A 72,089-nucleotide genomic window follows, 5' to 3' on the forward strand; every position below is an offset into this window, starting at 1 on the left:
TCCTCCCTAGACCTGACTCTGCCGCACAATTTGGTATCGTCTGCAAATTTTATAACCTCGCACTTTGCCTCTTTTTCCAGGTCATTGATAAATATGTTGAAGAGTAACGGCCCTAGCACCGATCCCTGTGGCACACCGCTTGTAACTCCCTGCCAGTCAGAGTATTGTCCCTTTACTCCGACCCTCTGCAGTCTACCCGACAACCAGTGCTCGATCCATCTGTGCACATCCCCTCCCACCCCGTGGTTCCACAGTTTCCTAAGCAGCCTTTCATGTGGCACCTTGTCGAAAGCCTTTTGAAAATCAAGGTAAATGATGTCTATAGGTTCCCCATTGTCCACCCGACTGCTTATTCCCTCAAAGAAGTACAGAAGGTTCGTTAAGCATGATCTTCCCTTACAGAATCCATGCTGGCTTGTTCTCAGTAGGCCATATCTCTCGATATGCTCGCAAATACCATCCTTGATCATAGCTTCCACCATCTTCCCTATAATTGAAGTCAGGCTCACCGGCCTGTAGTTTCCGGGTTGTCAAAATCCCAATCTGGCATTTGTCCCTTTAGGACAGGGGTCCCTCCTTGAGGGCCGAATCCAGTCGGGTTTTCAGGATTTCCCCAATGAATATGCATGAGATCTATGTGCATGCATTGCTTTCAATGCTTATTCATTGGGGAAATCCTGAAAACCTGACTGGATTCGGCCCTCAAGGAGGGACTTTGGGGACCCCTGCTTTAGGAGTTTAAAGGTAGACCAGACTGGGATTTCAGCATCCTTTATTACTGGTGCCCTGGATCAGTACCTCTCCTGGTCCATAGGTTGAGCTGGCCCTGTCCTGTCCATTTGTCATTTCTTCTCTTGTTTCATCTTCGCCTTCTTCCCTACATCCAACTGTAAATGTGGATCTCTGCTTTCCCAGTTTCTTCCTTTTTTTTTTTTTTTTTTTTTTTGCTTTACTATCCAGATTTCACTTCTACCAACCACTCCTCTTTCAAAACACCTATAAATTTATCTTTCCCTTAACCCAGCCTTCCCATTCCCTATCATTCTCTCCTTTCCCAGCCTTCACTAAATCTAATCTCTCTTTTTCCTTCCTACCTTTTCTCTCCACCCTAGCATCTATTCCACCTGTGTCCAGCATTCCCTCTATTTTCCTGTTTCCGCCTCCATATCCAGGATTCCGCCTCCTTATCCTCCATTGTTCAGCACCTCCTCCAGGCCCAGTCTATATGTCCCCATTTCCTAGGGTTACCATATGGCTCCAGAAAAAGGACAGATTGAGCCATCCGGCCTTTACTTCCATTGCTTTCCATGGAAGTAAGGAAGACAGATTGGGCCCTCTGGGTTTTACTTCCAAGGTAAGCAATGGAAGTAAATCCCGGACTGCTCAATCTGTCCTCCTTTTTCTGGAGCCATATGGTAACCCTACCATTTCTTTAATCCCACCTCTTCCAGCATTCTCTCATCCTAGTCTCCCAATTGTTGGCATAGAAATCTCTTTCATGCATAGTCATCAGAGACTGTCCTGTTGGCAGTCCTGGAGGACTGGAAGTGGAGACCAAGTAACCAGATGACTCCAAGTCATGGTGGACAGGAAGTGCCAGTCCTGACTTTACTTCCACTGCAAGCATTCAGTGGTTCAGCATTCAGCCTGTGGGCTATGACTTAGTTTGATAAACAGCAGGTCTTGCTCTTTAGTGCCCCACCTCTCTGTGTGTGACTTTGGGCGAGTCACTTTCTCTCTCCTTCTCTGTACTTTGCTAAGATCCCAGACCTTCCAAGTTACCAATTCCAGGACAGAGATTTTAGGCCAGTCCTGTATTCCAGGCAACCATATTGTGCTGCATTATGGGACCTGCAGCATTGATTTCAATGTGGAGAGGGAGTGGAGATACCACACTGCTTTGGGATGTAAGGGCAACCTTAGAACTGGCTAAAATGCCTCATAGAAACATAGAAATCGACGGCAGATAAGGGCCAAGGCCCATCCAGTCTGCCCACCCTAATGACCCTCCCCCGCCTTTACTTTGCAAATAGAACCCACATGTCGATCCCATTTGGCCTTAAAATCAGGCACGCTGTTGGCCTCAATCACCTGAAGTGGAAGACCATTCCAGCGATCCACCACCCTTTCGGTGAAAAAGAATTTCCTGGTGTCACCGTGCAGTTTCCCGCCTCTGATTTTCTACGGGTGTCCTCTTGTTGCCGTGGGACCCTTGAAAAAGAAGATATCTTCTTCTACCTCGATGCGGCCCGTGAGATACTTGAACGTCTCGATCATGTCTCCCCTCTCCCTGTGCTCCTCGAGCGAGTATAGCTGTAATTTATCTAACCGTTCTTCGTACGGGAGATCCTTCAGTCCCGAGACCATCCGGGTGGCCATTCTCTGGACCGATTCCAGCCTCAGCACATCCTTATGGTAATGTGGCCTCCAGAATTGCACACAGTATTCCAGGTGCGGTCTCACCATGGATTTATACAAAGGCATAATGACTTCAGGCTTACGGCTGACGAAATCCCTGCGTATGCAACCTATGATTTGTCTTGCCTTGGAAGAAGCTTGCTCCACTTGATTGGCAGCCTTCATGTCCTCACTGACGATCACCCCTAAGTCTCGTTCTGCAACTGTTCTTGTTAGGATCTCGCCATTAAGGGTATAAGTCCTGCATGGATTCTGGGTACCCAGGTGCATAACTTTGCATTTTTTGGCATTGAAGCTGAGCTGCCATGTCTTAGATCAGCTCTCTAGTAAGAGTAGATCATGCATCATATTGTCGGGCATTGAATTTTTATCTATTGTGCTTTTGCCCACTACGTTGCTTAGTTTGGCGTCATCGGCAAATAATGTTATCTTACCTCGGAGCCCTTCTGCCAAGTCCCTTATAAAGATATTGAACAGTATCGGGCCCAAGACAGAGCCCTGGGGTACTCCACTGATCACCTCCGTCATTTCAGAGGGGGGTTCCATTCACCATTACCCTTTGAACCCTACCTCCAAGCCAGTTCCCAACCCACTTCGTCAATGTGTCGCCCAATCCTATGGAACTCATCTTGCTTAGTAACCTGCGATGAGGCACGCTATCGAATGCTTTGCTAAAGTCCAGGTATACGATGTCCAGGGACTCTCCAACATCTAGTTTCCCCGTCACCCAGTCAAAGAAGCTGATCAGGTTGGATTGGAAGGATCTCCCCTTAGTAAATCCATGTTGACGGGGATCCCGTAAGTTCTCTTCATTCAGGATCGTATCTAATTGGTGTTTGATAAGAGTTTCCATTAGTTTGCTCACTATTGATGTGAGACTCACTGGTCTGTAGTTTGCCGCTTCTGTCTTGGAGCCTTTCTTGTGGAGTGGAATGACGTTAGCCTTCCTCCAGTCCAACGGGACGCTACCTGAACTAAGGGAGAGGTTGAAAAGCGCCGACAGCGGCTCCACCAAGACATCACTCAACTCCCTGAGTACTCTGGGATGCAGGTTGTCCGGTCCCATTGCCTTGTAAACCTTGAGCTTGGACAGCTCAACGTGGACACTGTTGGGCGTAAATTTGAAATCGCTAAATGGGTCAACTGAGTCAGCCCTTGTCTGTAACTGAGGGCCATGCCCCGGAGCTTCTCGGGTGAAGACAGAGCAGAAGTATTCATTTAACAGTTGGGCTTTTTCTGAGTCCTTTTCCACATAGTCTCCATCTGGTTTCCTTAGACGTACTATTCCCCCTGAGTTTTTACTTCTGTCGCTGATATACCTGAAGAATGATTTATCTCCCTTCTGGATGTTCTTTGCTAGAGATTCCTCCATGTTGAATTTAGCCTCCCTGACTGCTGTTTTGACGGCTTTTGACTTGGTCAGATATTCTGCCCTGGAGTCCTGTTCCCTTGTTTGTAAGAGATGAATGCTTTTTTCTTTTCTTTGATGAGGTCTGAGATCTCCGCAGTGAACCACTGTGGTTTATTGTTTCTACAGTGTTTACTTACTAGCTTAACATAACGGTTTGTCGCTTCCTGTATGGTGGCTTTCAGAGTCGACCACATTTCATCCACACTATCGGTTTCTGCTTGGCTTTGTAGCATCTGGTGAGCAAAGTCACTCATCTCTTGGAAGTTTGTGTCCTTGAATTTGAGGACTTTGGTCAGTGTGGCAGGTTTAGTGAAGCCTTTCCCAAGATTGAACCATATCATGTTATGGTCGCTTGAGGCCAATGTGTCTCCCACCGAGACCTCTGTGACACTTTCACCATTGGTAAGCAACAGGTCCAGTATTGCCTGATCCCTTGTTGGGTCCAACACCAATTGCCTGAGACGTGCTCCCTTCAAAGAGTTTAATAGCCTCCTGCTGCTGCCGGAAGCAGCGGTAAGTGTGCCCCAATCCACATCAGGCATGTTGAAGTCACTTAACAATACCGTGTCCCCATGCAAGGTGATATTCTCTATATCTCCAATCAATTCCATATCCAGGTCATCCTGTTGTCTTGGGGGTCTGTAAATAACACAGAGATACAGGCATTTGTCCTTCCCTCTGGCCAAATTAACCCAAAGGGATTCCCCCGTGTATTGGACATCTGTGATCCTTGTGACCTTAATGTCATCCTTTGTATATAATGCAACACCACCTCCCAATCTACCCTCCCTGTCCCGGCGGAGCAGGTTGTAACCTGGTATGACCATGTCCCACCCATGTGAGTCTGTGAGCCAGGTCTCAGATATTGCCACCACATCCAGGTCGGCATTCCTTATTTCTGTTTCCAGATCCAGTATCTTGTTTCCCAAGCTGTGTGCGTTAACGTACATAGCCTTCCATGTTGTGTTTTTATTATGTCTTAGTGGGGATATTCCTGTTTGAGTTACTTGGACACTTTTAGCATTATTCGCATATTTGGTATTGGTATTTGGACCCAGAGCTATATCTTGTACCTGACCCGGATTCCCCAGACCCAGAGCTACAGTGTGTAACTATCTCAAAAACGGAAATGTGTGTATCCTGTGGGGGAGTTCCCGCATGGGCTACTTGAACTCCTTTCACAAAATTTGCAATGTGTATACCCCTGCTGAACCCAGGCAGTTCGGAGGTCCCAGCTCTTTGAGTGAGTCACTTTATGCTCTGGGGCTTCCCTTACACAACTGCCATAAGGTGGAATAGGATTTTGTTGTAGGCTGCACACTAATTTGACACATTATACCAGTATGTAAAAGCTTGTGATGAGTTTTGGATTAAAGGCTGTGCATGTGCCAACATTTCTATTTGCTTTCTTGACTGAATGGATGAGAGAGGTGAAGAACCAGCAAAACTGGTATACTGTAATCTTTCCTGTTGAGTGACTTGCACTCTGGTTCTACAGTAGTTTCTGACTTTGCATCTGTAGACCTTTCTATTCTATGTCAAATGAGTACCACAGAAGGAAAAAAGAGAAGGGATGTTGGATCTGGCTCAGGCCTTTTTCAGTGCCCTGGAAAAAAATCTGCTTTCTAACAACAAGGCTAGGTTAACATCTTAAAGTGAGTCATTCAACACCTTCCCCTCCTCTTCCTGCAGAGCTCGGATGACGCCTCTGCTCACTCCCCAGGTGAGCCCGTCAGACTGCTTTGTCCCTGCAGTTGGGGGGGAGCAGCCGGGCCTCGGGGCTCACGTCTTATGCGCTCGCTGGGCCATGGGCCGCTGCCGGCACCTTCCCTGAAAGCAGCTGAAGAGACCAATTCCACTCCCTTACCCCCCCCCCCCCCTCCCAGCGCGCGAAGATGGTGAGAACCCTGGACGTCCCCAAGCTGCCTCGCGCCTGGAACTACGTGCTCCTGCTCTGCTGCTACTTTCTCTTTCTGGTGCTCGGAGCCCTGGTGTTCGGGGCCCTGGAGCAGCCGCACGAAATCGAGCTCCGGCGGCAGGTGGCCGAGGCCCGGAGCAACTTCACGCTGGGCCACGGCTGCGTGTCTGACGAGGGGCTGCGGACGCTGCTCGAAGAGGTGCTGGCGGCGGACAACTATGGCGTCTCCGCGCTGCAGAACGGCTCCGCCAGCGAGAACTGGTCTTTTGCCTCCTCCTTGTTCTTTGTAGCCACGGTGCTGACCACAACAGGTAGGCAAGAAATCCCAACCCTTGCAAAAGCCCCTTGCTGGGGCCGCTCAGTACTGCAGTGGCTTCTCAGGACAGAAATATTTGGGTGGGAGGAACCAAAGTGACATTATGCCCTCCGCCCACTACACTTTTAAATTAGCAACGTGTCACCCTCCCCTGCCAGCTAATTTCAGCTAAAATATCAATGGGGGGGGGGGAAATGAATCACTATTTGTCATTGAGGGTGTACCAAACAGGGTAAATATAAAAAATAAAGGTCACTCCTCTAAAAAGATTAACAACCTTGTGCACATAAACTAAACTAAACCTTAAGTTTATATACCGCATCATCTCCACAGTCATAAGCATTAGACTTCTCATATATATAATTCAAAGGCTGAATATGCTCAGAGACATAGAGGCAAAAGCAAGGGGTATTTACCCCAAGAATATCGCCTTACCACCCAATCATTGCATATGCTAAAAGTGCCTTCAAACACCTTTGCTGTATATCACAGTCTAATCGTTTTAAAAAAAAATAGACAATTAGAGCTAATTTCAGCTGCCAGAAAATATTTATTTTATTTATTCAATTTCCCCAGGGAGCTCAGAATGGTTTATTCAGGTACTCCAAGCATTTTTCCCTGTCGGTCCTGATGGGCCACGATCTATCTAATGTACCTGGGGCAATGGAGGGCAGAGTCGCAAAGAGCAGTGTGGATTTGAACCCACAGCCTCAGGGTGCTGAGGCTGTAGCTTTAAATATATAGAAATAAAACAAAAACCAAAAGGTACACTTCTACCTCCCTATTCGTGGTTTCGATTATTCACGGTTTTTAGCTTGCTGGCTCTTCCCCCCAAATTACATTAGCTTGCATAGAGAAATCGCTGATTCCAAGCGTTTACAGAGAAAATCGCTGATTCCCAGCACTTTGTTCGCTGTGTTTTGCCTCTCCTTCAGAAACAGGCCAGGTCTCCCACTATGTTATTCGCGGTTTCACCATATTCACGATGGTTTTTACTAGAAAACAACAAATAACATTTAAAAAAGTTATTCGCGGTTTTTCAGTATTTGCAGTTCTGTTAATCCTCTATCACAGCAACTACAGAGGGAGAAGTGTAATGCTTTTTTTAATTGAACTAACTCAATGCTTCTTCAGATCAGAAATAAGCAAATATTGACAAATTTCAGTATATATAAGGAAAGCATGAAAGCATTTCAGTGATAATTTCATAGGAAGAGGGAGGGGTTGGTGGTTAAGTAGGAGACAGAGAGCTGGATGCAGTGTTAAATTTCTTTGTAGTGTAAAAGAAAGCCAGGTAAAACTGTCATTATTAATTGATGACATCACTCAGCAAATTCTCACATGTTGTGTGGTTTGGATTCTCTACAGGATTGGACAGAATCTCAATATAAACCTTGAACTCCAGTTCTGTATCCTCCTTACAACATGCCATCCCAAAAAATATTCAAATTGTGATTATCACCTCAGGAACTGCACATGCTCCTTCCACTGCTAGAGTAGAAGCTTTTTTTTAAAAAGCAAATTGGACTTTCTTTGTGTAATAATTTATTCATTTTTTAACCCGTCCTCCCAAAAGAGCCCAGAACGGGTTACAAGTTTACATACATAATGGAGTTAGTGATAAGATAGTTGGAGTAAGGACTTCTACTAAGGATTATTTGATTTGAACCAGAGATTATTTCAACTAACATAATATAAGTTAGCGATAAAATAGCTGGGGGAGGAACTACAATTAACGATAAAACAATGTTAACGATATGTGGGCACATACTTCTTACAGCAGTAGGACAGTTTCTATACATAGTATGGAAGATCTGGCATATGAGAAGGGACATTTACAGGGGAAAGGGGTAAAATGCGGACCTCACGAACCTGATGGACCTCGCGGATCTAAAACCGCACATCCTTAAAAATCTGAGGTCCGTGCCACTTGTAGTTTCTGGCTCTGACAGACCTCTATGACAATTTAGCGCTGACGGATCCGTCTCGGCATAGGGAGGGAAAAGTATTAGGATCTGTCAGCGCTAAAATGTCATAGAGGTCTGTCAGAGCCAGAGACTAAAAGTGGCGCGGACCTCAGATTTTTAAATTTATTGAAAACAAACATGAATGAGAATGGACAGCACCCAGAAAGAAAGTCAGGTATAAGCAGACCCCCATAGGCAGGGTGGGATAGGGATATAGGAAGCACAACTACCTCTCACTTTCTTTTACCAGGAAACCGGTTTAAAGGATTTGTTTTAGAGCCGCTCCAACACTAGTCTCTGGCTCTGACAGACCTCTATGACATTTTAGCGCTGACGGATCCTAATACTTTTCCCTCCCTATGCTGATACGGATCCGTCAGCGCTAAATTGTCATAGAGGTCTTTCAGAGCCAGAAACTACAAGTGGCATGGACCTCAGATTTTTAAGGACGTTTGGTTTTAGATCTGCCAGGTCCGTGAGGTCTGCATTTTACCCCTTCCCCATTTACAGCAACAATCCGGCAATTTATGCAGTGACTCTGAGCATTTTAATTTTGAGTGCAAAGAACTTGCTTTCAAATAGGGACAGACACTTTGCAAAATAATACAAAAACCCTGCAAAAAGACATTCAAAACCTATATAGCAAACTTACCAAACCACAACAACCCTAACCCACCTACGAAAAGGCAATGCCCTAGCACTAATATACCTGCAGTTGGGAAACTGGAACAAGCTGGACAGTTTCAGGATTTCTATACAGACACTACATGCTAGCAGAATCCTTCACCTTAGTCTCTCATGCAGAACCTGGAGGACAGACTAGGGTTACCAGATTTTGGGCTGCAAAACCCCTGACATATAGCCCTGCCCTGTTCCACCCAAGCCCCACCCAGTTCAGCCTCCAGCCCCACCCCCACAAAACCTCCTCTTCTCCGACGAACTCCAACCTCGTCTAGGGAGCCTGTAGCATGCACGGATGTGTGTGATGTCATCTATGCATCCTCCAGATGTGTCCGGACCTTGGGAATTTCCAAAATCTGCACAAACTGCTGGGTTTTGGAAAGTCCATCTGGGCACCAGGACAGCCCTTTAAAAAGAGGACATGTCCCACAGGGATCCATACTCTCGCCACTCCTTTTCAACATTTTCTTTGCTCCATTAATAACACTGGCCCAGTCTATTGGATTCACCCTATATGCTTATGCGGATGATATCCAACTTCCACATCCACTTAACACCGAGGATCCAAACGGAATTCGTGATATAAATGATAACTTAGACCAAATCAACCGATGGCTGAGACTAAATATGTTAGCCCTAAAGGTTACCAAGTCCCAGATTATCTTTTTCCCCTGGCAGGAAGATCAGAAACTACAAGAGCCAATTAAGATCGACAATATTCTCCTACAACAGGTTACAAGCATAAAAATTCTCGTGGTCGTTATAGATCACAAATTAACATACAAAGACCATATAACACAAACAGTGAAAAACTGCTTTTACAAATTGCGCATGATCAGGTCATTAGCAAAAGTATTAGAACCATCAGCACTCAATAAATTTATCCACTCTTTGTTTATTTCGAAACTCGATTATTGTAATTCTCTACTAAAAGACATCACCCAAAAACAAATAAAGAGACTTCAACTTATCCAAAACACGGCAATAAAAATCATAACAAATTTAAAAAAGTAGGACCATGTAACACCTCTTTTAAAAAATGTGCCAATACCCCATCGTATTACCTATAAAACAGCATTACTTTCATTTAAGATCCACCAATCTAATCTGCTTTCTTTTTTGGACAGGTTACTGATCCCTTATATTCCATCCAGAACTCTGTGGTCCTCTTACCAAAACCTTTTTTCAGTGCATGTAGGATAAATTTTTTCAACTATCCCTCTATAAAATCCTGTCAATATAAGAAACTCTTTGACAGAATGTTTTCATTCCAGGCCGCTAAATTGAATACGTGGCTTGGAAAATTAATGATAGAGGCTTCTTTCTACTCTGATTTAAAAAAATTACTTAAGACACGGCTGTTTGACAGGGTTTCATCTTAATTGTGTTCCTATTTAAGTTTTTTAGTTTTCCCAACTGATGTATTTTACATTCATAGTAATTTTTTGACTGTTTAATTTTATGTTATTTTATTCACACTGTATGTATTCATTTTTTGTTGTGAACTGCTTTGAACCTTTTTTGGTATAGTAGTATACAAAAATAAATTATTATTATTATTATTACTACCATCTCTTAAAATTATCGGCACGAGACGAGCAGAAATATTTTCAGTAACTGCGCCTCAATTATGGAATTCTTTGCCCGGATATATTAGAGGACAATCCACTCTATATAAGTTTAAAAGTTTCTTGAAAACGTTTCTTTTTAAAGATGCTTTTGAAAATTAAAATTCACCAATCAAACTTATTTTTGTAGGTCTTTTTAAAACATTTTTGCTTCTGCTTTTAGCCCCTCCCTATTATTTGACCCTTCATTGTTATCTTTTCTAAAGATTTTGGAGTTCCATCCCATCTCCCATTGTTGGGAATGTGTGGCGCAGTGGTTAGAGCTACAGCCTTAGCACCCTAAGGTTGCGGGCTCAAATCCCTCACTGCTCCTTGTGATTCTAGGCAAGTCACTTATTCCCCTCATTGCCCCATATACACTAGATATAGTTTGACAGATAGGGAAATATGATAAAACTAGTGTTTAAGCCCGTTAACATTAATGGGTGCTAGTAAAGCCTCCTTCCCTCACATGTCCCCTATTTTCAGCTCCAGCTCCAAACCCATTTTTACCCCCCCCCAGCCCCCTTCTCCCATCTGTTCCCTTTCAGCCCGAGCCCCCTTTTCTCACCAGCAGCATTTTCCTCCCCACTCTACTTCCCTGTCCAGCAGGACCTCTTCCCTGCTCCCCCTGTCCCTCTTCCCTGCTCCCACGGTCCAGTAGCACCTCTTCCCTGCTCCCCCTGTCCCTCTTCCTTGCTCCCCGGCCCAGTAGTATCTCTTCCCTGCTCCCCCTGTCCCTCTTCCTTGCTCCCCGGCCCAATAGCACCTCTTCCCTGTTCCCCCTGTCCCTCTTCCCTGCTCCCCAGACCCAGTAGCATCTCTTCCCTGCTCCCCCTGTCCCTCTTCCTTGCTCCCCCGGTCCAACAGCACCTCTTCCTGGCGGGCTGCAAGTCGTGAGCGCTGGCTACTCGGAGCTGCAGGCGTCGTCTGTGGCGTTTTCTTCAGTTGGCGCGCGGTGGTTGCACGGGTGGAGCTGTGCGCTGGGCCTTTTCGGCAGAGTCGGCACGTGTTCTCGGGCTGCCTTCAGGGCTCCATGTCCGTGATGCTTGTCTTGGAGGGTTGTGTCGGGGCGGGGCTCCTGTGCGCAATTCCCTTATGGTCGGCGCTGTGTTGGGGCTTCTGCTGGGCAGTGACCTGTTGGCTCGGCGTCGTGCGCGTGTGAGGAGTGACAGGGCGGCGGGCAGGGAGAGAGCTTGCCTGTGCTTCCTCCAGTGATTGGTGAGCGAGGACGGGAGGAGTGGAGTGGCCAGAGTGTTCCCTGCCGCCACGTTATAAAATAGAATCCGGCCATGGATCAGAAAACACGGCAGCAGGGAACATTATATAGGATGTATGTCTTTTTTTCTCTCTCCCTGGCCCTTTTATCCCAGGACAAGCAGGCAGCATATTCTCACATGTGGGTGACGTCATCCACGGAGCCCCAGCGCGGACAGCTTTTCAAGCAAACTTGATTGAAGTTTCAAGTTTGCACACTGCACCACGCATGTGTGTGCCTTCCTGATCCACTAGAGGGCGCATACCCTCCTCATGGTCCTCAGTTCTTAGTTTTCCGCTGAGCCAGAAAGACCCTGTCTCTCTTCTCTGCGTTCTTCTAAGTGCCTTTCTGGCACCGCGGCTTCTTTATTTTGTTAAGGAGTCGCTGTGCGTTTGTTAATTGATCGTGTATTTCTTTGTTTCAAAAAAAAAAAAAAGGACTTTTTATTGTGTTTTTCCTCCGGCAGGCCTTTCTGGGGCCTCAGCCATGCGGCTAGGCCTCATTTGCCTGCAGCTGTATTTTCTTCTTCCCTGGCCTCTCTCGGGGCTCACCTTGTGTGAGCAGAATGGCCGTGACTCTCTTCCTTCGTTGGAATCGGACTGTGCAGCTTCGATCCCCGGTAAGTTTTTCTTTCTTTCCTTCTTCTAGGTGCGTTACCTTGGTAACGCCACCGGCTGAGTCTCAGGCATTCCAGGCATTGAGTGCGATCGTGCCCGCCTCGACGAGACCTCCGATGCGTGCCTCCTTTCATGGGAATACTCTTCACGAGGTTGCCCTTATGGAGCGTACTGCTGCACCTTTCTTACCAGTTTCATTGGTACGGTGCCGACTTCTGAACCTCGACTTCGGTGTGCCTCGACGTCGACTGGGGCTTCGTGCCTCGACGTCGACTGAGGCTGCGTTCGTCGACGGAGGCTTTGTGCCTCGACGTCGACTGAGGTTTGGTGCCTCGACGTCGACGGAGGCTTGGTGCCTCGACGTCGACGGAGGCTTGGTGCCTCGACGTCGACGGAGACTTTGTGCCTCGACGTCGACGGGGGCTTGGTGCCTCGACGTCGACGGAGGCTTGGTGCCTCAACGTCGACGGAGGCTTGGTGCCTCAACGTCGACGGAGGCTTGGTGCCTCGACGTCGACGGAGGCTTGGTGCCTCGACGTCGACGGAGGCTTGGTGCCTCGACGTCGACGGGGGCTTGGTGCCTCGACGTCGACGGGGGCTTGGTGCCTCGACGTCGACGGGGGCTTGGTGCCTCGACGTCGACGGGGGCTTGGTGCCTCGACGTCGACGGAGGCTTGGTGCCTCGACGTCGACGGAGGCTTGGTGCCTCGACGTCGACGGAGGCTTGGTGCCTCGACGGAGGCTTGGTGCCTCGACGGAGGCTTGGTGCCTCGACGGAGGCTTGGTGCCTCGACGGAGGCTTGGTGCCTCGACGGAGGCTTGGTGCCTCGACGGAGGCTTGGTGCCTCGACGTCGACGGAGGCTTTGTACGTCGACGGAGGCTTGGTGCCTCGACGTCGACGGAGGCTTTGTACGTCGACGGAGGCTTTGTGCCTCGACGTCGACGGAGGCTTTGTGCCTCGACGTCGACTGAGGCTTCGGGCCTCGACGTCGGCTGAAGCTTCGTGCCTCTGCGTCGGCTGAGGTTTTTTGCCTCGACGTCGACGGGGGCTTTGTGCCTAGACGTCGACTGGGGCTTTGTGCCTCGACGTCGACTGAGTCTTTGTGCCTCGACGTTGTCTGAGGCTTTGTGCCTCGACGTCGACGGGGACTTTGTGCCTGGACGTCGACGGGGGCTTTGTGCCTCGACGTCGATGGAGGCTTTGTGCTCGACCGCGGCTTTTTGCCTCAACGTCGACTGAGGCTTTGTGCCTCGACGTCGGCTGAGTCTTCTGCCTCGACGCCGACTGAGGCTTTGTGCCTTGACGTCGTCTGAGGCTGTGTGCCTCGACGTCGACGGAGGCCTTGTGCCTGGACGTCGACTGGGGCTTTGTGCCCCGACGTCGTCTGAGGCTTTGTGCCTCGACGTCTACTGAGGCTTTGTGCCTCGACGTCGACTGAGGCTTTCTACCTTGACGTCGACGGAGGCTTGTGCCTCAAGGTCGACTGAGGTTTTGTGCCTCGCCGTCGACTGAGGCTTTCGGCCTTGACGTCGCCTGAGGCTTGTGCCTCGAGGTCGACTGAGGCTTTGTGCCTCGGCGTCGACTGAGGCTTTGTGCCTCGAAGTCGTCTGAGGCTTGGTGCCTCGACGTCGTCTGTGGCTGGGTGCCTCGGCGTCGACTGAGGCTTGGTGCCTCGGCGTCGACTGAGGCTTGGTGCCTCGGCGTCGACTGAGGCTTGGTGCCTCGGCGTCGACTGAGGCTTAGTGCCTCGAAGTCGTCTGAGGCTTGGTGCCTCGACATCGTCTGAGGCTTTGTAGCGCGACGTCTCCTGAGACTTGTGCCTCGCCATCGTCTGAGGCTTTGTGCCTTGACGTCGACTGCGGCTGAGGTTTGCTGCCTCGATGTCAACCGGGGCTTGGTGTCTCGGCATCGATGGTTGCTTTGTACCTTCGACGTCGGCTGAGCCGATTGCTCCGCGTCGCCTGATGCTTGTGCTTCGGCGTCGACTGAGGCTGGGGGGCCTCATCGTCGGCTGGCGACCGAGGCTTCGTGCCTCGCCGTTAACTGAAGCTTTGTGACTGGGCGTCGCTTGGGGCTTTGTGCCCTTGGGTTGACTGTGGCCTTATGCCTCGGAGTCGACTGGGGTTTTGGACCTCGGCGTCGACTGCGGGTTTGCGCCCCGGTTTCGACAGGGCCTTCGTGCCTCGACTTCGTCTGTGGCTCTGTGCCTCGGCATCTCCGGCTCCTATTTGGTTGTGGTGCGGAGTTTGGTTTCCTGGTGGAGACTCTCTCCCTGCTCCCTCTCTATTGCTCCCGCCATGCGTCATCTCGCTTGGGGCGGAGTGGGGCTGTGGACCCTCCTGGTTCGTCTCACCACCTTTCCTTGCGTGAGTACTGCGTTCCTTGAGGCCTCTCTTGCCGAAGCCACTAACCACCTTTCAGACCGCGACCGGTCCTTCGCCTATCGGGACGCCTTCAGCTGAATCCCTTCTTCCTCGGTGGTTTTGACTCTTTCTCCGGAGGGGCCCTCAGGATGCCTTTCTTGGGTTATCTCGGCCTCCTGCGCGGCAGTCGCTATAGCTGCAGCGGCTTCGGGTTGGGGTCCAGCCGGCTTGGGCGACTCCTGGCCGTCTTTTAGACTATTCTCGCATAGCCTCCGGGCTGCTCTCTTCTGGGGATTCCTCCCCTCCCTTCGGGAGGGGTGTCACCGTGTCTCCGCGCTGGGAGTTTAGCCTCGCCTCTGTCGGTTGGGCTTTCCCATCCTCCGGGCTACGTCTGGTCCGGGCCCTTCGGGACCTGCACTAGTTTCTGATCTGGGAGCGTTTCAGTCTCTGTCCGCCCCGGTCTCGGGAGTCCTTCTGGGCGGACCTGGACCCAGTTTGTCTGCGCTCCTTCTTGTCTCGACCTCATGGAGAGGGCCTTGTCTGTTAATACCGGACGATGGTCCCTCTGTCCTCGGTCCGCCTCCGGTCTTTTCGGCCACTGCCTCGGCAGGCCGCCTGTCTGCGCCTGAGTCAGCTGGTGACTCAGCGGTTTTCGACCTCGGCCGATCTGATGCTTTGGGATCTTGGGTCTCCACGGTTCATGTCCCGATGTTCGCCTGGTTTCCTCTTCATGTTCCCCACTGCACCCGAGCATTTCAGTGATGGCAGGATAGGGATCCCGCTTCCCAGCGCTTGGATCGGATTCCTTGGTCGGGTGCGGACCGTCGCAGCCGCATCAATCTGCTGCAGCTCCGGCCCATTTTCAATGCCGGGACGGATTTTCTTTATTGGTCGATGGATTGCGGGGTCCTGGTGAGTCCCGTCATCCCGGGGGCGATGTATCCTGTGACCAAGCCAGGGTGGACAAGGTTCCCTGTTACTTTGCAGGCGAGCCCTTCGTCTTTGGCAGGGGGCGTCACCCCGCTACTTCTTTCTTTGGGCGGTGTGTTTTCGGGGCGTGCAGCATTGTCTGGTGGACACGTTGCGTCACCCCTTTTTAGCCGCATGAATGGTCGCTCCATTCTCAGACTCTGCGGCATGTGGTTGCCTGGTGTGGAACCCCACAGGTAGTTCTGTTCGCTTTGCCCCTCACTCACTGGTTGCCTCGATCTTGCTCGAGGATGTTCTCCCAGGGTTCGCATCGAGGTGGATGCTTTCCTTCTCGATTGGATGGGCAGGTTCCTCTATGGGTTCCCTTCCCTTACTTTGTTACTCCTCCTGTCGGTCTGCGCCACCATGATCTTGATGGCTCCTTGGTGGCCCTGGCAGCTGCGGTTCTCCCGGCTCTTCCAGCATTCAGGGAGCCTCTGTTCCTACCTCTGCTCACTTCTCTGCTGTCTCAGAGTTGAGGTTTCTATTGCATTCCATTCTGCAGTCTCTACTCTTATCAGCTTCGTTCCTCGCAACGTGCCTCCCTCCTTCTGTTTCAAGTCGGTGGGGGTGTTTTCGAGGCCTCTCGAAAGATCTCCACTCGGCAATGCTTTCCCAGAAATGGTCCTGATTTGCTGCGTGGTGTGCTGAGCACTGCATGGATCCGCTCTCTGTCTCCTTGCCTTCAGTGCTGGTTTATCTGTTTCTCTTGTCTCGAATTGACATCTATTCGAGCCCACCTCTGTGCTTTTGCTGCCGGTCATCGGCCGCTTGATGTGACGCTGCTCTCCGTCCATCCGACGGTTCCCCGCTTTATGAAGGATCTCTTCAATGTACATCCTCCGCTCAAAGCCCCTCCGGTGGTTTGGGATCTTTGTGTGTCCTGACTCAATTGGTGCTACCTCTATTGATTCCATTGCTAGAGCTCTTTGAATTATTTCACCAGGCAGGTGGTATTCCTGGTTGCTCTCACGTCAGCTCACGAGTCAGTGAGCTACAAGCTTTGCTTGCGGACCCGTCTTTTCCTGTATTTTTTCATGCACGGTGGTTCTGTGTACTCAACCCCAGTTCTTGCCCAAAGTGGTTTCGGACTTCCGCTCCCTCATTTCATTGTTCCTCTGGTCTCTTTCTTGTAGTCCCACTCGCCTCCGGGCGAGGTGGCGCTTTACACACTTGACTGTAAGAGGGCGTGGACTTTTTATCTTCAACGCGCTCAGTCTCCTCTGACGGTTCCTCAATTGTTTTTGTCCTTCGACCCTAATCGGTTGGGACGCCCAGTTCCAAGCGCAACTTGTCCAACTGGTTGGCTGCTTGTAATTCCTTTTGCTACGCTCAGGCTGGTCTCGAGCTGCATGGTCAAGTTGCGGGACATATGTCCGAGCGATGGCGGCTTCTGTAGCTTTCCTCAGGTCGACGCCTATCGAGGAGATTTGCAAGGCTGCTCCTTGGTCTTCGGTTCATACTTTCACCTCTCACTACTGCCTGGATACTCTGTCCAGGAGCGATGGCCGGTTTGGCCAGTAGGTTTTGAGTAATCTGTTTTCTTGAATTGCCAACTTCCCTCCATCCCTTTTTTGGTTAGCTTGGAGGTCACCCACATGTGAGAATATGCTGCCTGCTTGTCCTGGGATAAAGCACAGTTACTTACCGTAACAGGTGTTATCCAGGGACAGCAGGCAGATATTCTCACAACCCGCCCGCCTCCCCGAGGTTGGCTTCTTTGCTAGCTATCTGAACTGAGGACCATGAGGAGGGTATGCGCCCTCTAGTGGATCAGGAAGGCACACACATGCGTGGTGCAGTGTGCAAACTTGAAACTTCAATCAAGTTTGCTTGAAAAGCTGTCCGCGCTGGGGCTCCGTGGATGACGTCACCCACATGTGAGAATATCTGCCTGCTGTCCCTGGATAACACCTGTTACGGTAAGTAAATGTGCTTTCTTTCTGTCTCTCTCCCTTGCTCACTGTCCGTCTTTTTTTTTTTGTTTGTTTGTTTCTCTCTTTCTTTTCTTTGCTTCTGGCTGTCTTGTCTTTATTTCTGTCTATCTCTCTCCCTTTCTGTCTGTCTCTCCTTCTCCTTGGCCACTTCTTCTTTCTCTCTTTCTCCTTGGCCACTGGCCGTCTGTATGTCTTTTTTTCTTTCTCTCTCTCTCTCTCCTTGGCCGCTGTCTGTCTGTATTTTTTTTTTCTTTCTCTGTCTCTCTCTCCTTGGCTGCTGGTTGTTTGTTTTTCTGTCTGTCTGTCTGTCATTCTTTCTTTCTATCTGTCTCTCTGACCCCTTGTCTGTTTGTCTTTCCTTCTGTCTGTCTTTCTCCCTTTCTGTCTGTCTCTCTGGCTCTCTGTCTGTCTTTCTCTCTGTCTCCTTGGCCGCTGTCTATCTGTCTGGTTTTTTTTCTTTTTCTCTCTGTCCTTGGCTACTGGCTGGCTGTCTTTCTGGCCCACTGTCTGTCTGTCATTCTTTCTTTATTTCTCTCTCTCTTTCCTTGGCCGCTGTGTGGATGGCTGTCTTTCTTTCTGTCTGTCTTTCTGCCTGGCCCCCTGTTTATCTTTCTGCCTGTCTCTCTGCCTGGCCCCCTGGCCCCCAGTTTTTGTTTCTGTCTCTCTGCCTGGCCCCCTGTTTTTCTGTCTCTCTGTCTTTCTGCCTGACCCCTGCCTTTCTTTCTGTCTCTCTCTCTTTCCTTGGCCACTGTATGGATGGCTGTCTTTCTTTCTGTCTGGCCCCCTATTTATCTTTCTAGCTGTCTCTCTCCCTGGCCCCCATTTTTTGTTTTTCTTTCTCTCTGTCTCTCTGCCTGGCCCCCTGCCTGTATTTCTCTGTCTCTTCTGGCCCCCTTCTCTCTGTCAGCCTCCCAGCACACCCCTCCCTCCAAAGTAGCCCCTTTTCCCTCTCCCCCTCCACTTCCCTGAGCCGTATTTTTTTTTTTTTTAAACTTTGTAACAGCGGCTGCACACCCCAGAACCGCCACTCTCCACTAACAGGAGAGAAAATGCCGGCGCTGCCGCTTGAAACCGCCACCGCCACTCTCCTGCCGGTCCACAAACAGCCAAATGCTCCTGAAGACGACCGCGCTGACAAAACTCCACAGTCGCACGCCTCCAGCCCCTGCAAGCGCCGTGAGGTGTCAATTAGAATACTGCCACAGAAGCACACCTCACGGCGCCAGGACTCATGATTTTTCAAGAGCACATGCGCGCTCTAGCGTTTTATTATTATTGATACCTGAATGTGAATCACTTAGGATGTAAGTGGTTGTTGGAAGAATACCTAAAACATGAAGGAATAATAAACTTCACTGGCAACAACAAAAAAAATCACCCAATGAGCACTAATCTGTTAAACTTCCCGATGCTCTTGGTGAATATTGCATGCAAATTTATTTCATGCATATTCATTGTGGGTATCCTGAAAACCAGACTGGCTGGGTATGTCCTGAGGGCATTCACTGCTGTAGGCCATTGGTCTCACTACCAGGCCTCGAGGGTCACTGATTGGCCAGGTTTTCTGGACAGCCCTAATGAATATGAATCGGAGAGATTTGCATGGCTACTGCCTATATTGTCTGTTGGTATCTCTCACACATCTTTTGGGGATTCTTAAGGTGTAGAATTGAAGACCACTATGCTGGGTGTCATCAGGGTGATATGTTAATCCCGCCTCCTCACCCTCTGATATTCAGCCTGCAGCAATCAGTGTTTTGTTCAATGCTGACTGCTATTAAAAAAAAGAGTATATCAAGCACGGCAGCGTATATATCAACAGTGCTGAATATATTGAATCTGAGCTGACTGATGGTCCTAACTAGTTAGTGTCCATATTCAGATTGCCAACCATTTAACCTCCGACTCAACCCCAGTTCTGACCAGAGATAACGCTAGCGTCAGAGGAAATAGTCAGTGGCACTGTCCAGTCAGTGCTGCTGAATATTCCTCTCACCAGTACTTGTCCAGTTTACAGCAGTGGCTAATTGCATAAATACCTTTGAATGTCAGCCCCCTTTTTTCTTATCCCTTTCTGGTAATTACTGGAATTGGTGAAAAGGGGCCCAACCTCTAATATTTGTGTGGGTTATTTGTGCCAGTGCTGTGTATGTTTGTGGTACCGTTTCAATGCACCTTGCCATATCTGTAAGGGGGGATAGGTTATCATCCTGTCCTTTTGCCTTCCTGCAGGTTATGGACATACAGTGCCGCTTTCGGATGGAGGGAAAATCTTCTGTATCCTCTACACCATCCTGGGCATCCCTGTCACTCTCTTCTTCCTTGCCTTCATCATCCGGCAGGTCACTACCTTGGTCACTGTCCGGCCAATCCATTATGCTCACGTGCGCTGGGGCTTCCCACAAAAGCCCCTTGCTGTGGCCCATGCGGTTATCCTTGCCCTCACAGTGACTGGCTGTTTCATCCTCCTTCCTGCAACCATCTTCTGGGCTGTGGAAGATGACTGGAACTACCTCGAGTCCATCTACTTCTGCTTCATCTCACTGAGCACTATTGGGCTCGGAGACTACATCCCAGGAAAAGCCTCCAATCCCTTGCTCAAAGAACTCTACAAATTCAGTATCACATGTAGGTACTTTTTGGAAACTGGAAAGAAGGTCTGGCATTTCTTTCACCATGATAAAAGCTTCAATCCCTTCCACTGCAACTTAAATACCACTCACACGATATTTACTTTGCATGCCTACTCTGCTTTATTATATGCTCAGAGACATGGGGCTAAAGATGCACTAAAGTCAGTGATCATCGATAAACCTGTGTTCACAGCTTTAGTGACAATCGCTTTTACTGACCTGATGCACAAAACAGCTTACTGTGTGTTTTTCCCCTCGATCGCCCATTTTACGAACCGGCCATGCAAAGTAGCTAAGCACTAACATTGCTTGGCTATTCCAAACAAAATGGGGTTTTAGTAATCAGAAAAACCGACAGGTCCTGTTGGTAACTGTTACCCACAAGGATAGGGGTTAATGGACAATCAAAATACCACCTTTGCGCTTCAATTACAAATCAATTCTGGCAACTCACCGAACCTCATATATTCAAAAAAAACTCACCAACAAAAACTTCTTTCCAACCATCATGAAAGAAACCACATCATATCCTCATCCCAATATATCATAAAATCATGAGGATTCAGTTCATAGGACCTCTTATAACCTGGATGTTATTTCAAGTCCAATTTTCAATCATCTATATCCAAACCTCCTTCCCATAAGGCTAATGTGTATAAAAACAGCAACACTTATCTCAAATGCCAAATCCAACGCTGGCTTTTATTGAACACCCAAAAAGTTCCCCAAAAATTGTGGTTTGGGGTGGATGTAATTGTTAAGATCTGAATTCCTTGAGCTCATGGGTAACAGGTCTGCCTGTTTTTAATAAAATGTTTTTCAATGGCACAGATATTTTGCATGTGTTACACATGCAAAGTATCTGTCACATTAAAAGAAAAAAGTCCCCCACCACCTATAGCGGCCCTCCCTGACGAATGTGGCACTGGGAATCCCCACCCCCACCCCAAGAGACAGAAAATTGGTAGAAGGGATGCCCACTCCCTCCTGCCAACAGAGCCCCCCTCTCCTCAAACTATTCCATACCCTCCCTCCCAGACAAAAAAGACAGGAGGGATACCCACTCCCTCCTGCCACCGGATGCTTCCCCAAACCCCCCACCCCACTCCCAGAACCTAAGGCGCTGGAGCTAATCAGGGCCTTAGGCTCATCCCCATACATCATATGGTGCACTGGAGAGGGGAAGGTCCGTCATTTTTTACATATGGGACTCCGAGCTGAAGGGACTGTGCTTCCCTCCATCTCCCAACGTTTAACAAAGGTATTGGGGGAGCGGTTCGGGGGAGCATCTGGTGGCAGGAAGAAATGGGCATCTCTCCTTTTTTTTCGGGAGGAAGTAGGGAAGGTGGCACGGGGAGTCCAGGACTGGGTGGGGGCATGGTGTGGGCTATTTGGCCAGGCAGGAAGAAGTAGGCATCCTTCCTGCCATTTTTGCTGATGGGTGGGGGGACGAGTTCACAGTGCCGGATCTGGTTTGTAGGGGGGTTATTGGGAAAGGCCATCAACGTGGGGGGGCTTTTTTCTTTTTTTTAATGGGGCAGATTGTGCATGTGCATCTGTGCCATTAAAAAAAAGAAGCCCTAAAAGCAGTGACAGGAGGCTCCTTCCCCTGTCACTGCTGTTGGGACTCTACGCATGCAAACTTGATAGTGCATTGATCGCTCAGCCAGAATCAATTCAAAGTCTCCGTCCCTTCAGTGAAAGGAATCAAGAATTTCAGTTAATCCTTGGTTTTTAAATTTTCTCAACTATGGAACGAACTTCTTCTTATCTTAAGGTGTCATGGTCCTTTTAAACTTTTTCACAAATCTTTAAAAACTATTTCATTTGCAAAACACTTCGGAAATCAGTCACATTAATATTTTCTGACCGTTACATTTTTGTATTTCTTTTAGTTACTGTTAACCAAGTCGAGCTACATTTTGGTTGAAGACCCGGTATACAAAGCTAAGTTTTAGCTTAGTTTAGAATTGGCCAACAGTGATCCAGCCGGTATCTTTAGTGCTTCCAGGTCATGGAGATCAACAGGGAACTTGAGGAGTTCAAGTCACAAAGAGAATCACATACAGAGACCTAGACCGGGTACAGATTAAAGAGTTATGTTTGAGTTTCCAGAAGCAGGAAACAAAACATGGTTCATGTCAGGACCCTGAAGCTTCTCGAGATAAGTTTAATAGTTCTAACATAAGTACTTTTTGGGAAAAAAGCATCTGGACACTGGAAGAAGTAGAGTTTTTTTAAATCATTGATTTTGTATGCAAATATATATGCAATGATTAGGTGGTGAGACACAAAATTGGGATGGAGTTCCCTGTTGATCTCCATGTTTCTGAGCATATAAAAAGGCACAGTAAGCATACATAGTAAATATCGTGTGAGTGGTATTTAAGTTGCAGTGGAAGGGACTGAAGCTTTTTTCTGGTTATATTTTTCCCTGTTTTGTTGTTTGACATTTCTTTCACCATGCCCAGAAGGTAGTCAAACAAGGTCTTGATCACACTTCTTGTACTATTTTACCCAGTTAAAATAGTACTTATAGCATCTCTAGTAAATTCCAGCATCTGCCCTTCTGTTCTTCTCCAGAAGGCGTGTGGGGAGGGGGAGAAGGCAGACCCACTAGGTTTCCCAGGGGAGGATGGAGAATCCACCATGATCCCAGGGGTGTGCTCTGGGGAAACTGTTTCTAAGTTTTTCAAATTACTGAGTCAGGAGGGCTGTCTGTCCTTTTTTCTTTGCTTCTCATCCTTGCTGCTGTCTGTTCCCTTATCTCTAGGTTACCTCATCATCGGTTTGGTCGCCATGCTTGTAGCACTAGAGACGCTTTACAGACTCCAGGAGATCCGCCATTTCATCCGCCTCTTCCGCTCTTCAGATAACCAGCATCCCAGGAAAGAGGACCTCCAGAGTATCCTGACTGAGGATGAGCTGGCGGTAGTGACGGAAGCTTCTGGCACTCTTCCCACTTCTGATGGTCCCTGAGGAAAACATAGCACTGATCTACCTGAACCCAAGAGCAGCAACAAATTCTAAGATAACTGCCTTCCTAGGAATGTCTGCAGCTCTTACCAAATCATCCAGGATCTCTAGAGCATCTGCTTGGTCTGACAAGAGAATGATCCTTTCATGGAGCCTGAATACCAAAAGCCGGTTGCAGCTGGGCATTTCTCTTTTAGGACTTTCCTGTTTAAAAGGTTCCATAGTTCAGAATCTCCAGATCCCTTTTGGGAGACTCCTAGACTGTGTCCTTAAAGTTACAGACTGGCGCCATTGAAGGAGAGTTGGGACCTGAGTGCTGGGAATGAGGCATACCAAAAAGCCAGAACTAGAATGTGCTGGGCTATATTTCCCTTATTTTTAAAAATGTTTTGTTTGATTTTATTTTTTGTAGGACTGAGTAGAACCAAGATCTTTTCACCCACTCTCAGGAGTGGTCCCTCCCAGTGTCAGCCTGGCATGTTGTGCAATCAAGCCGACATTGGAACTTTGGCCATATCACTGCAACTGAGAGAACATCTTGTAGAGAAAAGGGAGAGTATGACTGACATTGAAAAAGAGATGGCCTATAAACGTTCTCCACTTTGTAGTGGGCTGTGCTGTAAATATGATGTGTAAAATAAAGGCCTTTTCCTCCCTCACCTATGTTCTTTGCACTGCGTCCTCTGACAGGGACTTTGGGTCAGAGATTCCTGGCCCTCCCCAAACTCCTGTGGTGTGAGCTGTCATGCAGAATGGTCACTGCCCTGCCCCCTCCCTCACTTGATTTCTCAAGTTTCTTGTGTGAGTAAGTCTCACACCCATTCCTGTGCAGACTTTGGGTTCTCTGATGGCTCCATATTGAGCACTTTGGCTTTCTCTTCAAACCCAATAACAAATATGCCAAGTCACGTGCATTGGAGTTACTTCTTTGGCCAAAAAAATGTATAACGTCCCTTTTCTCATGCATTGGCAGCCATCTGCTCCACAACACTGCAGACTGTCTATCACTTCTTTTAATTATTCCCCTGGCCCAGCAAAGCATCTCTTGCTTCCCCAATCCCACCCCCCTCCCCCAATGGATCGCAAACCTTTCCAGTATAGCTACCAGCATCAAAGCCTCCTGTCTTCAGCCGGTGCAGGCACCCCGTCCTCTGCCATGTCCTCCCTTCTCTATGGATAAGCAGGATGACAGCAGCCACGCATAAAGGTGACACCACAGCTGACAGCGCTGGCGGCCCTTGTCACAAAACTCAGAAGACCTTACAACTAGGCTAATGAGCATGCGAGGTAGTTCCCACCTCGTGCTACCGATTTGAATCTCCTCAGTTACATTTTAACTGCCTCATGCCTTGTATCTTCAGCTTTGTCAAAATTCGGCTTAGCGTCGGAACTCTTCCATTGAATGATTAATTTTTATCAGCAATGTCTAAATTATCCCATTTTTCTTCCGGTACCCTGACCATGAAATGTACTGCAAATCTCAATGGCAAAGAACAAAATTCAACTTGCATCTTCAGTATATTCTATCTACCCCAGGGGTCTCAAAGTCCCTCCTCAAGGGCCGCAATCCAGTTGGGTTTTCAGGATTTCCCCAATGAATATGCATGAGATCTATTTGCATGCACTGCTTTCATTGTATGCTAATAGATCTCATGCATATTCATTGGGGAAATCCTGAAAACCCGACTGGATTGCGGCCCTCGAGGAGGGACTTTGAGACCCCTGATCTACCCTTATCGAGAGTAGCTCTAATCTCAAAGCACTCCTGTATTTTCTTCATTGGTGGGCTATTACCCAACCACTCACTGCTTTGCTCTCAAGATGAAAGAAAAAAAAACTTCTTATAAGAGTGCTCAGAGAAGTATCACTGCTTCTCAGTCCATTACAAGCAGCATAGTTTAGCTTCAACTACTTCAGCTGCTTATTGCTTTGAAGCAGGGAGAATTTGCATTGGCGTTGACATTAGTTTGGTGCTTACATTGCAGTATGGCACCAATATCTAACCATGGTGTTGACATCAGGCTACAGTGTTAACATGTTGCCATGGTGCTGACATTGCAGTGCAGTGCCAACATCTGACCAATGCGCCAACATTTTCAATGCATCAAGATGTTCTAGATGTCAGTGCATGTTGGTCTTCTTTCAACACCATAGTCTAATCCACTGTTCTTCAACCGCTGGCCGCAGAAAATTTCTGCCGCAAAGGGCTGGCGAGATTGACCCGGTTAAATTTCCTGTCGGGCATCTCTTCTCCTTTCCCTTCCAGGGCTGGCGTTAGGATCGGCTGCGGTACTGCTACAACGGACAGCAAAAAGAAACACAGAAGCCGCGGGATTTTTCCTCTTGCCTGCATCGCTATAGGCTCTGCCGATCCTGATCCCGCCCCCCTCTTAAGTGACTTCCTGTGTTTGAGGGGCAGGATTGAGACCGGCAGAGTTTGTAGCGAATAACAATGCAGGCAAGAGGAAAGGTCCTGCGGCTTCTGTCTTCGTTCTAGCTGTCTGATTTAGCAGGACCACAATTGAAGGCAGGGCTGATAGCAGTCAAGTTCGGGAGAGACATCCCTAAGCCCCATGAAATGGGTAGCTCCCCTGCCACTGCAGTTCAGCGCTTGTCTGAGGCAAGTTGGATGCACACCTTCTTGCATATCATATTGAGGGATACGGTAAATCCGGGTCTCCAAAAAGGAGTACCTAAATGGGCCACCGCGTGTGCGGATCGCCGGACTTGATGGACCTCGGTCTGATCCGGTGAGGGCGTTTCTTATGTTCTTAAGTACCAGCAAGCAAGGGAGGCAGACAGCAGCATTATTGGGCTTAACTCTGAATGAAGAACAAGCCTTTCAAGTTGCTTCCAGACTTCTGGGCAAGGGAACTGTAAGTAAACTGATACGAATTAAGAACCAGGCTGCTTCTGATTTACATTACATTACATTAGTGATTTCTATTCTGCTTGTACCTTGCGGTTCAAAGCGAATTACATTAGAAGCGAGCTGGACATTTCCAGGAGGATGCATTACATTGGAAAATTTCTGGTACAGGTTACAAATTGAGGATTCAGATTACATTACATTGGAAATTATTTCAGATTACGTTACATAGAAAAATATCCAGCTTCCTTACATTGGTAGATAGCTGGTTTCAGTAGGAGATATTAGGTTTCAGGTTGATTACTTGGGTTTCCGGTTACTTTTTTGGGACGATTGAAGATATGGTACCAGGGAGTGGGCTGTACTTGGGAAAGTTATAGAGGGGATAGGAGGAGGGGGAGATTAAGTAAATTGAATATACTTTTTGAATAGAAGTGTTTTGATTTCTTTACGGAATGCTTTGAGGTCAGATGTTGTGGTTAACAATTTGGAGATGGATTTGGAGATGAATTAGTGTCAGTTATGGTGAGACCAGCCATTGTGACACTGGAGTCACTCTGGGGCCAGCAGCCAAGAGAGGGAATAAGAGATGCTGGATTCCCACGTGTTGTGGGAAGGGGATGGTAGACCCAGGGGGGAGATTGGTGTGACAAAAGGGAGATGATGGATCCCCTTGGGGGAGGATAATTATTGGAACTAGGTGGGAGTTGGAAGTATAGGGACAGATGCTGGACCTTGCAAGGGGCAGAGAGACATGGAAAATGCTGAACAGGAGGAGGGTGGAGTAAGAAGACAGAAGTAAGATGTTGGACATGGGTAGAGGGAGTAGGAAGACAGAGGGGATATGCTGGACATGGTGAAGGGGGAAATAGGGAGACAAGGAGAATATGTTAACTAAGGAATGGAGGGAGTAGGGTGATGGAAGGTATCTGCTGGATTAAGATGGGGAAAATAGGGGAGGTACTGGAATACGTTCAATATAAAATCATAACAGGCGTGCAGATGGGATCAATGGTTTGCGGGGACTGAGCTTGTGGAGACGGGGTGGAAATGTGTTTTTCTTATTTCAGTCTTAGTAGTTTGCCGGTCCACAAAATAATTTTTTTATTTCTGCCGGTCCACGGGTGTAAAAAGGTTGAAAAACACTGGTCTAATCCAGCTGCCTTGGCACCGCAGCCTCTTGAAGCTATCTCAGCGCCATTACTAACAAACTGCCCCAGCCTCTAGCGGCAGTCTTATCCTCTTACCTCCAACATAGCTGCATGGAGTTTCATCAGGTTCTTCCTCACAAGCCCGATGGTCTACCTCTTCTGCAGAGCTCACATTCAAGCTCTACCACTTAGTGTGCAGTCTTCCTATCTCCAACTAGGAGATAATGTGTGGCTAAACTATACCACATTTTTCCCCCATTTACTGTGTGCATTACTAGCGTATAGCCAACCAGAATCTTAGGCCTCTCTCCCAGTATATTCTGAGATGCACTGGGAGTAGCCTAAGATTCCGATTGGTCAGATCACTTGGCCACCCTCATGGGAATGGCCTAAGGGATCTGGCCAATTGGAGTCCTAGATCACTCCCAGTGTATCCCAGAATGCACTGGGAGAGAGGCCTAAGATTCAGGTTGTGCCAGGTATGGGAGGGGCCTTAAGCCCTTCCCTTTTGCATCCCACGATGCAATAAGAAGGGGAAGGCCCGCCATTCAGTGGAGGTGGGCCTGACTGCCAGAGGGAGTAAGCACCCCTCCAGTCTGTCAACAAAAAAAGGTACTGGTGGGGTCTTCGGGGATATCTGGGGGGGGTGGGGTGTTCTGGCAGGAAGGATTGGGCATCCCCCTCTGCCGATGATCTTAGGAGGGTTGGGGGGTTCTGGCAGGAGGGACTGGGCATCCCTCCTGCTGGGGGATATCTTGGGGGAGTTCTGGCAAGAGGGAGTGAGCATACCTCCTGCCAGGGGATGTATCGGGGTAGTGGCGACAGGAGGAATTCAGCACTCCTGCTGGTCGTCTTCGGGGAGGGACGATGGATTCCCTGCCGCAGCCACTAAACTGGTCACAGCAGGGAGATTCCCTTGCTGCAATCAGCTCAGTGGCAACCCGATTCTCTATCCAGCGCCTGTGACATGGACGCCGGTTAGGGAATCGTGGTGTTAGGCGGGCTATGCAATTCTATATAGGATGCCTGTGTGTGATTCTCAAAAGCCCCTTAGGCGGCTTCTGAGACCAGGCATCCTATACAGCAGGGGTGTCCAACCTGCAGCCCAGTGAAGTATTTTGTGTGGGCCCAGTCGAGGGCGATGCAGTGTTTTCCTTTGCTGCCCCTGGGTGTTTACCATCTTGCCAGCTCCCTCCTGTGTCTTACTGCAGCGTTTGCACATTTCTGCGGCCCCAGAAACATTTTTTTTGGCCAATGCGGCCCAGTGAAGCCAAAAGGTTGGATACCCCTGCTATACAGAATCCGGCTCATAGAACCTGTCCCATCTGTCTTCAGCTTTCTAGTATTAAGGAGGGGCTCAGTAATCTTAAACAGGAATTGGATGCAATCAAAGCAGCTTCTATCACTCCACAGAATCATACCGATTTACCACCACTGTCTCAAAGAGTAATGCAATAAAGGAATAAATGGATCACAATAGGGTCAGGCATACTGCGACATGTGACACAGAAACATCCACCCTCACAGTTGCACCTACAGAATTCTTTTGCTCCAGATTAGAGCACTTCAGTGCTCAAGAAAGAACTGAAATGGAATGGGAACCAGTGAAGGTAACTCATGAAGAAATGCACCCAGAAAGGAAGAGTAAGAAAGCTCAATCCAATAAATTATTGCTTTTAGGGGAGGATTCCATCATCACAGGCATTAACTTTGAAACACAAGTCAAGGAGCCTAAAATAGTGAAGTGTCTCCAAGGATCCTCAGCTACCAGGAGTAACCAACAAATACTGTCTATAATTAGGGAAATAACAAAGAATTATAAAGCTGATGTTTGTTATCCATTTGGGAACAAATGACCTGGCCAACAAGTCCCCACTTGCAGCGCAGAAAGCCTTTCAGGAGCTAGGGGAGGGCTTAAAACCTTTTATAAACACTGTAGCTTTTTCAGAAGTGCTGCCTACATATGGAAAGGAAGAGGAAAGAGTTAAAAATGCAAAGGACTTCAATAGGTGGCTCAAAGCCTGGTGTCATCAAGAAGGCTTTAAATACATAGGAGAATGGGGAAATACATGGAAGGACAAGAAACTATATTGTACTGATGGGCTACATATTACTACAGCAGGAAAAATAATCCTTGCAGAGAAATTTAGACAATATGTTTCTAGGCATTTAAACTAAAAGGTGGGGGTGGCGTATGTTTGGACAATTATAGAGGCCATCCCCAGGAAAAGACAGTAAAGATTGCAACATAATATTAGCAACTCACTTCCTAACATTGGAACGGGAAGAGCAACGAAACAAAAAACTATACTAAAAAGGAGATTACCACTGAAAAATATTTGGAAAGCAATGACCACAAACGCTCATAGTCTAAACAACAAATTTCATGATCTACAAGCCCTGTTAGAGGCAGACCTTGATATTGTTTCTATCTCAGAGACATGGTTCAGTGAATCCCATTGATGGGATGCAAACAAACCGGGATATAATCTTTTTAGGAGGGAAAGAGATGGTCAAAAAGGTGAAGGAGTAGCTCTCTATGTAAAGATCAATATCCAAACGACTGAAATGCAAGGGACCTGGGGAGAGGAAGAAGCAATATGGATCATTCTGAAAAGAGAAGATGGAACTTCTATCTATGTGGGTGTAGTTTACAGACCTCTGACTCAATCGCAACAAATTGATAAAGATCTGATTGTAGATATCCAAAAGTTTGGAAAGAAAGAGGAGGCGCTGCTGTTGGGAGATTTCAGCCTGCCAGATGCATTCTGGAAAATCCATCTGCAAAATCAGAAAGAAGTAGGGAGATTGTGAATGCCATTCAAGAGGCTTTGCTCAGACAAATGGTGACAGAACCCAAGAGGGAAAAAACAATATTGGATCTGGTCCTCAAAAATGGGGAGAGTATCTCTAGTGTTCGAGTGCGTGCCCACCTGGGAAGTAGCAATCATCAAACGGTTTGGTATGACTGTTCACCCTCGAAAAGAGAAGATTGCGTGGGGATCTGATAGAGACTTTTAAAATATTAAAAGGATTTGACCAAATTAACCAGGAAGCAGCATTACTGACATTTTCAGATGTGACAAGGACAAGAGGTCATAGCCTGAAACTGAGTGGCAGCAGGTTCAGGACAAATGTTAGGAAGTTCTGTTTCACACAACGAGTTGTGGGTGCTTGGAATGCTCTCCCGGAGGAGGTGGTGGCAGAGGCTACTGTTCTGGGTTTCAAACGCAAGTTGGATGCAAAACATATTGAGGGATATGGGAAATCCAGGTCTCCAACAAGGAGCACCTAAATGGGCCTCCGCGTGTGCGGATTGCCGGACTAGATGGACCTTGGTCTGATCCGGTGAAGGCGTTTCTTATGTTCTTAAAGTGGAGAGCAGCCACACAAAACTTAAATTCCTAGATTTCAAATGTATGGACTTTAATAAAATGGGAGAGTACCTGAAGAAAGAGCTGTTAGGATGGGAGGACATAAGAGAAGTGGAAAACACTGGTCTAAGCTGAAAGGAGCAATAAAAATGGCTGCAGACAATAAATAAAAACAAGAGAAAAAGGAAACCATTATGGCTCTCCAAACTAGTGGCAGAGAAAATAAAGGCAAAAGAGCTGGCGTTCCTAAAATATAAAAAATACCCAAGAAGAGGAGTACAGAAAGGACTACTAGGTGAAACTGAAATAAGCCAAGAGAGAGATACATCTGGCAAAAGCGCAAGAGGAAGAGCAAATGGCTAAAAATGTAAAAAAGGGAGACAAACATTTTTTCAGATATATTAGTAAAAGGAGGAAGATAAAAAATGGAATTGCGAGACTAAAAGATGCTATGAACTGATATGTGGAGAGTGATGAGGAAAAAGCAAAATGAAAATCCTGGGGAAGGACTGAGATTGTCTGGCAAAGTTACACACGAAAATGGAGTAGATTCTGCATCGTTCATGGAGGAAAGTGTTTATGAACAACTTGAAAAATTGAAGATGAACAAAGTGATGGGACTGGATGGGATCCATCCCAGGATACTGAGGGAGCTTAGAGAGGTTCTGGCGGATCCTATTAAAGACTTGTTCAACAAATCTCTGGAGACAGGAGTGGTTCCTGGGGATTGGAGAAAGGCGGATATGGTCCCTATTCACAAAGTAAACTAAACTAAAGCTTAACTTTATATACCGGGTCATCAACCTAAGGAAGCTCAACTCGGTTTACAGCAATTAGATAAAAACTAAAGAAAGTAATAGCAAAGGTAGTGAGATGAGATAGTAGGATCTAAATCTATTTTTTTTTAGATGAGGAATAAGTGTTATTTGTCCCATGGATTGAGAAAAGTATCCATTTTCCAAAGAAAAATTCAATAAAGTAGTCAACCATGTTATAGCTTGAGACAAAATATTATGAAATAGATATGATGGAAAAGGCTCCAGTGAACATTTACACTTTCTCATCTTTTCACACAGTTTAGAAACTTGATGTTCAGATACTAGATTAAATGAACACCAATAACGATCAGTGGTCACAAAGATGAAGTGGGAAACTACAGGCTGGTAAACCTCACTTCAGTTGTTGGAAAAATAGTAAAATTCCTAGGATCTAATGGGTTACAGGATCCAAGGCAACATGATTTTTCTAAAAGCAAATCGTACCAAACTAGCCTGATTGAATTTTTTGATTGGGTGTCCAGAGAATTGGATCAAGAATTTCAGCAAAGCCTTTGACACGGTTTCTTATAGGAATCTCTTGAACAATCTTGACGGGCTGAAGTTAGGATCCAAAGTGGTGAACTGGATTAGAAACCGGTTGATAGACAGACGCCAGAGGGTGGTGGTTAATGGTATTCGCTTGGAGGAAGGGAAGGTGAATAATGGAGTGCCTCATGGTTCAGTGCTCGGGCTGATCCTGTTCAATATGTTTGTGAGTGACATTGCTGAAGGGTTAAAAGGAAAGTCTTGCCTTTTTGCGGATGATACCAAGATTTGTAACAGAGTAGACACCGAGGTGGGAGTGGAATATATGAAAAAGGATCTGCAAAAGTTAGAGGAATGGTCGCAACTAAAATTCAATGCAAAGAAATGCAGAGTAATGCATTTGGGGATTAGTATTCAGAAGGAACCGTATGTGCTGGGAGATGAAAGGCTGGTATTCACGGATGGGGAGAGGGACTTTGGGGTGATAGTGTCCAAAGGCAAAGAATCAGTGTGACAAGGTAATGACTGATGCCAGAAGGATGCTAGGCTGTATAAAGAGAGGCGTAACCAGTAGAAGAAAGAAGGTGTTGATGTCCCTGTACAGGTCGTTGGTGAGGCCCTGCTTGGAGTATTATGTTCAATTTTGGAGACTGTATCTGGCAAAGGACATAAGACTTGAAGTGGTCCAGAAGAGGGCAATGAAAATGATAGGATGTTTGTGCCAAAAGACGTATGAGACGTATTTTAAGATATTTGTAATGTGATTTGAACATGGTGTGTGTGGTTTGGTTTGGTTAATATAAAGTTTATGACAGCGTGTTATTTAAAATATTTATTATGTGGTAATAAGAAATAAAAATTAAATTAGACAAAAGGCTTCTTGAATGTAGTCTTGAAAGTAGTACGTATTTGTTAAAAGACGTATGAGGAGAAACTGGAAGCCCTGAATACGTATACCTTAGAGCACAGGTGTCAAAGTCGGTCCTCGAGGGCCGGAATCCAGTCGGGTTTTCAGGATTTCCCCAATGAATATGCATGAGATCTATGTGCATGCACTGCTTTCAATGCATATTCATTGGGGAAATCCTGAAAACCCGACTGGATTACGGCCCTCGAGGAGGGACTTTGACACCCCTGCCTTAGAGGAAAGGAAGGATAGGGGAGATATGATTCAGACATTCAAATACTTGAAAGATATTAATGTAGAACAAAATCTTTTCAAGAGAAAGGAAAATGGTAAAACCAGGGAGCATAATTTGAGGTTGAGTGGTGGTAAACTCAAGAGTAATTAAAGGAAATTCTTCTTTACAGAGAAGGTGTGGAATGTGCTCCTGAGGCAGGTGGTGGAGAGAAAAACGGTGACAGTTCAAAAAAGCGTGGGATGAAACCAAAGGATCTCAAATCAGAAAATAATGGTATATATTGAAGAATTAAGGCCAGTACTGGACAGACTTTCACGGTCTTTGTCCTGTATATGGCCAGTTGGTTGAGGATGGGCTGGGATGGTTTAAATGGGCTGGAGTGAGCTTTGATAGAAACTTCAGTAGATGGAACCTAAGCACAGTACTGGGCAGAGCTTTAGGTTCTGGCCCAGAAATAGCTAAGAAGAAGAAAAATTTAAATCAGTAATTTAAAGAGAGGGTAAAGTTGGGCAGACTGGATGGACCATTCAGGTCTTTATCTGCTGTCATCAACTATGTTACTATGTTCCAGTCACAATCTCCATGCCATAAACTACTTTGAAACATTTCTTACTGAGCTAAATCCTGCGTGCTTATACGTGATGCGCGTGTTGTCGGAGCGGCGGCTGGCTTGACTCGGGAGTTGAGAGGTCCTGCGCATGCTTCTGCAGGATGGTGGCCAGCTTGAATCGGAAGCCGGGAGACGCTGTTGGATGGCAGAGGCATCAGATGAAGGGGGAGGGCTGCCGCATGTGGATCTCGAGGGAAGGAAGTCACCATGCTGAAAGGGCTGCAGCACCCAAAGGCAGGTACCCACCCCTGGGCCACCATAGCTGAGAGCTCCTTTAGCGAGTCAACACTCATTTTGCGAATTAAGGTTTGCGGGAGTGTTTTGCTTGTCTTGCAAAACACTCGCAAACCGCGTTACTCGCAAATCGAAGTTTGACTGTATTTTATTCTAAATTAATTGGAATATCTCAGCATTTGGTAATGTGTTTGCATAAATAATTGCACATATAAGAAGAAGTAATTGAAAAAGTAAAATAATTTTTATAAACCCATAAAAATATAAAAAGACGGTTTTTGATCAGTGAAAACTATCCACAGCTGATTTGTGACACTTAGGTCCCATTTTTCAAAGCCATGGTCGCGATGCTGCCGTGGTAAATGCACTGAAACCCATTCCATTCCTATGGACTTTGGTGCATTAACCATAGCAGCATCGCTACCATGGCCATGTAAAACAAGTCTGTAATCCTATGCCCTATACAAAGCTGTGGTAGCAATTCCTGGCGTGGCAAATACAAAGAAGCCCATAGGAATTGAATGGACTTCATCACGTTTGCCGTGCTGAAATTGCTACCATGGCTTTGTAACATGAGCCCATGGTGTTCTTTGGCATCTGAGGTCTTTTATTCTTCCATTTTTAGTCAAATAATTTTTATTAGAGCCAACAATAGAACACAGATGACAAATTCAGCCAGAGAAATAGGACTCCAAACAAGTTTTAAGGAGAACACCCCCCACCCACCCCCAAACCCCCAAATCCAGAGTTCCCAACCCCAAATCTATAAAAATAAGTAAACATAATAGATATAACAGAGAATGGAGCAACAAGTAATACACTCAGCAATTTAAAATACGACTTCTGTCCACAGGAGTCATTGTACTCCAAAAAGGCTCCCAGACAGCTGTAAATCGCTTTCCCCGCAAAGTGGAGAAATCAGAAATGTCCCAACGTTCCCAGGACAATAAAAGAATCATCTGTGTCCGCCAGAACGGGATATCATGAGCTTCCAAGTCCAACCATTTCAGGAAAATACACTTCAACGCCATCAGAATGGACCAGCGAAGAAAAGCACTCAGTCCCGGCTGTCTGGGATGATGAGAGGGGAGAACTCCGAAAAGCAGTATAGGTGACGATCTGATGTTTGTCCTCCAAAGTGTCCCAATGTATACAAAGAGTCCAGACCAAAAGGCCTGAATAGCTGAACAGAACCACAACATATGTCCCAATGTAGCAGGTCCCTGGCCACATTTGTCAGTAGGCCGAAATTTTGCACAAAACGCCCTATGGGGGCGACACATAAATCCGAAATATCAATTTATATTGCATTTCCCAAAAGTACATGTATTTCCGCAACAAAACCAATCTAGCTACAGCGCAGGAAAGAAAGATATTCTTCCATTTTTAATATTGAGGTTATTTCTATTATTATCTTGGTTCTCTTGCAACCAGGAAGATGCTGTTCACACTGGCGAACATTTAAAGAGGTACGTGGGGGGGGGGGGGGCGGTAGAGAAGAGGAGAGGCACGGGTGCTGGTGTCCTCATGTAGACAGCGCCAGGGTGATCTGCCCCCCTCTCTCTTACTATGCCACTGCATCGAACAGGATATCATGACTGAGGGCAAATGGAATGTGCAAGAAAGAGAGGCAGACTGGCTGCAAATCTCTGTGGAAGTGTGGGCAATTTTGAACACTTTATATCTACTGAAATTTGCACTGTTTCATTTTCTTGCCACTTTATTCTTTTCTGTGTTTGATGCACATATTTAAATTTAATAAAATGTATTAGCTGCAGTATTTTGCTGATCCTTTTTTCTGAAAGTTGGCTGACAATTATGAACTCAGGACCAGGCCCAGCCCTAGCCCTACCTACTTTAGCCTCCCCAAATGGCTGAATCACCGACCCCCTATGCATAACAGGAAAGGGTTTGAACCTTTGTATTACAAATTGCTTGCTCTAACAGAATTCATTAAATCCTCTTTGTTTTTTGTGTGTTTCTCATGACTTTAATCACTTTGCAAGAGATGGTCCCATATTGGTGGTACTCGTATATCAAATAGAGTGAATCTGAACCACCCAAACATTGAAGCCATCATGATAAGGACCAGTAGCAAATAAAGTGTAGTTACTTACCTGTAACGTAGGTTCTCCGTGGACAGCAGGATAGTCAGCCACATATGGGTGTTGTCCCAACAGCTCCCAATTTGCGGATAAGCTCTCCAATAGCTCAGAGAGATTTTTTTTTTTTTTTTTTTTCTCTGAGCACGTGCAGTGCCCGGGCCCCACTGGGCATGCCCGAGCCCTACCCATTTCCCCCTGCTTCCCCCTAATCCCCAGGATGTTCCTAGCTGTGGCCGGGTCGGCCGTATGGGGAGGCGGGTGGGTTGTGTGGCTGACTATCCTGCTGTCCACGGAGAACCTACGTTACAGGTAAGTAACTACACTTTCTCCTAGGACAAGCAGGATGAGTCAGCCACATATGGGTGACTCCCTAGCCGAGGGATGTACCGACTGGACCTGCACCTTAGCGCTTTGTGCATCCCTCGCCTGGCTGTGGAGGCCGAGCCGGGCAGGGTAATCAGGCAAAGCAGGTAAGGTTGTGGAAACAAGGTTTTAGATAAAGTGCTATGTTAACTGAGCAATAATACTCACAGAACAGTGAACTGGTCAATGACAATCAATGAACAGTGAGAAACCAACTGGCCCAAAGTGACAATTCGTACTTGCATGTGAGAATTCATACTTGCCTATTCCACATTCAGTCTAGACAGGAGTGCTGGAAGACCTACTTAACTCACAGAACAGCGAAACTGGTCAATGACAATCAATGAACAGTGAGAAAACCAACTGGTCAACAGTGACAATTCTTAACTGGTCAACAGTGACAATTCGTACTTGCATATGAGAATTCATACTTGCCTATTCCACATTCAGACTAGACAGGAGTGCTGGAAGACCTACTTAACTCACAGAACAGTGAAATTGGTCAATGACAATCAATGAACAGTGAGAAACCAACTGGTCAACAGTGACAAATCGTACTTGCATGTGAGAATTCATACTTGCCTATTCCTGTGCACTGGTAGCGGAACCTTCTCCCTTTCAATCCATAGCGTTTTCTGGTTGAAGGTCTTCTGGCTGCCATAAGAGTGTGCTCCACGTCTTGTGGTAGGTTCATCCTCTCATCATCCATGCGGTCAGGGCTAAGGAACGCAGGTCGTGGTGGAGGGGGTAATGAGAACTGCACTGATCTGGAGCGGGGAGAGGTGGGTGAACCGCTATCCCTTGCCAGAACGGGAACCATGGTTGCAGGAGCCCGATCAGGGCAATCATGATCACCGTTGCTCTGTCCTGAAGAATCTTCTGCAGGACTTAGGGTGTTCCAACTCACAGACAGACCGTCGGGGCTGAGATGGCGATGGGTTGATCTCTTTGCGCAGAAGGTCGAGTATTTTGAGTTCGGTTCGGTTGCAAACAGGTCGATGCTCGGTGTGCCCCAGGTGCTGAAGATCTTCTTAATCGCCGCTGGGTTGAGACACCACTCATCGGGATCCAGCTGGTGGCTGAGTCTTTCTGCCAGGTCGTTCTGCTCCCACAGGAGGTAAGTTGCCTGGATGGTGCATTGAATGGAGTTGGAGAACTCCCACATGTGGCAAGCTTCCTTGCATAGTGAGGTTGACCCTGTCCCTCCCTGTTTGCTGATATAGTGCGAGGCCACCTGGTTTTCTGTTTGGGTGAGGACTGCCCTGCCTGTTTGAAGGTTTCGAGGGCATTCCCTAAGGCCCTGAGCTCCAGTGGGTGGGTGGTCAGAGGTTGGGTACACTGGTCTCAGTGATGTCTGAGGTGCCCTTTCAGGGATCACATGAGTAGTCTGGTGTGCTGCACAACAAAGACCGGAGCGTGCTGACGATGAGCTGCTGGCAGGGATGCACTGGGCCAGGGATGTCATGGCGTCGATCTGGTAGTCCCGTAGGACGGCCTTGGTCTGCGTGGTGTCGATGACTGCCCAGATGAACGATATCCCCTGGGTGGGTATCAGGTGGGGCTTCATGTAGTTGATGAGGAACCCCAGTTCTTGGAGGAGGGTTATGGTGGTTAACGGGGCTGCCAGCTGTCGAGATAAGATAGGACGCGCAACCCTTGAAGGCGAGGATGTGCCACTGCCACGCACTTTGTGAACGCTCTTGGAGCCGTTGAGAGTCCAAGGGGCAGGACCTTGTACTGGAGGCGTCTGTCTTGGCTTTAGAAGCGACGATGCCTCCTGTGGGCTGGGTGCATGGGATACTAGCCAATACTTGGGCTGTAACAGGGCCAAGACTGTACCCAGAGAGTGCATCTGGACCTTGTGTATGTATCTGTTGAGCTTACAGAGATCCAGGGACGAGCGTTGTCCTTGTCCATGGTGACGCGGGGGTTCCTGGAGTAGAAACCCCTTGGTGATCTCCTCTGTTCGTCACCGCATCTATTGATTCTGCCGAAGCAGGTCCTCTCCTTGCTTCAGGAAAGTTGGGTCGTCAGATGGAGGGTGCCCCGCCCACTTGGGGGGGGGGCGAGAGTGGAGACGAATTCGGAATCCCTGCTTGATGATGCTGAGGGCCCACTGGTCGATGGTGATCCTGGGCCAAGCCTTCGCAGACAATCTGATCCTGCTGGGCCGGAGGGTGGTCAAGGTTCTATTTTTGTCTTGGGGAGAGGGCTGCCCTTGGATGCCCCTGCCCCTCGGGCGGTGCTTGTTTGCGTAGCAGTTATGTTACTGTTGCGAGTGCTGGGGCACAGACTGCTGCCAGTGTGGACTGGCTCAGTTGTGAGCTGGAGTCTCTATTTTATTTTATTTATTTATTTCCTCTCACTGGCCTCCTGATAAAGCCGCATCTGGAACTGGAGCGCAGCAATTCGTGCGCTCAGCATTGCGCCCTCGAAGGTCTTTTTCCCCGTGGAAACCAGGGTTTTTCAGGTCCTTCCCTGACGGGGGTTGGAGGGGGGGGGGGGTCGTGCTGCCCTGTTTCTCTTAAGCTATCGCAATGTCCATGTATGGCTGCTGCGGGTTGTCGAATCCCTGGGCTGGAAAGATCTAGTACTTCAATCCCAGTCTCCTTGAAGTTGGTTGCCCTGAGGAGGGAGTCAGCCAAATCTTGTCTCTGCAGTCCAGGAGGTTCTTGTGGACTGGAATCGCCACTGCCTGCGTGAAGTACTAGTACTGGTAGTTCAGGCCTTGTAGTACTCTGTCTTGGGTACTTGTTGTCCACCCACGTGGATCTTGAGAAAGGCTGTGAGTTTCTGGAGGGACTTGGGGTGAGTCCTCGTTTGTTTTTTTTTGTTGGTTTTTTTTTTTTTTTTAGTAAATATTTATTTATTTTTGTGGGTGGTGACTCGGGGCGTGGCTGGAGGCTGGTGTGTAGCTTGTTCCTCCGTTGCTTGGGTGCATGGCCTGCCGCTGAACCGCACCATGTTGTTGTGCGTGGCTCCCTCTAAAGGGGGGCATTGTGGGGAGTGTAGCCCGCTGAGAGAGGAGTGGGTCAGCAGGAGGATTAACTGTGGCTGCTGGTCCCACCCCTGGTGGTTCGCAGGTTCATGTGCTGCTCCACTTGACTGGTTGGGTGGCTCCATGTACCCCACCACCCTTCTCTGTCCTTCTTGAGAGGGGGGGAGAGCCTGCAGAGAGGGGGCAGGATGCACCCCTTCATCTGTGCCAGTGCTCCTGGCTGCGTTTCCCACTGTGCCTGGAGGCAGAGAAAGAGGAGTGATAATGCCTCTTGAGTGGGCTTCTCCTGCTGTACTGCCTATTGTATATTAAACTGTACAGCGCTGCATATGCCTTTCAGTGCTATAGAAATCATGAATAGTACAGAGTCCCTCATGCTAGCTGGAAAAACACTCTGCCTAGGTTTTATGAAGAGCAAACAGCTTTTTAGACTGAGGAGTTTTAAACCCCCACCCTTGGAGAGGCATGGTCTGACATGCCGCATCTCTGAAGATATCAGCACCCTGCTGAGAAAGGCAGACTCCTCGTTCCCAACCTGAGAGGGGGAGGGGGGAGGGGTGGGAAAGGTGTGAATTGTAGACTCTGCAGGACCCCAAGAGGGAAAGAAACATCGAGTTGGTTTTGTTTTTGTTTTTTTTTTCAGCATGTCCTTTATAAGCTGAACTCTGGGGCAGCATGTCTCCTACTGGGGGGAGAGGTCTGCAGGTCCCCTCCAAGGGAAAGAAGCATGGGAGATTCTTTCTCCTTAAATTCAGATTGGGAGGAGGGTGGGGCAGAGCCCTCGGGGCTGCAACAGATTATCAGAGGTTTTCCCAAAAATAAGCAGATAGGACTTACCTTTGAACCCCAATCGGCTCCCTTCAGAGGCCGGCTGTAAGAGACAGCATGCCGTCTGGAGGGTGAAAGCCCCGATCTGTTGCTTGCAGAGGCTGTGGATTTACGCAGCAGCATGCAAGACTCCTATCGGCTGCCCTGCAGAGGATGGCTGCGTGGCAACATGCAGGGATTCCTGGAGAGATCTCTCGGTCTGGCGAGACTCCTATCGGCTGCCCTGCAGAGGCTGGTTCTAAGCAGCAACATGCAGGGACTCCGGGAGATATTTCTCTACCGGGCCAAGTGCAGGCGGGGGGATTAGCTGAGCCAGGGCATCCTGGAGGCTCCTTGCCACTGTAGCATGTGGATCCCCCGCTGCTGCATTCTGATGAGGATGGCTGCTGGAGGAAGATTCTCGGGCCTCACTTCTCTTCATGCCCTGCGGAGGCTGGCTGTCAGCAGCAACATGCAGGAACTCCTGGAGAGATCTCTCGGTCTGGTGAGACTCCTATCGGCTTCCTGCAGGGGCCGACGGCTAGCGACAGCATGCAGGACTTCCGGGAGAGATTTCTCGACCGGGCAAGTTGCAGTCGGGGGGGTTGACTGAGCCAGGACGTCCTGGAGGCTCCTCACCGGATTCGTCTGTGGATCCCCCGCTGCTACGCTCCGATGAGGATGGCTGCTGGAGGGAGATTCTCGGGCCTCACTTCTCTTCATGAAGTCTCTCAGTGCCTTCTTCCTTAGCTTGCGTGCACGTGGTGACATGTGCGCACAATGCAAGCCACACGGAAACCTCGAGCGCCGGATCCAATCAGTGGGCGCACAATTCATGAGGATCCAGTGTGTTCATCCTCCTCCTGCATCCCAGTTGTTTCTTTAGATGATTCAGGCATCTTCAGGTTGAGTAGAAAAGTTGTAATGGAGAGCTGTAGAAAAATCCGACCGATGGGAACGGGCGGAAACTAAAGACTGGGGATTAGGGGGAAGCAGGGGGAAATGGGTAGGGCTCGGGCATGCCCAGTGGGGCCCGGGCACTGCACGTGCTCAGAGAAAAAAAAAAAAAATCTCTCTGAGCTATTGGAGAGCTTATCCGCAAATTGGGAGCTGTTGGGACAACACCCATATGTGGCTGACTCATCCTGCTTGTCCTAGGAGAAAGGTAAACTGTCTGGGAAAAGTTTGTATCTCTTATTAGAGGTTGCAGTTCTATAGCTCCTTATTTCCCAATTTGTTTCTTGTGTCCTCTCACCCCCCCCCCACCCCCTTGTACATGTTACTAGCATAGTTCTGCATTAAAACACTTGATGGGCCATTTGGCCTTTATCTACCATCATGTTTCTATAAGGAAATACTTTTTATACAGAAAGGGTGGTAGACGCATGGAACAGTCTCCCAGAAGAGGTGGTGTTGACAGACACTGTGTCTGAATTCAAAAGGGCCTGGGATAGGCACCTGGAATCTGTGCTTTCCTTAATAACCATCTGTGTCTGCAAGCTAGGGAGAGCAGAGATCCAGAGAGTAAGATTCTTGGATTCCCCATAAATGATCCTTTATTTCTGCTTCCTGACTACCCGGAAGTCACTTAATTGGCTTCCTATCCATTTCTACATTCAGTTCAAACTCCTCATAGGGCTGGATTCACATAGCTCACCGATCCCTTCTGATCCTTGGCAAGCCGACCAATTCACTACCAGTCCTTATGCAAATGAATGCAATTGGAGGAACGCTCCACACCAACCCCACAGATCGCTGCAGAGTGATCCTGACGCATGCGCAGGTCAAAACAGGGGGGGGCAAAACAGAACACGCTTTAGCCAGAGCCCCGCTGCAGCCAGGAACAGAACACGCTTTTAATCCACAGGTTAAAACCATGGGCTCGAAGGGTGGCAGAGAGCCGGGGTGGCAGAGAGTGGGGTGGCAGAGAGCAGGGTTTTTGCACAAGGAGATGTTATTTCATTTGGAAAGGACGTGAGCGACTGGTCCTCAGTAGTTGCTTCTTTTTTTATCGGTCAGCCCAGTCGGTGTTCCTGAAATTGTTTAGTGAATTGCTGCCTTCCTATATTTGCATGCACAGATCGGATCGGGAGGAAGGTTAATGAATTGGGTCAGGGTGGCGAAGTCGTCGCAAACTGGTTGGGACACGATCAGTAAGGTTGATAAATCTAGGCCTTAGTGACTTACAAGTACATTCACTCTGCAGCTCCTCGGTATCTCTCCTCTCTTATTTCTCCTTCTTTCATCAAGTAAATCTCTCTTATCTGTACCCTTCTCCTCTACTGCCCATTTCCCTTCTATCTCGCATCATATGCCTGGAATAGAGACTGCCTGTGTCAGTACCTCAAACTCTTGTCTCTGGCAGAATTGAAATCTAGGCTAAAAGCCCACTTTTTTAAAGCTGTTTAGAACCCCCGTGAATCTTGAAAAACCACAAATACGGTTTTTCGTGGGGGAGACTGGAGAGGGCAGTGGGAGAAGCAGGAGACACGCAGCTCCAGATTGGTAAGGCCCGACTTTAGTGCAGGAAGAGGCGGTCAGAGCATACAGCAAGTGATTTCCTTCACTCGCCGGTGCTCCAGATGCTCTCTCCTGCCTCTCCAGCTGTTGTCCTGGTTGGTGGTTCACGGTCAAAAAATACTGCGAATGACCAGGACCGCGAACCACCGACTGCGAATGACGGGGGGAACACTGTAACTCCTAATTCCCATTCATTTGTAAAGTACCCATGTCTATTATATTATTCCCTTTTTGAGTAATTCTCTAACTCCTATTTGTTCTGTTTGTCTGTTTTAATTAGATTGTAAGCTCTATGTATTGAGCAGGGATTGTCTCTTACATGTTAATGTACAACCCTGCTTAACGTCTAGCAGCTATGTAGAAATGATAAGTAGCAGTACCGTATTTATCCCAAAATAAGACCTAACTGGAAAATAAGCCCTAGCATGATTTTTCAAGATGCTCGTAATAAAAGCCCTTCCCCCAAAATAAGCCCCAGTTAAGATTGACCCCTGAAGCCCCCCCAAATGTTTGCAGCAGGAGGAGTGCCCAATTCCTCCTGCTGCAATGGCAAACCCTCCCAAAACAGTCCAGTGCCCACTCCCTCCTGCCGCTGGCGCCATCATCCCCCAAAACCCACAAACACTCCCTGACTCCACCATGACACAACCCAACTCCACCACTGACGCACCTGACACCCCATCCACTTGACTCCACCCCAACGCTCTCCAACTCCACCCCGAATGCCTCCCATACCTTTATCTGATGGCCGGCAAGAAGGATGCCCACTCTGTCCTGTACATGCAAAAATAAGACATCCCCTGAAAATAAGCCCTAATGCATCTTTTAGAGCAAAAATTAATATAAGATCCGGTCTTATTTTCGGGGAAAAACAATAGAACATAAGAAGTTGCCTCCGCTGAGGCAGACCAGAGGTCTGCTAGCTATAGATTCTGTTTCCTACATAGTATCTGATTTGCATATTTGCAGGGTTTTGTATTGCTTCACAGTATCTAGTGGTGGATGAATTTTGCGTTGCCATTATTGAGGTGACAACCTAAAACAAAGCTAAGCTGTGGAGACGATGATCTTGATAGACAGTTTATCGTGAAAAGTCTTCACAGATAAAAGCGATGCATATACTGTACTTGACAACTCAGATCTGTGGCAGATCTGATACTGAGTACTATTTGGAGCTGTCAAGTATATGCATCACTTTTATCTGTGAAGATTTTTCACGATAAACTGTTTATCAAGATCATCGCCTCTACAGCTTAGCTTTGTTTTGGGTTGTCTCCATTTCACTGTGGACCCATTTGGTGAATTTTTCTTTTTTGCCTTATTATTGAGGTGACATTTTTTGTATGACAAGCGATAATTGGAACTGATGTGTTGCATATAATTTTTTTTAATACGAGATTGAATGGTAGGCAAATTCATACTACATGAAATACCGGTATTTAGAATTTTTTGTTGTTCAGCTGTGAATTGGTGTTCAGTTTGTCCATGAGGTGGGTCACAGCAGAAAAAGACTGAGAACCACTGCTGTACAGGTATGCTGCATGCATGGTCAGGATGGATTGGAGCCTATGAGCAGGAATTAATGTCACTCTTTAAAAACAGCATGAGAGCACAAGTCTGTGACAACCAGGGTTGGCAACTGTCTGTAAATTTATAGACTGCCAATAAAAATAGCCTTAAAATGGACAAGTCTGAAGGTCCATAAATATCTTCAGGCCACCCATAAGTGTACTGGTGGTTAGCAATCCTGGCTGCAGTCTCTCTTTTGACTCCTTGTGATGGAAGTGTAAACTGGTGTGTGGGTGGAGGGGAAGAGGTGAGGAGACAGTGACATCCAGGGAAGGCAGTGTGAGTAGGCCTCCATAAAGCAGGGGAAGGAGGTCAGGGGTCCTGGGAGAGGCTGCCAGCACCTGTCCTGCAGTAAGAGAAGTGAATGTTTGTCAGTTGATTCTCTAACAGACCCCCTTCTGCTCAGCTGACCCAAGACATGTTTAATGAGAGTTCATGAAATAGTTGGGTTGTCAGTAAGAAATGTTTCATGGGAGTGGGAAACTGATGCCTGGTCCGCAACCTATGCAGTCAGATTTCTGGCACCATCTCTCACTTTGTAGCCTTGTACTGAGAACAAAGAGCTGTGCCACCCGCAGAACCTTGGCAATAATTTATAAACAACTGATAAAAGAAAAATGTAAAGCATTTTATTTGACCAAAATAGGCTCAGCAAGTAAAAATACAAAAGAACTGTGCTATTTGGTTTCAAAATCTGTTTGATACTACGCGATTCACTCAGTCCACACATACTATGCCTCCGTCAGCCAACGATCTAGCTCAAATACTTTAATTTAAAAATTAAGAATCTGAGAAATAACTATTTTCAAAATGACAATTCTGATTGTCAAACACTCATTCTACAGGAAAATGCAAGTCATACGGACTTGGCTTAGAGCTCCTTTCATGATTTAGACGGGAATACTTACTCAAAAATATATAATAAATATGTTAAATCATATTGTATTTTGGACTCTTGTCATGAAGTCATGAAGGCAGCCCCAATAGATTTAAAATTGAAATTGATGGATTATCTGACATTTAATCTAAAGATTGGTAAATTTCCTATTAATAAAGGTCATATTATAATTACTCCAATTCTTTAAAATCCTAAGGAGTCACTTGCGTTGTCAATCAATTATAGGCTAATAGCATCCATTCCATTTTTTGTAAAAAAAAAAATAATGGAAGGTTTGGTTCATTCTCAATAAGAACATAAGAACTGCAGCTGCTTGGTCAGACCGGTGGTCCATCTTGCCCAGCAGTCTGCTCACGCAGCGGCGGCCCTCTGGTCAAAGACCAGCGCCCTAACTGAGACTAGCCCTACCTGAGTATGTTCTGATTTAGCAGGAACTTGTCTAACTTTGTCTTGAATCCCTGGAAGGTGTTTTCCCCTATGACAGACTCCGGAAGAGCGTTCCAGTTTTTAACTGAATTTTGAAGCACTCGGAAGCCAGTGGTGGTGAATCAACAAATGGATAATGTGATCATATTACTATCCATGCCATGTCCCCAGACAGAACCAGTGAAACCTATGGACTAGGTGAGGCCCTGACCCAGGGCGCTGGTGATAAAGGGTGCAAAAATCTGTTTGGTCAGCCTTCAAATTCGTGGAAGCATATCTGCTGGACTGGGATTTTGGTGCCTTTTATCACTAGTGCTTTGAGCCAGTGGGAGGACAGGACTTAAGAGAAAGGAGATACTAGATCATAGGCGGGGGGTGGGTGTGGGGGGTGGGAAGAAGTAGGGAGACTGGATGAACAGATACCAGATTGCAGGTTTGGTGGGGAGCATCACTGAAAACATTAGTTCAGGGCACCACAGTCCCTTGAGCTAGCCCTGCCCCCAGACCTCCTCTCCCTCACCACAACTCACTCAGATGTGCAGTTGTCTGAGGCCGTGGTGGGAGATTTTCCACACTGGCCCTGGCACCTCACTGTGGGATATGAGGCACTATCTTACTCACTACCTCATACTAAAACATTCATAACTACCAAGACACATTCAAATATATGCCTGGCAATTGATGGTAACCTTGCAGGTCACAGGGCAGCTTGGAGAAACCACTGTTATTCATAACCTTATTAAATTTGCCTTGGGTACTATTTTGTAATTATGATTATTACTTTATTAAAAGTTGTGGCCAAGGTTATACCACTATAGCAGCCCCCTTCTTCTCAATGAGGGGGAAGAGGGTGGGAATTCTTTGCTCGGGTCCAGATGGGAGGCAGTTGCTTATTTTATGAAATTAGCCAAACCTTTTTTAAACCCTGCTAAGCTAACTGCTTTTACCACATTCTCCGGCAACAAATTCCAAAGTTTAATTACACACTGAGTGAAGAAATATTGTCTCTGGGTTGTTTTAAATCTACTACAAGTTTATCATCAATTTGATATACCGCCTATCATAAAGTTTAAGGGGCTCATAATCGAAAGAGAAAAACGTCCAAAAACCGGCCTAAGTCGGCACTTGGACGAACATTTCCCAAATATGTCCAAGTGCTGATAGTAAAAATGGGTTTTGGATGTATTTCTAAATTACCTAGGCCTTCATAGTGCCGCTGAACGACCAAAGCTAAACGGAGCGTTTCGGGAGGGTGGGAGTGGGGTGGGATGTGGGCCGGCTTAGACTTAGTTGTACAGCATGTATAACCGAAAGTTATACAGCCCAGATAAGCACTGCAAATACATAAAACAGACCCCCACACACTACCCCAGTGATCACCAACCCCTCCCATAAAAATATTAATCACACCTTTAAAATTCAGCCTCCAGACCATCATCACCTGGCAGCCTGGCTTAGGAAAGCCTAGTCGTCCAGCCCAGAGGCGGCTTAAGTCATCTTGAGGATGGGTTAGGGACCCATAGAGAGGAGGACCCATGCCCATAAGCTCCTGTAATCACTGCATTGATACTTAAATATGTGCACTCCCCTATACACCCCCAAAACCCTTTTGTACTGGCATATAAGTGGCTCCTGCAGCCATAAGGGCTATTGGGGTGGTAGATAAGTGGGTCTAGGGGATTCTGGAGGTGGTTTGGAGGGCTCATCATGACCTATAAGGGAGCTGTAGGGAGGTGAAGACATGGCACTCTTTTTGTGAAGTTCACAGCAGTGCCCTGTAAGGTACCCCACTATTTAGGTGCCATGTCTGGGTATTCAGTCCATCACTTTGCAGACCCCTCCCACGTCCAACAGGGCTTGTTCTAGGTGTTTTTCACTTGGATGAAAAGTTAGACGAAAATGTGGTATAAAGATGGACGATTTAGCGACTTGGATGATCAGATCGGCAGGACATATAATTAGACGATTTTCGAAAGAAAAAAACTTTTGGATGTATTTTTCGAAAATGTGTCCTAGGCTGTTTTTTACTTTGGACGACTTGCGAGTTAGACGAAAACGGACTTAGACGTACGTCCCTTTCGATTATGCCCCTCCATGTGGTTTACAAAATATAATAAAAAATATATGATAAAAGGGAGTTAAAAACAGAGATAAGTACAAATGGGTAGAGGGAATACATTTACATTGCTGTCATTAAAGAAAAGGGAAGAAGAAAATTTTCCTGATTACTATCGATGAAGAATAATAATAGTAATAATAATAATTTTATTTTTATATACCGCCCTACCACATAGTTCTAGGCAGTTCACATAAAGTACTAAAAATATACAAACATTAAATAAAAGTATAATCTAAAAATGACTAAAATTATACAGTAATTGAATAAAATGCATTAACAAAAATAGATAGATATTCCTTAAAAAGTACAATTGTAAAATCAGTGTGCAAATTTCCAATCAATATTCTGAAACATCAATTTACAAACTTTTAGAATAAATCAGTTTTCAATAGTTTCCTAAAGGACATATATGAATGGGCCTGAGAAATAATAGAACTTAGCCATGAATCCATTTTACCTGCCTGAAAACCAAGCAATTTGTCAAAGAATCTCTTGTAACGACAAGACTTAATAATCAGAAAAACAAATAGGTATTGCCCTCGAATTGTTCTTTTAGGTTTATATCTTTCAAAACACAAAGACAAGTAATTAGGAGCCATACCAACCAGTACTTTAAAACTGGTGCAACCAAACTTAAACAGTACTCTACCTCAAAAGGCAACTGTTTGTAGGATGAAGTAACATGATCATGTTTTTTTAGCCCAAACATTAAACCAACTGCCGTATTCTGTATAAGTCTCAGTCTTTTTTGAAGCTTTTTTGAGGATCCCACATATATTATATTGCAATAATCCAGAATGGATGATTGTACCAATAATCTAAATGATGCCTTATCAAAAAAAATTTTTATCGTCCGGAGCTTCCACAAAATTATATAACATTTTTTAACCAATAAGTTTGTGTGATCTTCCAATGTTAAATGACGGTCCAATATTACGCCCAAAATTTCTGCTTCACTGTTTTTTGGTAACTTCAGTGTCTTATCTCTACCAAAGCAAGGCATGCGCATGCCCCATGGATTCCTCTCTCTAGTCCTCAGAGCTTTGCTGCCTACTGCTGTACAGAATTCTATGCAAACCTTCCTTCAGCTGTTGTCCCTGTCCCCTTCTTCTCTCCCATACAAGTCAAGCCTCTTTCCCTCTCTCTGACTGCCCCCCCATGTGATCAGACATAGCTGTGGGCCTCCCAAGGAAACAGCAGTAGCGGCAGCTGGCCAGCAGAGGCAGTGTTGTGAATGGGTTGCTTACAGTGGGCCCCACCAGGGCCTTTCCTCTGCTGCATCACTTCCTGTAGATAGATGACATAGCAGAGGGAAGGCCCTGGCAAGGCTGGCCACAAGTGTTGCCTCTTCTGGCTGGCTGCTGTCGCCACTGCTGCTCTGGAATGCCCACATATATGTCTGATCTCACAGGGTGGGATCAGTTGGAGAGAGGCCAGACTCGCATGGGGGAAGGGGAGGAGATGGGTCATGGATGCTGGGCCACAATTGAGAGGAAGGAGGGAACATGGATGCTATGGAATGGAAATTCGTCATCAATTGTTTTGCATGCTATGTAAATGGTAACACAAAATTAACTTGTAAATTTTGTTAGTAGTTACTAAAATAAAGTAACTAGTTAGTTGATCTTACCAAAAAGTAACTAGTTACATTGTTACCTAAAAATGTAACTAATTACAGTAACTAGCATTACTGGTACTAGTTACTATCCAGGACTGGTGGGGGTGACGGGACAAAAGCGCAACGGACAAAGCCACGCTGACAATAGAGAGCAGACAATTGCGCGCAAAACTCCAGCGCACTGCCATAAAAGTTCATTTTAAAGGGCTCCAACGGGGGGTGTGGGGGTATAACCCCCTACTTTACTTAATCGTGTTCACGCTGCCGTTGGGGGTGGGGTGGGGGGTGTAAACACCCACATTATACAGAAAACTGAACTTTTCCCCTAAAAAATAGGGAAAAAGTTAAGTTTCCTCTATAATGGGGGGTTCCCCCCTCACACACCCCTGTCGGAGATCTTTAAAATAAACTTTTATGGCGGTGCGCTTGAGTCTTGCGCTCAACTGTCTGCTCTCTAATGTCGGCGCGGCTGTGTCCCGCGCGCTTATGACTGTGAACCGGTAGTATGAGGTGGGCTTCTTTCATGCATGTTAGTTTCATGGAAACCGAGCATGCATGGGGGGGAGTGGAGGCTGGCCAAAGCCACCTAGGAAACATGCAGGCTGTGAGCCCTCCCCATGGCTATGTATCTGTTTAAAAGATTGATCAGAACCTGGCTATTCAGACGAGACTTGGGCCCAAACACTGTTAACCTCAGTTCCTAATGGTATTTTGTGTGCTTTTTCTTTTTTGATTGTAAAGCACAGTTACTTACCGTAACAGGTGTTATCCAGGGACAGCAGGCAGATATTCTTGACTGATGGGTGACGGCACCGACAGAGTCCCGGTACGGACAATTTTAGAGTGATTGCACTCTAAGAACTTGGAAAGTTCTAGTAGGCCGCACCGCGCACGCGCGAGTGCCTTCCCGCCCGACGGAGGCGCGCGGTCCCCGGTTAAGATAAGCCAGCTAAGAAGCCAACCCGGGGAGGTGGGTGGGACGCAAGAATATCTGCTTGATGTCCCTGGATAATACCTGTTACGGTAAGTAATTGTGCTTTATCTCAGGACAAACAGGCAGCATATTCTTGACTGATGGGTGACCTCCAAGCTAACAAAAGGAGGGATGGAGGGAAGGTTGGCCATTAGGAAAATAGATGTCACAAAACAGACTGTCCGAAGTGTCCATCCCGTCTGGAGAAAGCATCCAGACAATAATGAGATGTGAAAGTATGAACTGAGGACCAAGTAGCAGCCCTGCAGATTTCCTCAATAGGAGTGGAATGGAGGAAAGCTACAGATGCTGCCATAGCTTTAACTCTATGGGCCTTGACAGAACCTTCCAGTGTCAGTCCGGACTGAGCATAACAGAATGAGATGCACGCTGCAAGCCAATTTGACAACGTACGTTTAGAGACAGGATGTCCCAATTTATTAGGATCAAAGGACAGAAAGAGTTGGGGAGTTGATCTGTGGGGCTTAGTGCGCTCTAAATAGTAAGCTAAAGCCCGCTTACAGTCCAAAGTATGCAAAGCCTGTTCACCTGGATGAGAATGAGGTTTCGGGAAGAATACAGGCAGGACAATCGATTGGTTGAGATGAAATTCAGAGACAACCTTAGGGAGAAACTTTGGATGTGTACGCAGAACCACTTTGTCATGATGAAAGACTGTAAAAGGTGGATCAGCGACTAGTGCATGCAACTCACTGACCCTCCTGGCAGAGGTGAGAGCAATAAGGAAGACCACTTTCCAAGTGAGAAACTTGAAATGAGCTGTAGCCAAAGGTTCAAACGGAGGCTTCATTAAGGCGGAGAGAACCACATTAAGATCCCAGATAACAGGAGGGGTCTTGAGAGGTGGTTTCACATTGAAAAGTCCCCGCATGAATCTGGAAACTAAAGGATGAGCCGAGAGAAGTTTCCCATGAACCGGCTCATGATAAGCCGCAATGGCACTGAGGTGGACTCTGATGGAAGTAGATTTGAGACCAGAGTCAGACAAAAAAAGAAGATAATCTAATATGGTCTCCACAGCAATCGAAGTGGGATCATGATGATGAAGAAGATACCAGGAAGAAAACCGAGTCCACTTCTGTTGGTAACATTGAAGAGTGGCCGGTTTCCTAGAAGCATCTATAATAGAACGAATGGGCTGAGAAAGAAGCGAAGAAGCTGAGGTCAGCCCGAGAGATACCAAGCTGTCAGGTGCAGAGCCTGGAGGTTGGGATGTAGAAGGGACTGTTGATGTTGAGTAAGTAGAGACGGAAACAGTGGAAGAAGAATGGTTTCCCTGGAACTGAGTTGAAGTAGAAGGGAGAACCAATGTTGTCTGGGCCACCGTGGAGCGACGAGAATCATGGTGGCTTGTTCCCTCTTGAGCTTGAATAAGGTCCGTAAAATGAGAGGCAGAGGAGGGAAAGCATACAGGAACAGATTGGACCAATCCAGGAGAAACGCATCCGCTTCCAGACGGTGAGGAGAGGAGAGTCTGGAGCAAAAGTGGGGCAGCTGATGATTGTGAGGAGCTGCAAAAAGGACTATCTGAGGAGTGCCCCATTGAGCGAGTCCATTCTTGGGATTGGAGAATCCTGCTGAGATTGTCTGCTAAGGAATTCTGCTCTCCCTGAATATAGACAGCCTTCAGGAATAAATGATGAGCTGTCGCCCAAGACCAAATCTTTTGTGCCTCCTGACATAACAGGTGAGAGCCGGTCCCGCCCTGCTTGTTGATGTAGTACATTGCAACTTGATTGTCTGTGCAAAGTAGCAGAACTTGAGGATAGAGAAGATGTTGGAAAGCCTTGAGGGCATTAAACATCGCCCGGAGTTCCAAGAAATTGATGTGATGTTTCTTTTCCTGAGGAGTCCAAAGGCCTTGAGTTTGGAATTCGTTCAAGTGAGCCCCCCAGGCATAAGGGGAGGCATCGGTGGTGATGACTAGTTGATGCGGAGGCAGATGGAACAGGAGGCCTCTGGAGAGATTGAAAGATTTCAACCACCATTGTAGAGATTGACGAAGAGATGATGTCACAGAGATGTGTCGTGAGCAGGGATCTGTCGTTTGGGACCACTGGGTAGCTAGGGTCCATTGAGGAGTGCATAGGTGAAGAAGTGCGAAGGGGGTGGCATGAACTGTCGAGGCCATGTGACCCAAGAGTATCATCATTTGCTTGGCAGAGATGGAGCGCTGCGGAAGTACCTACTGACATAAATATTGAAGAGTCAGAAGCCGGTTGGACGGCAGGAACGCTCTCATGAGGACTGTGTCCAAGACCGCTCCAATGAACTGAAGTCTCTGAGTCGGGATGAGATGTGATTTGGGTAGATTGATCTCGAATCCCAGAAGTTGAAGAAATAGGATGGTCTGGTTGGTGGCAAATAGCACTGCCTGAGAGGAAGTGGCTTTGATTAACCAGTCGTCGAGGTAGGGGAAGACCTGAAGATGATGAGGGCGGAGAAAAGCGGCCACCACAATGAGACATTTGGTGAATACCCTGGGAGAGGATACAAGGCCGAAGGGTAGCACCTTGTACTGGTAATGACAGTGATTGATCATGAAGCAGAGGTACTGTCTGGAGGCCAGATTGACCGGAATGTGAGTGTATGCCTCTTTGAGATCGAGGGAGCATAGCCAGTCGCCCTGATTGAGAAGAGGGTAAAGAGTGGCCAGAGAAAGCATTTTGAATTTTTCTTTGACTAAGCATTTGTTGAGATCGCGAAGATCTAAGATGGGTCTGAGATCTCCGGTTTTTTTGGGAACCAGAAAATAACGGGAGTAGAATCCCTTCCCCTTTTGATCTAGAGGAACTTCCTCTATGGCGTTCAGAAGAAGAAGGGATTGAACCTCCTGAAGGAGGAGGGAGGACTGAGGAGTGTTCAAAGCAGACTCTCTTGGAGGACTTTGGGCAGGCAGAGTCTGAAAATTGAGAGAATAGCCGTGACGGAGGATGTTGAGGACCCACTGGTCCGAAGTGATGCTTTCCCAACGGCTGACAAACAGAGAGAGACGTCCTCCTATGGCTATGTCCTGGAGAATGAAGTCAAAAGGGTTGAGTAGACTTCTGCTGTGGAGGAGGCTTCACCTGTTGTTGTTGTTGCGCACGAGGTGGTTGACGCTGTTGCTGACGTTGACGTCTAGGTTGCTGGGGAATCGATGGTAAGGGTCTAGCAACATAACGGCGTTGATAGGCTGATTGCTGCCAAAAAGGCCGGGCAGGTGGAGTCTTCTTATTATTTTTGAGAAGAGTGTCCCAGCGAGTCTCATGTGCTGATAATTTTTGTGTGGTGGAGTCAAGAGAGTCACCAAAAAGTTAATCCCCTAGGCATGGTGCATTAGCCAGGCGATCTTGATGGTTGACATCAAGCTCCGATACTCTCAGCCAAGCCAGGCGACGCATGGCAACAGACATCGCCGTGGCTCTTGAGGTAAGCTCGAATGTATCATAGATTGAGCGTACCATGAATTTGCGAAGCTGGAGAAGTGAGGAAGAACATTGACGGAAAGCAGGCCGTTTGCGTTCAGGTAGGTATTTCTCAAAAGAAGCTAGGTGTTGAATCAGATGCTTCAAGTAGAAAGAGAAATGAAAGGCATAATTACCTGATCTATTTGCCAACATAGCATTTTGGTACAACCTCTTTCCAAATTTGTCCATGGCCTTTCCTTCTCTGCCAGGAGGGACTGAGGCATACACACTAGCACCCGCAGACTTCTTGAGAGTAGATTCTACCAATAATGATTCGTGCGGGAGTTGGGGCTTATCAAACCCAGGGATGGGTATGACTTTATATAAGGAGTCTAATTTACGAGGAGCCCCTGGAATAGTTAAAGGAGTTTCTAGATTTTTATAGAAAGTCTCCTTTAAAATATCATGGAGGGGCAACTTCAGGAATTCCTGTGGAGGCTGGTCGAAATCCAATGCATCAAGGAATGCTTTGGATTCAGCCTCCAAGGGAATGGAAAGAGACTCACACATCTCCTTCAGAAAAGTTGTAAAAGAAGAAGTATCTGGTTTAGAGGATGGATCATGAATAGAAGGATCCTCTTCACCAGAAGAACACTCACCCTCAGAGAGTAGTGGTTCTTCAGAGTCGCCCCAGAGGTCAGGGTCCCTGACTTGAGAACTTCGATCCCGGAAATCCGGTGTCGAGGGTTCAAGGTGTCGGGATTTACGCACCGACTTGCCCGACCGCAAAGAAGCGGTACCGGGAGAGGTGAAAGGCTGCAATGGTGCTGAAGTTTGGACAGCCTGATGAAGAGCTTTCGGTTCCGGTGCCAGTACCGGCATGGAAGTGGAGGAAGCCGAATGGATCGGTACCGATAGAGTGGAAGCTGACAATAGGGGCTGCTCCACTGTCGGTACCGGTGGCTCAGACCGGACCGGGACTGGAAGGTTCGGTGCCAATAGAGCAGGGAGGAGTTGCTGCAACTGCTCTTTAAGTTGCACCTGAAGGACGGCTGCAATACGCTCGTCCAAAGAAGGCACCGGTACCGCTTTCTTTTTCTGCGGTACCTGTGGTACCGCTCGACGCCCAGAGGATGAGGAGGCAGATGAAGATGCACTCACCTCTATAGGGGCGGAGCGTTTGCGCGGGCGCCTCATGGTCGGCAGGACTGGACTCGCTGCTACAGCGACCGGAGGACACTCGAGCGGGGAGGGCTTCTTAGCCGGCTTACTTGACTGGTGCGACGCCAGAGTGGTGTCACGCGGCGTCGAGGAAGTAGGTGCCGATTGCGAAGGAGCCGATGCCAGTGTCGATGCCGCAGAATCAGCCATCTCGGCACTGAAAAGTAATTTCTGTTGAATTTGTCGATTTTTCATCGTTCTTTTCTTTAAAGTGGCACAACGGGTGCAGGTGGAAGCCCTATGATCCGGACCCAGACACTGTAAACACCAGTTGTGCGGGTCGGTCAAAGAAATGGGTTGTGCACACCGTTGGCACTTTTTGAACCCTGGCTGAGGGGGCATGAAAATAAAGACGGCCTCTGCCAAATTGAAAGCCGAGGCTTCAATGATGGCAAGAGGCCCTGCCGGGGTGAACCCGAGTCGAAGAAAAAAATATATATATATTTTTTTTTTGACGAAAAAAAGACTAAAAACAAAAATAAAAGAAGGAAGAACTCTTCCGATAGCAAATCCGCGCGAGCGGGAAGGCGAAAAAGAGCTTTTCAATGGCCGTTGAAAAGAGCGCGGCTTCTTAGCTCCGCGGAAACTAAGAAACTGGGGACCGCGCACCTCCGTCGGGCGGGAAGGCACTCGCGCGTGCGCGGTGCGGCCTACTAGAACTTTCCAAGTTCTTAGAGTGCAATCATTCTAAAATTGTCTGTACCGGGGCTCCATCGGTGCCGTCACCCATCAGTCAAGAACATGCTGCCTGCTTGTCCTGGGATAAACCATTTAACTACATTTTTCATATTGCAATGTCGTATATAAAGTGTTTGTAAATAAATGTTATGTCCTTCTCTCCTCTCTTTAACTTTTTTTCAAACTAAGTACACAACTGCATATTCTTAATTTTAAAACCTCCTGCATACCGTGCACTTTTTCTTCTTCATGTGGAGCCAGAGATAATTTCCCCATCTTCAGGTCTAAACACATGTGCACCATGTACTTGTGAAATGCTTATCTGCAGAAATGGATATGAAAACAGCACTCACTGGAGAGAATTCGGGGGAGCCAGTCAAGAAGCCACTCAGTGCCGAGCAGAAGCACCAAAGTGTGCTCCTGCTCGTTGAGAAACCGGATCTCGCAGCAGCCATCACCGACTGTGTTAGCAGCGGGGAAGGAGTGCAGAAAGCTTGCAGCTGCCCGCTGCACCTCTGGACCACCACGGATCGGCAGAGGAGGTAGGAGCACAGGGCAGGGAGGGGGACAGGGTGCAGAGCCTGGGAGGGAGGGTGGCTGGGTGTAGAGTCTGACAGGGGAGGGAGGGAGCTCGATGAAGAGCCTGACAGGGGTTGGGAGGGAAGAGGGCTGGGTGCAGAGCCTGACGGGGAGGGAAGAAGGCTGGGTGCAGTGTCTGACAGGAGAGGGAGGAAAGAGGGTTGGGTGCAGAGCCTGACAGGGCAGGGCACTTGAATATTAAGCTGCCTGACTTTTATTCGAGACAACCATTTTTCCTCCTTTTTTGGGAGAAAATGGGGGTCTCGACTTATATTCGGATCGATTTATATTTGAGTATATACGGTAATCCTCCACTGCCCCAGGTGTATTCGACAGATTGTGAGCCCACTGGGACAGATAGAGAAAGCACTCAAGTACCTGATTGTAAACCGCTTAATATGCCTAGTCCAAGCAGCATACCAAATTCTAATAAGTTTTACCTCTGCTTATACCCTATGGGGCTCATAATCGAAAGAGAAAAACGTCCTATAACCGGCCTAAGTCGGCACTTGGACGAACAGTTCTCAAAAACGTCCAAGCACCGATAATAAAACCGGGTTTTGGACGTATTTTAAAACGACCTAGGCCTTCATAGTGCCGCACGCTCAACGTCCAAATCTAAACGGGGCGTTTCGGGAGGCTTGTCGAGGGTGGGAGTTGGGCGGAATGTGGGCCGGCATAGACTTAGTCGTACAGCATGTATAACCAAAAGTTTTAGAACAGAGCCTAGACGGAACTTTGACATTGTGACTTAAACCATGTAAAACATGGTCTGTCACAAAAACCCACCTAAACTCACCAGATAAGCACTGCAAACACATAACACAGACCCCCACACACTACCCCAGTGATCACTGACCTCCCCCCCACCCCCATAAAAATATTAATCACTTCTTTAAAATTCAGCCTCCAGACCATCATCACCTGGCCGCCTGGCATGGGAAAGCCTAGTCGTCCAGCCCAGAGGCAGCTTAAGTCATCCTGGGGGTGGGTTAGGGACCCATATAGAGGGAGACCCATGCCCATAAGCCCCTGTAATCACTGCATTGATATTGAAACATGTGCACTGCCCTATACACCCCCAAAACCCTTTCTTACTGGCATATAAGTGGCTCCTGCAGCCATACGGGCTATTGGGGTGGTAGATAAGTGAGTCTAGTGGATTCTGGAGGTGGTTTGGGGGGCTCACCGTCACCTATAAGGGAGCTGTAGTGAGGAGAAGCCATGGCACTTTTTGTGAAGTACACAGCGGTGCCCTGTAAGGGACCCCACTATTTAGGTGACATGTCTGGGTGTGCAGTCCATCACTTTGCAGACTCCTCCCACGTCCAACAGGGCTTGTTCTAGACATTTTGGACTTGGACGGAATGTTGGACGGAAATGTGGTATAAAGATAGACGATTTAGTGGCTTGGACGATCAGATCGGCAGGATGTATAATTCGACGATTTTCGAAAGTAAAAAAAAGTTGGACGTAGCTTTTGAAAATGTGTCTTAGGCTCTTTTTAACTTTGGAAGCCTTGTGAGATGGACGTAAACGGACTTAGATGTCCCTTTCGATTATGCCCCTCCACGCTATTACAATGATGTATTGTGTTGAAATTATAAGTAGCAAACTATGCCGCAGTAGAGGTTGCTAAATGCTTCCACACTGCTCAGACACTCATAGGAATTCTACGAGCGTCTGAGCATTTAGCGCTTCGGGCCAAGGTAGAAACCTCTGCTACGGCTTAGTAAAAGGAGGGGTATGTACTGTCATTTGAATATTTTTACTGCTGTTAATTATGATTGATTTGTTCTTGCTGTGCACTGCCTTAGCTGACTTTCTATAAAAAAAAAAAAAGCAATAAAAGAAATCCTTTTTTTTTTTTTTAAATTCTTTATTCATTTTAAAACTTTCATCAAGTGTACAAAAATTGCAACAAATAAAATAGATTTAAACACTTGTACATCTTATCATTATATCTTATAATTACAAATATAACCCTCTCCCTCCCATCCTGAGATCCCTCTAGTTATTTTTATTTTCATATAATAGAAACCCATCCCCCACCCAGCCTTTATCTTACATAGTTAATAGAAAAATATTAGAAAAATTAGATTTGAAATAAAAGAAATCCTAATAAACAAACAAATGAATACATAAAGTACTCCTTGGTCCCAGTTCTGCCCAAACTATACCCTCAGGAATGCTCAGGTTTTTATTCATGTACATCTGTGCACAGTTTTGTAAGACCCTCTTTCTGTGTACAAAACAAACTTTACACTTAGAAGTAGTTTTATCAAATTACTCTCATATAAAACAAAAATAAAAGTTTAATTATCTAAAAGTGTGATATCCATTGCATTTTTTTTTTTTTTACAAGAGTGTTTTAGGAGGGCTGATGTCAGAATAATCATAATTGTTGGGTTTAATTATCAAAAGTTTGCAGAGATGCTTAGGCATCTGAAAGATAATTGAGGGGGGGCGCAGAGTAGCTGAGGTGGTCATGATAGTCTATCAGAAGCCTGCGATCAGTGGCGTACCTAGTGGGGGGGCATGGGGGACGGTCCGCCCCGGGTGCACGGGCCCAAGGGGTGCACAGCTGGCCTGCCATTGCAGTCATCAGAAAGAAGCCAGCGCTAGTTCTCCCTCCCTCCGAATTCGCCCTGCTTCGTTTTCTGCAGGCCGACCAACTCTGGCTGTCCGACGTCAATTCTGACGTCGGAGAGAACGTTCTAGGCCAGCCAATCACTGCCTGGCTGGCCCAGAACGTCCTCTCCGACGTTAGAATTGACGTCGGACAGCCAGAGTTGGTCGGCCTGCAGGAAACGAAGCAGGGCGAATTCGGTGCCGGCCTGTTTCCGAAGGCCAGTGGCAGCCTTTCCCCGGCGGTGGTGGCAGCATGGTGGTTGTGGTGGCGGTGGCATGGGGGAGGGCAGCGAGAAAGAAAGAAAGGGGGGGAGACAGGGAGCCAGAAAGAAAGAAAGGGGGCAGGGTGAAAGAAAGAAAAAAAATGGGGTATGGGGAAAGAGAGAGAAAGACAGACATAGAGAAAGAAAGGGGGCATGGAGAGAGAAGGAAGGGGGCAGGGTGAAAGAAAGAAAGAAAGAAATGGGGCACGGAGAGAGAGAGAGAAAGACAGACATACAAAAAGAAAGGGGGCATGGAGAGAGAAAGAAGGGGGCAGGGTGAAAGAAAGAAATGGGGCCCGGAGAGAGAGAGAGAAAGACCGACATACAGAAAGAAAGGGGGCATGGAGAGAGAAAGAAAGAAGGGGACAGGATGAAACAAAGAAAAAGTTGGGGGAGGGAATGAGGTCTGGAGGAGAGGAAGCATACAGGAGGCTGAAAGAAGGGAAGAAATATTGGATGCACAGTCAGAAGAATAAAGTGCAACCAGAGATTGATGAAATTACCAAACAAAGGTAGGAAAAATGATTTTATTTTCAATTTAGTGATCAAAATGTGTCCGTTTTGAGAATTTATATATGCTGTCTATATTTTGCACTATGGGCCCCTTTTACTAAACTGCAATAGCAGTTTTTTTTTTTTTAATATTTGAATATTTTTATTGAAAAACTTTTGTGTTTTACAAGTAGTAGAAATGATACAGTAACAACTTCACAGCCTGAGCTATTAGTATCAAGTATACTCAACCTTTGAACTATATCTGTGAATTAACCAGTTAATCCTACTACATATAACAATATGTGTTATCACATTTCAACCCAAGTAAATAAGCCCCAACTATTCCCGCAAAATCAAATTGCACATCATCATTATCCCCCGTTCCCCCCCTTCCTGAACCCCACACTTCTGACGGGCATTAATGTAAATAACCGCAATAGAAACCTTAAAAGGTCTCCAGTGCTTCCTCCAGTTTTTTCCAAGTAGGCAAGTAAGGAATATATACATGTCGCCTCTTGGCCAATGCTATTTCCATCTTGCCTATCGATACCAGTCTATTTTCCCATACAGTATGAGAAGGAGCTTCAACATTCTTCCAATGATTGGCAATAAGACATTTCGCCGCTGCCAAACCCCATCTCAAGATTTTTGTTTGCCAAGATGTTCCCCTATTATTATATAAGCCCAAGAGGCAGGTCTGAGGAGACACCTCCACACATTCACCCAGACTGTCAGATAGCTTACCAGACACATATTTCCAAAATGCTTGGATGATCCCACATTCCCACCAAATATGCATAAAGGTTCCCTCTTGCAAACCACATCTCCAGCACAGTGCAGAAGTTCCAGGATACATTTTATGTAAACGGTCCGGTGTATAGTACCATCGTGTTAGTACCTTATAAGCATTCTCCTGTATCAGTGCACAGGAAGAAGCTTTATAGATCTCCCTACAAACCGTCTCCCAATCTTCAGTAGACATTCTTATCGCTAATTCCCTCTCCCATCGTTTCCGAAAAGTGTAAGCAATAGGTAAGTATCCCCGCCTATATTGGTATATCACTGACAACGGTTTCGGAACTCTCTGCAATACCAGCCAAAGATTTTCTAGTGATTCCTTTTCTGTGTGCAGTCCCGATCCCCAACCTTGAGCCATCATAAAATGTCTAATTTGTAAGTACGCAAAATAATCCTCATCTGTTAGTTTATATTTCTGCTGAAGTGTAGGAAAGGACAGAATTCCATCTATCCCCAACAGATCTCGGAATACTCGGATCCCTTTTCGAACCCAGCTTCGAAAAATCCGATTATCTCGGCCTGCTGGGAATAAAGATTCAGCAGTTATACTGGCCAATGATGAGACCATAGCCCCACTACCCATCTGCTTCCGCATTTGATTCCATAGTCGTGCCAGGTGCTGTACATAAGGATTTGATATGCTCTGAACCCATCCACTCAGCGACCCGGAGGACCATAACTTATCCTTCAAGGATTCCTCTTTACTATATAGTTGTTCCAGGCGTATCCCACTTTTATATTCCCCTATTTCCCAGTCTAGCACTAATTTTATTTGCGCCGCTTGATAATACCACACCAAGTTAGGTAACCCTCTCCCCCCTACTTCCCTGGATGCCCACAATAAAGATTGGGAGAGTCGTGGAGACTTTCGGTTCCAAATAAAGCTACGTATTTCCCTGCTCAATCTCCTTAAGTCTCCTAAAGGGACCGATATAGGCAAGGTCTGAAAAAGAAATAATAGCCTAGGTAGTATGTTCATTTTAATAACCGCTATCCTGCCCCACCAAGACAACCACAGACTATGCCAACGTTGTAAATCGGTTCTAATTCTACGATATATAGGCAAATAATTAGTATCGTATAGTTTTCGGATATCCGAAGGGATAAAGATCCCCAAATACCTAATTCCTTGCTCAGCCCATCTGAAAGGGAAGGTGTCCCGCAACGCCTCTACCTCTCTCTTTGTCAGTGTCAAGTTCAAAATTTCAGTTTTTTCCAAATTTATTTTGAACCCTGAGATCTCCCCATAATTATCAAACATTTTTAGGAGATGAGGTATAGAAGCCTCAGGCTGTCCCACATATAAGAGTATATCATCTGCAAACATCGCTATTCTATGTTCTTCCCCCCCAGCAACAATCCCAACCAGAGATGCATGTTGTCTAATGGCTAATGCCAGGGGTTCAAGCGACACTGCAAACAGCAAGGGGGAGAGTGGGCATCCCTGTCGAGTTCCCCTAAAGATAGGAAAGAAATCGGTATACGATTGATTTATCCGTAAACAGGCTCTAGGTTCAGCATAAAGGGCTCTAACCCTTTCTCCAAACATGCCCCCCATTCCCATTCTTTCCATCACGTCCCATAAGAACCCCCAAATAACCCTATCAAATGCTTTCTCAGCGTCTACAGAAATCAAAACCGCTTTGTCTCGGCCCTTTCCCGTTTCCCAAAGTAAATTTAAAGTTCGTCTGATATTGTCACTCACTTGTCTCCTCTGTATAAATCCCGCTTGGTCTTGATGGATCAGAGATGGTAAGACCTTCCCCAACCTATGAGCTAATACCTTAGCCAGAATCTTTGCATCTTGGTTTATTAATGATATGGGTCTATACGATCCACAAAATAAAGGATCACGCCCAGGTTTAGGTATTAAAACTACCCCTGCCTCTCCCATTGTAGGAGGTAACCTACCTCCCGTAGATATACCATTGGCTACCCTGACCAGGAGAGGCCCCAGTTGGATAGAAAACTGTTTATAGAATCTACTAGTATATCCGTCTAACCCTGGGGATTTTCCATTCTTCAACCCACCTATCACCCCCAGGATCTCAGAAAGTTGTATTGGTTCCTGTAAATACTCCTTATCCTGTTCTGATAACTCCGGCAATTGTATTGAGTCCAGAAAGACGGACTGCTTTCCCCTTTCCCAAGTCTCCGGACGTCCATATAGCCCAGCGTAAAAAGCTTTGAATTCACTTTGAATTGCCGAGTCTGTGACTCTCAGTTCCCCTCCTATCTCTCTTTTAATTCGTGTAATGGAGTTTCGATGTTGTTTAATCCGGATATATCTAGCAAGTTGCGCACTAGCTTTGTTACTATGTTCGTATATATTAAGTTGAAATCTCTCACGTATACGTTCTGTTTCTTCCACCTGAAGCTGATATAATTCATCTCTAACTCTATGCAATTTTGTCAATGTTTGTGGATCCCCTGTAGATTGATGGTGTATTTCCAACTGGGCCAATTGAGTTCTTAAGTGGAGAAAGGTTTGGGCCCTCTGTTTTTTGAATCTAGCCCCCCATTTAATAAATTCTCCCCTGACTACCGCTTTAAGAGCATCCCACAATATAGCTTCAGAAACTTCCCCATTATCATTCAATGTTAAATAATCCTCAATAACTTTTTCCACAGCGGATACCACTTGAGGGGAACTCAACAGGGATTCATTAAGTCTCCAATACCTACCTCCCCCTTTATCTATCAGGTCTTCGCATTTTAACCAAACCGGCGCATGATCTGATACATGCATCGGTTCAATTTCCGCTGCTCGCAGTCCTCCTGTTTGGTTTCTGTGAATCCATACCCCATCCAACCTCGTGTAAACATTTTGTGCATGTGAATAAAATGTATAAGAACGTTGGGTACCATGCAGCAGGCGCCAACCATCTATCAGGCCAAGTGATCCCATTAAAGCCCTGAATGCAGCAACAGGTTTTTTAAGCGATCTGCGCCCACCTCCAGAGTGATCTATCGCTGGATCTGGAGGGACATTAAAGTCTCCTCCCAGATATATCGTTCCCTGTACAAATGTTCCCAGGACACCCTTCAGTTTTTGATAGTAAGCCTCCTGACCCACATTTGGACCATAAATATTGATGATGGTCAGAGGGCGACCCTGAAGAACACCCCGTATTGCAAGACACCTTCCCTCTCCATCTTTGTATTCCTTTTCCACCTGCAATCCCAAGCCCTTTCTCACCAGAATAGCCAATCCCCCTGCCCGTTTAGATTCTCCCTCCCCCTGATGGGTCCAGAGCATATCAAACCTAGGCCTATGAAGCAATGAAACATCCCTTTGCCTTAAGTGTGTTTCCTGGAGAAGGCAAATATCCCATTTCATCCTATACAGTTCCCGGAAGACTATACTCCGTTTACCTGGGCTATTAAGCCCATTTACATTCCATGATCCTATGATCAGCCCCGGATCCTTCCCTGGGGACCTCCCTGTACCCAAAGTCCCTCGCCCGCCAGAAGTTTTTCGAACACCCCTTTCCCTCCCCCCTCCCTCCCTCCAACTAGCTGATTCTCCATGTTTCGAATCAGCCATAATGAGAAGTGAGTCTGACCGAAAAGGCCCTTAAATACTCTTCCTTCATTGCTTAACCTCTACATTCACCTTATCATACATTCTAACAACCCAGAAAGGGTATACGTTCTATAATTAACCCATGCACATCAAGGTATCTAATTAAACCATAAATTCTACTTAGTGCCATCTCTAACATCATTTGAAACAACTGTATCCGCTATCACGTATTCAGCATATAGTGTTCATTGGAAAGTTAGGCCGTCCAAAAGCATTTGTCAGCATTGGCGCCCTGTGTTCCTCCAGTTCAGTGATGACCGAAAACAAATGTCTGAGGTCTGTTCTGTTACTGGTGTCAGGTAGCTGAGGTAGAAGGTCGGCTATCATCCACAGCGCGTGGGGTTACCTTTGCTCCCGTGTCCGGTGTTAGATCATTTCGATTTCTGTCCGGTGAATCTGAAGGTCTCCGGCATCCACAGTCCTTCAGTGCTATCCAAGCCTCCATCACAGTTTCTACCTTCCTATGTGTCCCATTTATTGTGAATTGTAATCCAAAGGGAAAAAGCCACCGGTATCTATATCCTTCAGCCCGCAAGAGCTGTGTAACTTCACGAAATGCTCTACGTTTCTGTAGCGTTGCAAGGGCCAGATCTTGATACACCCCTACTTTCAACCCCTGCCAGACAAATTCAGGGCGACGACGTGCAGCCTGCATGATTTTTTCTTTCAGTTGGAAATCACTGAAACAGGCTATTATATCACGATTGCCTGGACCCCTCAATTGTCCCAGGCTTCTGTGTACTCTCTGCAACTCTATCACAGATGTTACCCTGGATCCTTCGTCAGCCAGTAGGGCCTTACAGAAATCAGTTACCACTTCTCTGGCATCTTTATATCTCTCCAGATCCGGTACTCCCTTGAAACGTAAATTGCTTCTCCGGGAGCGATTTTCCAGGTCTTCAACCTGTTTCTTCAGGTCTTCCAGCTGTGTTACTGCAAGATCCACTGCCTCTGAACGTTCTTGTACAGAAATCTCCACGTGGTTCAGCCTCCCCTCCGCCACTTGTACTCTGCTATTCAGTTCACCTACTTCCGTTCGTAGTTCCCCCAGCGCTGCTTTTACATCCGTTCTCAACCCCACCATTTCTGCTTTCAGCTCTTTGAACCACGATTCAAGTTTTCCTTCCATAAGCTGGTCAGATGGGGAGTTGTGAGCTCGGGGAAGTGCAGGCTGTAAAGACACTGTCGGGTCTGCCATCTTCGGGGACACCGTCGGAGAGCAGGGAATGTGCGATCGAGTTTTCACTGTTTTAGTGCTGGTAAAATGAAATTTCTCTAGTCTCCTTCGACTCGCCATAAAATCCGCGGTTTAGGACTTCAACCAGCGTCGCGCACTGCAGCTTGTTAAGCAAAATATTAAACTGAAACCGCGAGCCCCATCGGAGCTCCGAGTTTAAGCGGCCATCTACAGTGGTGACGTCACTTCCTCTGCCCGCAATAGCAGTTTTTAACGCAGGGAGCCTATGAGTGTCGAGAGCAGCGTGGGGCATTCAGCGCAGCTCCCTGCACTAAAAAACGCTATTGTGGTTTAGTAAAAAGGGAGGGAGTATATTTGTCTATTTTTGTATAGTTGTTACTGAGGTGACATTACATAAAGTCATCTGCCTTGACCTCTTTGAAAACCCGCAGAATATAAATGATAATTAACATTTTCTCTGGGTACAGTGTGCTTTGTGTTTTTAAAATGTTATTGTTGGTAGATCATTTTGACTTGGCCACGAAGGTAAGGGGGGGAGGGAGGGGAGCTGCTGAAAGACATCTAGTAATCCTTGCAGGCTTGATGTGCAGGGAATTATTTTTGTAAAATCATGTTTTGTTATGTGACTGGCATTATTTAGACTTTAATTTCTATGAATGAATAGAATGAAAATGATATAAAATTACTTGCTTGTTTTTATGTGCGTGTGCTGAAGGAAAGTGGAGAGAAAGTGGGCTGAGGACGCTGAAGGGAAATGGGGAACAGAGAGTGGGGAAAAGACGCTGATTTATAAATTGACAATTGTACAAAATATTGTTTCTTTTTATACTTTAATATAATAAGTTCAATATAAAACAATTCAAGGCTTGTGTGGATGGAATCGGGTGGTTTGCGGGGATGGGGACCGAGCTTACGGGGATTAGTCCAATAAAATGGTATTTTCTTATTTCTCATTATTTGTTTTATTTTTATTTGTTAATTTGTAAAGTGGTGATTGTTATGTATCAGTTTTTTCAAATTTACATCTACTGTCTTTATATTTTGCACAGTATTAGAGGACATGCATATTGGGCAAGGGTGTATCTGTCTGTGTATATGAAAGGGATATGGCTTTCTGATAGCATCGACTGTACAGGATCAATTGACTGTGCAGGATCTGGTTTATTTAGTTATACAATGTATGTGTTGGTGTTCTAGTGCTCACTGCAGTGTTTAAGATGCTGCCTTTTCCTAGGTACACTCTTGTGCGATATGTGGATTATTTACTAAAAATCATATTTTTCATATAGATGGGGGGGTGTCAAAAAATGATGGGCCCCAAGTGTCACATATGCTAGGTACGCCACTGCCTGCGATGCCCAGATATGAACCAGGGGCAACAAAACTTCTGGGGTTATTTCATTATAAAAGGCTTTGGTTTTCAATAAACAAATGCAGTGTTGCCCCCTTGCGAACCCAAAAGTTCTCAGGTTTTACCCATAATTCTCTTTTCTTTTTCTGTTCTCAAATGTTCCTGCAGTCCACTCTTCAGCTCTCTGTGCACTCTTCAGCCCTCAGTGTGAGGCAGGTTAAGGGCTCAGCATTAAATTTCCCCTGGATGTCCAAAGATCATTCATTCCTTTACTGATTTAAAACAGAAGACTTCATTAGCATTCCATCTATAGACTTTCTGACAATTATGGCCATGTGCTGTTTTCTTTTCAAGGGAACCTTGCTCTGTATTGATCATCTGCTGTACTATCCCTTGATTCCATTTCTAGCCCAAGCTTCTGGTCACATCCTCAGCTCCTTTATCTGTTCAGCAGAGAGAAGGAAAAGGCAGTGCAGACAGTGAACACTTCCCTCTGTAGCATCTGTGCATCGGTTCTTTCATGGCTGTTCAGTGATCGTGGATCCATAAATTGCCTGCCACAATCTTGTTCTCCAGGATTGTGCCGGTGGGAATGTCTATGTGCTCACCATGGTTAGCAATGATGATGACTGTGCCCTATAAGAGGAAAGCAGTGGAAGCTACATTAGGCCAAGTTCATCAGATAGATCCATGTTATAAAGACCATCTAAGTTTTATATTCCATCTCTTGGTGTATGCTGGGACTTGTAGTTTTGATTGGGCCTAAGATAGATAAAAATACAGCCAATGGGAGGCAATTAATCAGGGCATAGCTAGAAGTGAATGGATTTCAGGTAGAAAAATTAAGATAAGCTCCCTATAACACCAGGAAATAAGGAAATAGAAAATCTGTCATTGTAATAAAAATAGAAACTAAAATGCAAGATATCAAATATGTCCATTTTTCAAAGATACTCTCCCAATCAAGAAAGGATGTTCAAACATATATATATCTCACTAAACAACATCCAATAATATCCAGCACTACAAACATCCATACATCAATACATCAAAAATGGAGAAAAGACCTCAGTGTCTAATAGGAGTAACAAAAAACTTCCCATATAGATATGACAGTCTCAAAATCCCAACTTTGAGACCAGCAGATACATCCTTGGTCAAAAACTCCAAGATAAGTGGAAATATATTATTGATTGTTACAGTCCTTAATAGTGAATCAAAATACCATCACTTATCTGAAAATGTAGTATTCAAAATGATTGTTGTAGTAGTGCTGAGATGTGGAAGCAGGAACAACCCGCACAGTGGAGCATGAGCACTAGGCATAGCGGCTAAACACTCCTCACCGCTTGCACTGTATCTCCACAATATCCAACAGGGCTCCCTGTTTCGCAACCACGCTTCATCAGGGAATTGAGCGTCAGTTTCAGGAGATGAAGCGGGTTAACTGACGCTCAATTCCCTGATGAAGCTTGGTTGCAAAACAGGGAGCTCCATCATCTACAACTTATTCAGAATCTGGCACTGAGATGTACATAATATAGGCAGATACAATCACATAAGACTTTGAGCGAAGATTTTATTGTAAATTTAAATCTTGATGTCTGTCCTTTTGTATTGTTTTAAGTATTATGTGCGTTTGATCTCATGTAAATCGCCTAGGGCTAGACGGTATAGAAATTTTAAAAATAAATAAAAAAATATATGAAAATAACCTACTGATTTCCCATATCTCATCAAATAACCTATAAAATATTGCTTTTGGTTTTTAAAGTGAATAAGTCTGAGGACCCAACTTATCTATCATGGCTGTTATAGGGGAAAATACCCTCCAGGGATTCAAGACAAAGTTAGACAAGTTCCTGCTAAACCGGAACGTATGCAGGTAGTTCTGGTCTCGGTTAGGTCACTGGTCTTTGACCTAGGGGCTGCCGCATGATGGACCACTGGTCTGACCCAGCAGCGGCAATTCTTATGTTATGTTCTTATCATCTTATTTTATGTTCTTATGTTATGTTCTTATCATCCAACTAGGACTCTAAGATCAGCAGAACATAACTAATCACTTCCACTCTTAGTGAAATAGTTCATCAGCATACTAGCCATGCCATCTTCTGAGTCCAGGGGCCAGAGCTATGGAACTCTCTCAATGTTCTTTTGATCATTTTAAACAAGCCATTTCTCTTTATAGATGCCTACAATACAACCTAAACCAGACATGGGCAACTCCAGTCCTCAAGGGCCGGAATCCAATTGGGTTTTCAGGATTTCCCCAATGACTATGCATTGAAAGCAATGCATGCAAATAGATCTCATGCATAGTCATTGGGGAAATCCTGAAAACCCGATTGGATTCCGGCCCTCGAGGACCGGAGTTGCCCATGTCTTCCCTAAACTATTCATACCTCTTTAGCTTCCTGCATCACCAGAAGAGGACCCTGGATAAGCATCTGGCACGTTAGGATGCTGAGCGGCATGCGATTCTGTAAATGGACGTCTATAGCAAAGCCGTGCACACACCTATCCCGTTAGGTGCAGCTTTTTCAGATGGGCGTCCATGAAATTGTGGACACCTGTTTTGTGAATTGCGCACAGCCTTTGGACGTTTATCTTCCGATTCTTGCTTGTTAAAGTTGTTAATTGGGCTTATTATTCAATTTGTTTGGATGCCTAACTTTAGGCGTCCTTTACAGAATTTGCCCCGTAGTGTCTGTAAACTAATAAAGAACTACAACTAATAAAGAAATGGGTCAGTCTTACAAAAGCAGGGAGCCAACTGGATTCTGCAAGCAAACGCCTAACCAATTGGCTTAAGCAGACAGGGATTCATGCGGAGGTTAAACCCATAAGTGTAGCTGGGGTAGGGGAGGGGGTGATGCCCATCTGAACTGGCTCTAGGGTTACCATATTTGTGAAATAAAAAAAGATGACACTTGACTTAACCCTGCCCCCAACCTGAGCCTGCCCCTACCCTAGCCCCACCTCCCATCAGTCTTACCTCTGCTCTGCCCCACTCCCTCACCTTTCACCTGTCTTACCTCTGCCATGCCACACCTTTTACCCATTTCCTTAGTCCCCCATCCCATCTTCTGTACCCTTTTAGTGCTTCTCTCTTTCCTTCCCTCCAATCCCCCCAAACAGGTGCTTCTCTCTCCCTCTCTCCCTCCCTCCCTCTTTCCATGAGTGATTTTCTCTTCCTCCCTCCTTTCCCCCCTCCAGGTACTTTTCCTTCCCTCCCCCATGGGTGGTTTTTTTTCTCTCTCCACAACTCCCTTCCCCGTGGGTTCTTCTATCTCTCTCTTTCTTTCTCTCTCCTTCTCTCCAACCCCTGTGCTTCTCACTCTCCTTATGGTTCTCCCAAGTCCCTCACCAACCTCCTTTGAGCTGGCTGGCAGCAGCAGCTAGGTGAGGTTCCAAGTTTTATTAGAGTTTGATATCCTGCCTATCAAACAATGTCTAATTGGCTTACAATAAAAAGTCAGAGGATAGGAGTGTGTGAAGACATGACAGATGTGAGGGGAAGAGAGAGAACTACAATATAAACTGAAAAACAGGGGAGGTAAATTCAAAAGGGAGGGTCCTGATGTTCAAACGGATGAGCCAAAGTCTACCTGTAATAAAACAGGAATATAGGTCTTTGGAGAAAGGTACTTAGAGATAAGCAACAGAGAATAAAAATGATTTAAGATTTTTTTTTTTTTTTTTTAAAGATTGTGTGAATTCTGGAGTCTGAGGGGGTTTGGAAGAAAATTCCATAGCTCAGGTCCCTGTACAGAAAAAATAGAGCCACAAGTGGTAGCTGAGAGGATTTCTCTGAATATGGGGACAACCAGACAATTTTGATTAATGGATTTTAAAGTTCGTGAAGGATTGTAAGGTGCCAGGTATCTGTTGAGATAGAGAGAGACATCAACACTGTGGATTTTGACAATGAGTAGGAGTATTTTAAAAATGATATGGTGCGATATAGGTAGCCAATGGGCTAACTTTAGAAGGGGAGTGATATGATCAAATTTCCTGTGGCCTTCTCTCTGGAGCAGGGGTGTCAAAGTCCCTCCTCAAGGGCCGCAATCCAGTTGGGTTTTCAGGATTTCCCCAATGAATATGCATGGGATCTATTTGCATGCACTGCTTTCATTGTATGCTAATAGATCTCATGCATATTCATTGGGGAAATCCTGAAAACCCAACTGGATTGCGGCCCTTGAGGAGGGACTTTGACACCCCTGCTCTGGAGTGTTCCAGAGAGAAGGCTTCCAGGGCATGCCATTGGCAGCAGGCTCACCTCGCTGCTGCTGTCAGCTGGCATGAATGAAGATTACAATTCAGTGGAGCTGGAGTTAGGTGGAGGACAGGGAAGAAAGAGGTCGACACCCGGACAATCCTCTAAAAGAGGACATGTTCAGGTAAATCTGGATGTCTTGTAACCTTAACTGGCTCCCCTCCTCCAACTGTTTTTTGTTGTTTTTTTTTAAATCTTTATTCATTTTCAAAAATTTCAACAAGTGTACAACATTCATTCAGAAATACCTTAATTCATCACTTGACATTCTTATTTGTATTATTCCAAATAAATAATTATATAAGAAACCCACCCCTCCCACCCATATACCAATAAATAACAACTATCAATATATTATCCGTCATAATCCCACCCCCCTTTATCTTATCCAATATTCTGGTGTTTAAGATGTCTGATCACTAGAATAAATCGTCAATGGCCCCCAAATCTTTTAAAACTTATTATAATTACCTTGTTGCAAAGCAAATACCCTTTCCATTTTATAAATATGGCACACTGAATTCCACCAAAAAGTATAATTTAGTTTAGTATAATCTTTCCAATTCCCTGTAATCTGCTGTAATCCTCCTCCAACTGTTAATGTGACCTCATTACTCCCTGTTCCACAGCCCTCCACATACATACATAAAAGCAGGTTGACTAGACTCTAAGACAGTGTATCTCAAACTGCACACAGCTTCTACGGAACAGTTTATTTCCGACTGGCATTTTTATCCACGTATCTTTACCATAGGACTTCATAGGGACCCCTGAAGAAGACATTCTGTTGAAACACGGACCGTGTTGGGTCCAGGGTCCAAAGCTTTTCAGCGGACTGCCTCCTAGAGGTTTTTATGTGGTTTGCCAAGTTTTAATATTATTTTAATATTAATAAAGTCCATCACAGGAACATTCAAGTTTCAAGTTTATTAAAAAAAAATTTTAAACCGCTTAATCAGTTTTCTAAGTGGTGTACAATATAAAATTACATAAAAACATATTAAAACAAGGGATACTGGATAAAATCCAAGTGTCATAATAAAGCACTGATAAGACGTATGGACTTACTTCAAACAATAGGAAAGTGGGGAAGAACTACAATCGTTAAAAAAGAGAGCGACATAAAGGGAAAGTACAATAGGTTGGGGTAAAAAGTAACAATTTGATCTAAATTTTGTCCTTAAGAGGACAGTTGTTATCCAAAAGTGTCCTGGAACAGGAATGTTTTTAGTTTTGCTTTAAATTGTTTTAAATCAGACTCATTGCGCAAATGGTTGGGCAACGAATTGGGCAGTAACGGCAAAATTGTTGGAGCGCAACGTATTAATCAATTTAAAAAAAGGTTTAACAAGAAGATTCTGAGACGTTGAACGAAGAAATTTTAAAGTATTGTAGGGAATTAAAAGTCTGTTGATGAACTCTGGTTGGTTGTTTAATTTTGTTG

At 46.3% G+C, this 72,089-nt stretch overlaps 1 protein-coding gene across 1 annotated transcript; it reads left to right on the forward strand.

Annotated features, from left to right (window-relative positions):
• The first annotated feature begins 5,558 nt into the window (after positions 1-5,558).
• KCNK7 (potassium two pore domain channel subfamily K member 7) lies at positions 5,559-23,732 on the forward strand. Its single transcript, XM_033953577.1, has 3 exons — positions 5,559-6,058; positions 19,697-20,092; positions 22,871-23,732. Exons 1-3 carry the CDS (start codon positions 5,725-5,727, stop codon positions 23,074-23,076), a joined length of 936 nt encoding a protein of 311 aa, XP_033809468.1. The 5' UTR covers positions 5,559-5,724; the 3' UTR covers positions 23,077-23,732.
• The last annotated feature ends 48,357 nt before the right edge of the window (positions 23,733-72,089 follow it).

Source organism: Geotrypetes seraphini, chromosome 8 (assembly GCF_902459505.1).
Source record: "Geotrypetes seraphini chromosome 8, aGeoSer1.1, whole genome shotgun sequence".
Classification (NCBI taxonomy): Eukaryota; Metazoa; Chordata; class Amphibia; order Gymnophiona; family Dermophiidae; genus Geotrypetes; species Geotrypetes seraphini.

Coding starts and splice junctions, on each gene's coding strand:
- KCNK7 (XM_033953577.1), top strand. CDS start 5,725: ATGGTGAGAACCCTGGACGTCCCCAAGCTGCCTCGCGCCTGGAACTAC. Junction 6,059..19,696: donor CACGGTGCTGACCACAACAG/GTAGGCAAGAAA, acceptor GCCTTCCTGCAG/GTTATGGACATACAGTGCCG. Junction 20,093..22,870: donor CTACAAATTCAGTATCACAT/GTAGGTACTTTT, acceptor CCTTATCTCTAG/GTTACCTCATCATCGGTTTG.